The 72,089-nt window shown below is 26.9% G+C and overlaps 1 protein-coding gene across 3 annotated transcripts; it reads left to right on the top strand.

Annotated features, from left to right (window-relative positions):
* The first annotated feature begins 16,801 nt into the window (after positions 1-16,801).
* Positions 16,802-71,834, top strand: LOC113554245 (spectrin beta chain, non-erythrocytic 5). 3 transcript variants are annotated; one of them, XM_026957997.1, is made up of 60 exons: positions 16,802-17,373; positions 48,106-48,263; positions 48,360-48,527; positions 48,656-48,772; positions 48,886-48,994; positions 49,110-49,274; positions 49,342-49,454; positions 49,540-49,727; positions 49,787-50,012; positions 50,082-50,426; positions 50,509-50,726; positions 50,788-50,965; positions 51,029-51,220; positions 51,292-51,504; positions 51,571-51,774; positions 51,835-52,060; positions 52,119-52,372; positions 52,450-52,640; positions 52,710-52,930; positions 52,997-53,220; positions 53,295-53,570; positions 53,636-53,775; positions 53,853-54,123; positions 54,188-54,582; positions 54,674-54,959; positions 55,039-55,257; positions 55,329-55,522; positions 55,580-55,682; positions 55,755-56,132; positions 56,194-56,367; positions 56,444-56,644; positions 56,717-56,894; positions 56,974-57,402; positions 57,473-57,660; positions 57,741-57,937; positions 58,976-59,735; positions 59,837-60,100; positions 60,172-60,456; positions 60,530-60,786; positions 60,844-61,030; positions 61,119-61,319; positions 61,413-61,643; positions 61,704-61,898; positions 61,956-62,135; positions 63,082-63,264; positions 63,352-63,542; positions 63,622-63,790; positions 63,857-63,976; positions 64,198-64,380; positions 64,572-64,694; positions 64,764-64,852; positions 65,139-65,246; positions 65,407-65,483; positions 65,645-65,869; positions 66,418-66,556; positions 67,193-67,331; positions 67,518-67,731; positions 68,477-68,593; positions 68,863-68,952; positions 70,539-70,744. In XM_026957997.1, the coding sequence occupies exons 2-60, from the start codon at positions 48,144-48,146 to the stop codon at positions 70,742-70,744; spliced, it is 12,234 nt and encodes a 4,077-aa protein (XP_026813798.1). In that variant the 5' UTR covers positions 16,802-17,373; positions 48,106-48,143. The 3 variants fall into 3 exon arrangements, with proteins under 3 accessions (XP_026813798.1, XP_026813799.1, XP_026813800.1); XM_026957998.1 differs by lacking the exon at positions 16,802-17,373 and having other exon boundaries at positions 48,144-48,263; positions 70,539-71,834; XM_026957999.1 differs by lacking the exons at positions 16,802-17,373; positions 65,139-65,246 and having other exon boundaries at positions 48,144-48,263; positions 70,539-71,834.
* Positions 71,835-72,089: the final 255 nt, after the last annotated feature.

Raw genomic sequence — 72,089 nt, 5'->3', positions numbered from 1 at the left:
TCCAAAATTACATTTTCCTCAGTTTCATTCGCGTATATAGAATGTAAAAATAAATATAATAAAAACAATATAAGAGGAAATAGTGTGTAAATATATTAATAATATTATATATTATTATATTATTATAGTACACAATGTAGTAATAATACGAAAACGTCGCTTTTCTCTTTATAAAATACACTCACTATGCGAGACTAAAAATCAAGCAAACCTTTTTGGCCTACCAAGTCCTATAACAATCGTATATTATTATTTATTAATACTATATGTGGGGCAACAGCGCACGAATGAAAGGCATGATAATATAACGCATAAAGCACGCACACACGCAGATTATTGTATCTACGTTTAGGTAACGTGTGTGATTGTGTTATTATATTTTTATTATTATTGTTTTAATGTTCACCTGCCGACCAGTGTGTGGTGCATCGTAATAATATTATAATATGATCCTATATGGGTCAACCACGTATGTCTCGACACGTTCGCGAATGTATGATAGCGGTACAATAACATATTATATTAAATGAGGTATGCTTGACTGCAATGGTGCAACTATAAAAGAGGAAATAAATACGAGGGAACCTACGGGTAAAAATTCAGAGGGGTACCGAAAAAATCAATTTTGTGATGGATGAAACGTGATAAGAACACAGGGTAAGGATATTAATGCACATTGCATTTTTTTCAAGCTGTACTGGAATATAATTTTTATAGTAAATTGACGAAATGATTTTTTCTCGAAATATTACCAACAATTATTTGAAGAAATGATTGTAAAGGTAATTTTAACCAATGATCCATTTTATACAGTAAAAAATAAAAACTATGAATTTTATCCTAAAAAAAAAAAATAATCATAAATATTATTAATACATCGTAATGTGTATCTATACCGTCGGCTACCTGTAATGGATTTTATTAATGATTTTTTTTTTTTTTACGTGATATAAATGGAAGAAGGAGGATTTTTTAAGAAACCTTTAGTGAATACTATATTATTTTTACTTTTGATAATTTAATCCAACGAATTAGACAAGTTTAGGAACCCCTAACGTTTTTCAAATGGTTCTTTCAAGAACTAAACTCGCCCTCTACCCTTCTTATCAAAAAGTAAAAATCATATTTATGCACCAGCAGAAATGTGAAAACCCGTTTCGTGACAACTGGATCATAATATAAAGAGCAGCTAATTTAAGTATATGAATATTGAACATACGTAGTGTCTAAACGCGAAAAACAAAAATGTACTATTATGTAGGGTGAATTATATACCTATTGAATTTTGCCGCCGAAATGGGTAATGCGCACCGATCCGTCCGCATAAACGGAGGTGGTATTATCTTTTCTATTTTAATGAAAACCAGGTAATGTAGGTTTTCCCACGACCTTTTTGCGCGCGATTTAATCGCGGCCCTTGTCCGTTGATACTTGATAATTATACATGTACTACAGGACGATTTTCATACACAAGGACATATTATACTATAATATGTCTACTAACTAGCATATAGTCACTGCACGATGCCATGATGATAAACGATCCGTAAGGTAATGTCGTTGAGGAAAAAAATTATAAACGTAGGTAGTATGTATCTCATATTCGTATAAATTCGGTTAAAGGGAACAAGTATGAATAATTTTGAAATATCGTAGTATAAAAAACGAACTATGTGTGAACACGCCAAGTACTTTTGATAATTTTTAGAAATCTAGTTTGAACGTAAGACACTTAACTGTAAAAAGTTTTATAAAAATAATCAAACACAACGATTACATTAAAAACGATTTAGATTGAAACTTGCATTTCAAACAATATTATCAATAGAGTTATACGTTATATTTTATTCGCCGTTTTTGTGATTATTTTTAAAAAAAAATCTGTATACTTATCTTTTAATAAAATATATTAAATTTACATTTAAATCTATGTTAAATTTAAATTTATAAATATTGTCTAAATAAATCTTTTTGAGTTTTTCTACTGTTTCAAAAAAGGTTAAGTCTCTTAAGTACCTACACAAAACATAACTACAATAAATTTATTATACGAATATGTTTATTTTTCTTTATCCGATAAATTTCGACACATCTTGACTAGCCTTAAAATATTATATACGACCTAATAATTTCTCTGCAAGCCACCATAATATTAATCCAACAATTCTTATACCACGTAGTACCGCCATGGTGACGCATCACGTCGAATTCGATTGTAATATTGTTGAATGGTAGCAGAATGTTTTCAGTTCAATAATAAATTAGACTATGACAATTCAAGAAAAACACTATTTATGTACGTTAATTAGGTACCTGTAATATATGTGGTGGTTTGGCGTATATCTAGACTTAAATAATTTATTTTGACTATAATATTCGTTACAGTTTTCCGGAGCCAAACTGCATGTGAAATAAAAATATTAATATGTTGACTCTCTCTATGATACGTTATAATATATTAAATAGTTTAATTTGAACACAACTCAACACATACATACTTCGATCTCACATCATATACGTATAACAATATTTGGGCTACTATAAGACATACTACGGCTATACGCTATAATTATTGTGTTGTAAAAAAAGCAGTAGAATTCGTAAAATGTCAACAAAATAAATTATAATATAAAAACAGTCATTCCAATATTCCATCTACTGTGCATTAAATAACATTTGACGTGTAAGTACATATGAGCTATGTATTCAAGAATTCAAGGTTATATGCTTTTATGGCTATATTATTTTATTATGGTGACCGCCAAACAGCGGCGTTGCGCGTTATAACACAATATAGTGTTGGTGTGGAATACTAGGTCGCGCAGTAGTTATAATATCATAATAATTGCACACCACGAGTTGTTTATTTTTATCTTTTTTCTTCTGAAAATATTTTTACTCTTGGTTTATTATGCGGTATATCTACCGTTTAAAACTAGCATTCCATTATTTCTATTGCGGTCGATAATTTATGAGATAGATGCAATTTAATCATTTAATGGAACGTACAAGTGAAAACGAAAAAAGTGAATCCTTGAGCGCGATAAGGTCCTACTCTAAAACAACGCTGAAAAGATTTTAACGGATTATCCTGTTGCTGCCAGTTTCATTTCGTTAAGTACAAATAGTTTGCTTGAGCTCTTACCAATCTATAAACATTTTTTTTTTTTAAATCAATACTTCTATAACTGTATTTTAATATCATAATTATAACGCGATTAAAATTAGTAGGTATTATTTGTTAGTTGTTCCATTAGTATAATACCTACGTGGAAAAATATTCATCTATATATATTTTTTTTTAATTTTATTTCTACTAGTGAAATTGGTCCATACTATTTGGGCCAAAAAAAACCATTTACATTCATATTTTAACTGATTTAGGGCTGTGTATAATTGAACATCTAGTTATTACAGATATAGGTAAAAATGTGTTTTTCTTAAAATTAATTATTTAATGTTTAACATAATTTTCGTGATTTATAATCGTTAATCGTTGATCGTTTAATTGAACACTTATAAAATAGTTTGTTAATAGCATATGTTAAAAATCGAGTTAGAATTTACAAGACACGGATTTAACAAATTTGTAGCACTTATTATTATACCAATATTTTTTTTTCGTTTATGATATTTTTCATAAATATTTTATAGTTTCTTTTTCTTCTTTCTTGACTTCTTATTTTAACATAAACATCGATTTGAATATTTTTTAAATGTATATAATTTAGGTGAGCAGAATAAAATATTGGATTGAATTGTGAATAAAAGAATTCATATGCGTTTGTAGTTCTTATTGTTGGAGGTTTAAATTCAAATCATAATTTTATTTTGGAGAGAATTTTACTTCGCAATGAATATAATATCGTTTTAGTAAATAATGCATGAAGTTTTGCAATCATTCGTCTGGTTAAATATTTACAAAATTGTTTGTAAAACGATTTTAAACATTTTTGGTGGTAAAAATGGAAAAATTATTTTCGGACCCAACTATGATGCAGCTGGTAGAATATCAGCCCAATTGTAATAAAAAAACTTACTTGACTCCTCAAAAATACAGTCACCCTTTTGATATAAGGTAAATATAGATAGGTGCTTTCCAAACCACGAATACTTGTTTCGTATACATTTTCTTGTAACTGGGTGAGATAACAAGTACGAATTTGTAAACAATAAATAATATCAACAGCATTAATATTATGTTGTGCACTATTTGTTTTTTATTTATGACCCACGAGCAGTCAATTTGTAAAGAATACTTTTATTTAAAATTCATAATACCTGCGTACTCCAATACTTTTTAAAAAATATATCCAGAATACATTTTAAAATACTTTGAAAATATTATTTTAGATTCTAAACGTAGCGATGAATATAGTATTAATTTTACAATTACCTATGTATATTTACTTTCTATCCGTCATCATCTATTAAGATAGGGGTAGTAAAAATAATTTTATTTTCAAATGTAAGAGTGGTTTGGATAAACAATTAGATTTTATTGCTTTTTTGGGAAGGTAAAAATAGAAAATTTCTAATATTTTTCAAAATAATCGGAAAAACAAATAAAAAATTAAGGGAAAAAGTTAATTTTTATACTTAACAACTAGTTTTTGACTAAATTGATTTTTTAATTTTGTTATATTTAAAAAACGAATAATTACAGTAATTTGAAATAATTTACTAAGTATTTATATTATTATTATTTTATTTATTAAATGGTATAATTTACTTTTTTTAAACTAATTATAAACAGTTGAAATTTTTGGGTTTTTTTTTCATGTATAAATACCAATAAAATTAAATCCAAGGTGTCTAATAAGTTGTCCATTTCCAGATTAAAAATATAAAAAAAATATAATCATAAAATTTTTTATAAACAATTACAATTTAGAGTTTTGATAAAATTCATCAAAATCATGAAAATTATAAATTAATCTTTAGTTAGAAAAACTCATAATTTAATACAAGGTTCTTTATAATATTTGCAAGTTATAAAAAAATAAAAAAGTCTACCTAAAAGTCAAATTTATTTTTTATGACTAGTTATTTTTACGACCCATATAATAACTATAAGTGCTTATATTGTCAACATTTTTCAAATGTTTTTGAGATACTTATGAACATGATTTATTTTTAATTTATTAATTTTTTTCATTTTAGTTAATAATAAATTATTCAGTGGGCCAAAATCCTTGAGAATTTAATACAAGATTCACATAAGTTGTTCTTATAATATATTTGTATAAATTTATTAAAAATATATTGGTATAATTATTTTTAAATATTTTTGAAGTAACGCATTTATAACAGTGACCCACTTATACCTTTTTTTAATTAATTTTTTTACTCAATATACAATTTTTGTAGAATAAATAATAAAAATAAAATAATTATTAGTCCTAAATTAATTAAATTATATCAATACTTTTTATAATATTTTACGCAAGTAAATTTAATTAATATTATACATTTACGTTTTAACAATAACAAAATTCTATCATCGGGTTTTTCATAATCATACTAAATTTTATTTTTTTAATGACAATCACCCAAATTTAAAATGTATAAACTCCAATAAATTTTTTCGAAAATAAACTACATAAGGTTGATTTAGCTGAACGTAAATTTTCTACGTTACATCTTAGCCAGAGCAAACAAATAGCGTGCTAAAACCCTTCAAATAAAAAAATCAAATTCGGTGATTATTTGTCATCTTCATCAGCTATATCTTATTAAATGTATATACGCTTTGTCTGATTAATTAATTCATCATATTATATCAACAATAAACATTACTTATAAATAATTATTGTTCTGTTTTTAATACACTGCAAATTCCCTATGGCTATCATATTATTATATTTATAAATGCTATAATTTATTATTAAACATGATTAATCAATACAGAATTATTATTATATTATTGTTGTCTTTGCTGTAGTTTCATTATTAATTCAATATAAAACTATAGTATCAAACTTAAAACAATATTAATGTTATTATAGTATAATATGTATAAGTAGGTATTTATTAAAGTGGATTATTGTTTGAAATGTTTGTGATGCAACTGAATAATACTATATGTATAATAAATAAAATAAAACCCTATAGTAAAAATGTATAATTTGAAGGCAATATTTTTAGGGCTATTAGGCGTATAAACATTATATCCTGGGAGAATGAATAATCATACTACATATAGTGACGTATTCACGTGACGCGCATATATAGGTGAGTACTGGGAAGAAAATTTTGCAACTGTGAAAATTTTGCCTTTGCGTGTGTATACAAATGTAAAATTTGTTACGACGCCAATTTACTGCCACCGAATTTAATTTTGACATTTCACTATGAAACTGCGTAACAAACACATTATGTATATATGTATATACTAAACAGTAATGGAAAAGGTAATTAATAATTTTATTCAAATTGAATACAAAAAAATCAAAAGAGTTCAAAGTTATTAGTTAATTATTTTTTTTAAACAACTCAGTTATATTTATTAATTAAAAAAAAAATAAACGGATATGTGTTGAAAAACAGAGCTCTATTATCGTTTTTTTTGCTTCCCTAAGTTGAATAGTGGTCCATGTAATTAGATGATATTAAATTTTAAAGCAATATTATATGCTTTCGGCGCATTCAAAATACGACGGAGCTCATTTTAAGCCGTACTTTCATAGTTTTGTTCAACAATGATCTACAGCTATCAAGGTATTAAAAAAAAAGCCATTAAAAAATATATTTATAAAATTATCTATTCAAAGTATCAATTTAACTCAATTTTTCTATCGTTAAATATGTTATCTAAACATAAAATATTTCATGTATCTACTCCTTCCACCCGAAAAACGTTCAATGAAATCAACTATACAAATACGAATATAAGATCATAGAAAAACAAATATCCACAACATCTCAGAATCTAAAATTCTAAAAACATTTTTCTCTCGAAATAATTTAATTTTTCTATGCTTATCGTGTTTATAGTATATATATATACGTTATTGTTATCTGGATTGTCAATATAGATATTAAAATTAAAACTATTTGCATGGTTTATGTGATTGATATCATAATTATGTGTAATTTTAATAGTTATTTTAATCCTGAAAATAATAATAATATTTTTTTTTAATATAAGAATGGCCTATTTAAACTAATTAGGCTTTTAATAAATTAATTTTTGATTTTTTATAAAAACAAGTTTATGTAAATATAAAACGCTTAAATTTAAAGCTTATAAAATTGAAAAGTTAATATAAAACTTAAAATTAAATTATATTTTTAACTTTTATATAAATAAATATTTTCAATACTTATATTTTTATTCCTTTATAGATATTAAATATTATATTTAAGTATCTTAGGTTAAAAATATACAATGTAATAATAAATACGTGATAAAACTATCTAACCTATGAAAAATTAATTATGCTTAATGGTGATAACTATTAAGTAATAACAAAGCTTAAGAAGTTTCACTATGCATGTTTTGATATAAATTTAGTTCATCGATTATTTTTATGTTTAATTATCAATTATTAATAATTATTTTTGATCTACAATTAGATTAACATGCATTTATTATTAAAATGAACACAATTTAACAAATTTTAATTAAAATTAAATGTTTGTATTACAATGTTGGTCTATGACTGAAACCTTATTTTCATCTGTGATTTTGTTTTTTTACAGATATTATACACTAGAAATGTAGGTACTTAGTACCTACTAAAAAAGTTTCACATATATCCCTGAATTGATTGCATAATAAGCATAGATGTTTTCCAAAAGGTTATTTTTTGAATGTTAAAGTATATTTCAAAAAAGATATCAGACTTAATAATAATATAACAGATAATACAAACCCAAGAAAAAAGAGATTGAATTTTTATTTTCGTACTGCAAAAATGATACTTACGTATTATCTACGCATTTAAAGTAAAAATTTAAAAATTCAAAAAAATTAACATGTTTATATTAACAATAAACTGTAATAGGTATGAATATAAAATTCTCCGTGGTATTAGGTTGAAAATATAGAATGTTAAATTGGATGTGTTATTTGTTACTTATTTTTTTTATGTCCAACAACTACAAACAAAATACAGAGTGTTTTACAATGTTTGTCACCATCAGTATCTTTTTTCTTACTAAATTGAACTATAATTTTCATAAATTAAATTCATTATAAATCATAGAACAGTTTCAATTAAATCAACTAAAACAATTTTTTTCGTTTATCTCAAAATCTCAAATATCTATAAGATTATAACATAGTCAATTTATAGAGTTTATGTAAATATTTTAAAAATTCAGCAACTAGAATTTCCATTTAGTATTCAAATAGACATATAATTTTAAAGTTACGGTCGACGAATATAATAGCAGATAGTATGGATGGGAAAGTATGTATACCTGTGCCATGAACAAACAGAATGAAACATGCAGATACGAGTATTTCAAAGAAAATATTGAAAAAAAAAACAATAAAATACAATAGGTACAATATAATTTATAAAATTGTGTTTCTTATTGTGTATAGGTATAATATTATATATATTTATATATTACAAATTGTTATCGATCCTATTACAAGTAAATATATATATATATATATATCCCTTATAGAGATAGAATATATTTAAACTAATAAGTATTAAGCAACGTAGGTATTTAACATATTACTAATTTTCACAATTAACATTTTCTTATTTTTAATGATACATAATATGTTGGTTTATAACTTATATTTAAATACCTATTAAAATAGTAAAGTACCTACTATTCGGTCCCAATAATAAACGTAAGAATTTTAAACATTAAGTAGTAAAAATATTTTTTAACTACATATTTTTTACTATAGATATATTAGATATCCAATTAAATCCACACATAAATTCTACACAATTATAATACGGTAATAGTTAAATATGCTTCTGTCGTTTTTTATAATATTATAAATTTACAATAAACTTAAATTGTTATATACCAAATAGAATATAATAGTATATAAAACTTTAATAAGTACGTTGTACATTTGTCGATTAAATAAATCAGATATTTATAATTAAATTGAAATAGGATTGTAATTAAAGTGACATTCATATTTCAAAAAGCGCAAATATAATTTACATACATGTATTATAATAATATGTTCAGCATTAATGAATACCGATAGATATTATTATAATAATCTATCATTTTTATTGATGATTATAACATATTTTAAAAATTAAATAACTTGTCAAAAAGTTTGGAGATTAATTTTGCAATTAAATATTTATTTTAATCGAAGAAATGAAAAAACAAAATAAAATCGTATTCATCATTGATATTAAAATCAATAAATGTTGATACCTATGAATGTTCATTTTTTATTTATTTGAGCCTTTAATAGTAAATTAATATTTATGTTATTAAAATATCAACATTTTATTTTTAATTGTATTAAGAAAATTTTCTGGTAAAAATGAAGTAAAAAAAAACACCATTTCTAAACTAATAGTCAGGTTTTTGAATAAATTTGAAATACAGTAAAAATTTAACACCAAAATACTTTTTCAAAGAATTTACACAGGTCGATATTGTAGTAGTACATTTTACCAAGGCATTTACACAATTTACGTTTTGATAAGTGGAAATAGGTGGAATATTAAAATATATGTTTACACACTTGAAAATTTATATTCTCCAAAATTATATTGAAATATAAAATGTATCTATCATTAGAAATATACATTATATTGGTTTTATAAATAAACTAACCAACTACCAATTACAAGGAAACCCAATGATTTTTTCAGAAAAACAAAATAATATTAATTGGTTCAATATAATATTTTGTTCTTACGGTTGTTATCCAAAATTACCATTTTACAACATTTCTAGTTTCAATAATTAATTTCAGTAATTATGTAGTTTAGATAAAATAATATATTAATTATTTTAGACACTGAACTGCGGCAAAATAAATAAATTGATTTTACAGTTTATATATATATTTATAGGTACACTATAAACAATAAGTGGTTAAAAAATTGATTTGATTTTCAACTCTGGTGGTGGTTTTAGATAGAAACTGAATCTATTTTATACTTTACACTTTTAAAGAAGTCAAAATTAAAAACTCTCAGTATTTACTTTACAAAATAACCAAGAAAATGCAGTAATTTTAAAACACATCCAATATTCGACAAAATCGATTTTATTTTTTTGATGTAATTCAAAAACAAATAAATGTAGATACTTGAAATTTTCACCAAATGTTTATATAACCATTTTACATAGATGATACAATTTTAATTTTTTTTTTATTTATTTCTATAAATGTTAATAAATCTTCGTTTGATAAAAATGTAGTACAAAACCTCACATAAGTTGTTCTTATAGTTAAATAAAAATATGTAAAATATATAGGCACGATTTATTTTGATAAGAATTAATAAGCATTTGATCTTCAATTCTGTCAATATCGCCAGTAAAGTAATTTTGAAATTTTATATGTGCATTTTTATTACTAAGGTTTCAAACCTTTAATACAAAGTTCCTTATAAATACTTCATTCTAAATCCAAAATATCTAAGAGATATGTAAGTGCAATTTATAATTTATATTAGATATTTTAGTAAAAATTTGGACAAATTTCACATTTAAACTATGAAATATGAATAAAACAAATTTCTTTATTATAATATGTATTATATGTTACAATTCAAAAATATTATTCGCGGGAAATTAAAACCAATTGTAATATTTCATATTATTAAATTTTATATATACAATGATATTTTAAAATCAATATTTTCGAAAAAAATTAATTCAACCAACTGTATTACTAATAATAAAATAAATTACTTTAATGGTAATATCAACAAAACATAATATTATGAAATCTGTCTCTGTTTAGAATCTTATTCATATTATACAAAGACATATCATTGAATTTAAATTTAACATATCCATCGCGATAACGCATTCTAGTATCTACTGTACAGTAGACCTGTAGTATCTACTAGTCCAACTTTTTGTTTTATTCATTATAATATATTTTTTTTTATTATAATTTTTAGAATTCACTATTAAGCTTGAAAATTGCAAATTAACAATACATATATAAAATTAGGGAATAAGTTATATTAAACCTATAATATATAAGCCCTAATATACACTGTACCTAAAATCCCTACACACATTTTACAATCACATTACGCTATAATTTTTTTAAGTCTTAAGGAATTTATGTTGGAATTACCGTTGTGGCGTTGTTTACTGGCTTTAATTGAAAATTAATTTTTTTTATTTTAAAGAGCTTAAACTGAAACTTTAATTTATTTTCTTGATACATCTAAAACTATGAAATATTAAAGTCTTACTGATCTTAGTCATTAAAAATATTAAATCGTTATACGGGTCCAGTCTCTGGAATTTAGATATAATATTATACAATATAGGTAGTAGGTACATATAAACCTAACTTGATGTGTTCATACGAGATTAATGGTTATGTTTGACCTTTTAATTTTTTAAACATATATGAAATTAATGCATAAGTTAATATAACAAATATTACAATGAAAACCAAGACGACCAAAGTTGTAAGTTTATAAGCAATGAACTATGTGCAAAAATAAACTATAAATCTCTGAAAAACAAATTAATATTTATTTTTATTTTATGGAAATAATAGAACTCGTATTATAGTAATTGATATCTTCCAATAGCACAAACAGCAACTATATTATTAATATTGCTATTTCTAATTTTGATTGTACATATTTATAATATAATAAATTGTAATATACAGCTTCTATAACTACCCTAACGAGTTTCCCCCGTTCGCATTAGTGGGATGTAATATTTAATATTTTAACAGTTTTCAAAAAAAAAAATAAGCGTATAACTATTAATAATGCAATTAGTATAAACAAAAAAAAATGGCATTAAAGAGCATACCCATTTTAGATTTTTTACATAAGTTATTGCTAATTAACTAAAATTAACTGTATACAATTAGGATAACTACGTTAATTTTTTTTTCATTATGATAAATATAGTGTAGACATCATATTTTAAATGATTAATAATATTTTAAAGATATATTAAGTACAGGACGTTATTTTAATTGTAATATTATTTCATCGAAGAATAGTGTTAAAATTTTCTCATTTATGTTGTTAAATAAGAATGAATAAAATATTGCTTCCTCTATCTGTTACAATAATTCCCTGACAATTGTTTAATATTTTATTTTTTAACTATAATTTGAACATATAGGTCATTAAAAAAAAACGTTTTCTTATTTATTTTATCATTATATCAAAATTAGGCAATAAAAAATCTAACTGTATGTTATTTTAAAAATGTAAACAACTACAGTTTCTTTATTTTTCACTTTTTCATATTATAATATTTTGAATCCTAAAAAAACAAAATATTTTTAACAAGCACTTAATAATTAATGAATATTGAAAAATAATAACTATTTGCTTATTTGAAAAACGATTTGGTCAAATAATGCTCTGTAGTTTAGAGCCGTTATAGCCTAATTAGTACCTAATCGAATTGATAGAAAACTTCTTTCATTCAATTTTTTCTTAAACACATTCAGTTCATGTGTTAGAATAAACAATAGTCAATGCTTACTGATAATTCACAAAAATAAATATTTTAGTATTTATTTTTTTAAACATTCTACCTGAAATCAGTTATGCCATCCTTTTTTTTTCCGCGGGAAAAAATTGTTTTCATGTGGATTACCAAGTATAAAAATATAATATAGTTTATATTAATGGAGGGTTCGTGTATTATTGTACTAATAATCAATATTGTTTTAAATGTTAATAATATAATTTATTTAAATAGATTTAGGCTTAGTTGTAAATATTTTTCTTAACTTTGATATTGAACTTCAATAATTTTAATCATTATGTGTATTTTGAAAATAATTTAATAATTGTTTTTCATTAGTTATAATTTTAAAATATTGCTATAAATTTGATAATGTTATGATGCTTTGGCTGCAAGTGAGATCCCTGCAATTGAAGGTATACTACTACTTGTAGACATGGATTATTACAGAGTATATGTATATTATAATATGCACTAAATACTATAGGTGCTATTGTACTAATAATATTAATTTTAGAATAAATTAGAGAAAATTACATAATAATAAACTATTATATTAACTGTACATCGGTTATTTTAAAATTAAGTTACACATTGTTAATAAATTAATCTAATCTATGTATTTTATGTTTTTTTTAAAATTGTTGTGATTTTTACGGAAAAATAATTGTTCTTACACTGATTATATACATATTATATTATATTATAATATAATAACTTATATTTTATTTAAATTATTGTTATATATAGTTAATAATTATATTAATATTATACATATTACATTATTACATTTCAGACTTATATTTTTTAATTTAATTTTAAAGCATACCTATCATTAAGAATAAACAATTAAACAAAAACGTATTTTAATATCTACTCAAATATTATTTATAAAATTACTTATAAAAAGTAAATTGTTATAATAGATTTGATGTGTAAAGGTTTAGGTATACAAAACAACAACTCCGTGAATTATTTAACACATTGTTTTTTATAAAGGTATACCATTGTCCTGATTCGTGGTTTATTCTTTGTGTTTAAATATTTTTTAATATTGGATTCCTTGATATTATATTTTGAAGAATAGCTTTATTACAACGTCATGATTATGAGTAGAAACCTAGAACGATGGCAGATTGACTCTATTATATAGTATAAGTCTAGTACCTATAGTAAAATATCATCAAAACAGTTAAACTTATTCTTAATTTATCTATTTTATTTATCATTGTCCATTGAGCTGGTAATATATAGACAATAAAATTAATTTATATAATATGTAATTAACCTCCGAAATACATCTTCTATACGCTATCTTTGTAATGGATTTAAAAATTAGTTTTAAAATATAAAACTAGAAACAATTATATACGTATATGGTATATAGTTATTGTTTAACTTATTGATATTTAATATAGTTGCTTCATAGGTTTTATTTATAAGTCGACTTTATTTTTAAGGTTTTATTTTTACTACATTATAGATTCTACCATATCAATGTATTTTTACTTCGCTCAATGTAAGACAACTTTTAAAATATTCGATAGTTTGAATGAAAATCGTTATGATCTTTTTGATTAATAAACTTTTAATGATTTAAAAGGAAAAGGTATATGTTCCAAAAATATATTTCGATCTTTGTCTATTTCACCGTTGTAATGTTTTCAATTAATAACACTTTATACAATAAATTATGCATGTTACACAACATTTTTAAAATATACGAAACTATATTTATTTTAATAAATAGTATAAACATTATTTATATTGTATACCTATATTCTTGTTTTTCATTCCACTAAAAAAAAAAAACGATCTCGTTCAATAATATTTTAATATTGAACTACAATTTTACAGTTTAATCACTTATTATTTACAACTTTACTATAGTACAAATGTAAAATAGTGCCGGCAGCTTCAATAATTATTATGATAAAATACAGTTTTAGTATTTGCAATAAAACTTATTATAAATGTTGTAACAAATTGCGTACCTATCTAAAATTTAAATATTATACGAGTATATATTATAATTATATAATAATTAGGTATTTATTTTACATATTATATTACATTTTAACTATAGGTATATATGCATATAGCTATCTCTATTTCTAAATTTAATAAAAGTAATGTTCAGACTGTTCAGAGTTTTGAGTAGCTACGATATTGTTTAAAAAATAAATATAAATAATAATGCATTTTACTTGAACGTTGAGTAAGCATAATTCATTTTCAACGTATACGTTTACTTTTATCAATAATATAAATAAATATATATATACAATTTATTATTTTACTCAAAAACTATACCAAGTTAGAACTAACATTGTATTATTGTACTTCACATTTTAAATTTAAAAAAATAATATAACTTTCACTTTGTTCGTGGAATAATAAAAAATATTATATTAAAAATCGTTTGAAATTAAAAAAACGATAAAAATAAACATAAATTCACATTTTGTAATATCTCCAGAGAACGTTCGTATAAAAATGTTTTAAGTGGCACCTATGGGCTATATTATATAGGCCATAAGCCCCTAAAATATATTTATCTATATAAAGAGCTGTTAAATAATATAGATACCCATAAAAGTAAAAAAAAAAAAAACATTCATAACCATTTTTATTTCAGCGTTGTGCACTTACGATCACGCATAATACAAACGTATACATACCTAACTAAATGTATGCCCAAATTAAACTTAATAGAATAAGCAAATTTCTACCATCACATCTGAACTTAAATCAATATTATAAATAATTATGTAATTTATATAGATACCTACTTTACCTATTTTAGTCTGCGATAATATTTCACCATCTATGGTTTTTGAAAAGTAGTTAAACCTTAATTTCTTATTTACTTTCATTTTACACATTTGTAATTCTCAGTTTTTGGGTTCAAAGTATAATTTAATATTTCAAACAATTAACAATTTTTAACAATTATTAAATTCAATAAATTCAATACATGTACATATGAACAATGATTTTATATCAAAGTAATTTTGTTATTAGAAAACACATAGGTACAACTATACATATTTTATAACCATAATAAAGTAATAACTGTAATAACACCAAACTCATAAGTATAGGTATAGTTGGATCTTGGATGGTATAGTTTACGTAATTAATTGTTTTATATAATATTAAAAGTTGTACCGTGTAAAAATAGGAAAATAAGTAATATTTACAGTTAACTAAATTGGAATTTACTGTATCCACCAGTATTGAATAATATAGGTACAAATAAAATGTCAACATTTTGATATCAATAGTATATACTTTTACTATTGATAATTTCACAATGAATTTATTGAAATGTATCAACTTTGAATTATAAATAAAATGTATGTATATTGGTGTAATGTTTGTTTATACTATTTAACTATATGCCAATCACAGAACGTTTTTACCTAACAATGTTACGCCAAATGTACCGGAACATCAATAATAATTATTTTCAGCAACATTATTTTTGCGTGCAGTACGAAAATGCAAATTTATAATAAGAGTTGTGTTATTTACATAAGTGTGTTTAAATTTTCCAACAATATGATTGATCACAGATCAATGACATAAAAAATGACGAAAAAGAAAACGTCGAGCATTTAAGTTCTCCCCTTTCCGGGCGATTCGACCGGACATCGCACAATTCGCAAAGAACTGACGATGTATTGTAGATGACCATTAAGCCATGCATGATCAGCCATGCGATCGATAGATACCTAAACATGACGCGCGTATTATCCTATGCCGACTTCGTCGGACGTCCGTGATCACGACCGCGGACCTCGGAAATACCGTTCGCAAAATAATAGTAATAATAATAATAATATGCTTAACGAACACAGCATTTCGGTTGCGCTGGTGTTTCGCCGCGCGATCGAGAAACCCAAGTCGTGACCGTTTGTATACTCCGTGGCCCGGCACTCTACGTCATTGGTCGCAAGTGGGGACACGGCGGCGTAGACTGATAACGACCACCACCATTGCCGCGGCAGCCGCTACGACCGAATGGAATGCGGCGACGGCGGCGGAGTGTTAAGAATGCAACCGATTCAAGATGATCAACAGGTGCGTGTGCGTGCGTGAGCGCGTGGTCTTGTGTCGTAAATCGTAATTCGTGGCCGCCACCGGAGCCGCCACTCGGGCAGTTCGTTCCCGTGCGTTGATATTAGTGGCGCGTATCGTCACGCGTCTACTACGCTCTCTCGTGTTATCGGGTGCCGCCGTTTCCGAATAATAATAAACACACGATATACTTCATAATATTATCTTAATAAAATATATTATAATATTATAGTTGTTATCATGAAAAAAACGTAGCTGTTATTTACGCGGAAATTTGTTTTTATTTCATTTCTTCTCGCTTATCTGCGTGCCCGTTAGAGTCGGTGACAGTGTTTAATGTGTTGTGTGTAGGTAATAGGTATTCGCTCGCTACGCGTGCGCGCCCACCCGCCGATTATAACTAAACAATAATATTATTATTATTGCTTTCATCGATTATTATTAACTTCACAGTTCGCAATCCTGCGCCGGTCTCGATTGACAGTAAATATTATACAATTATAATATCCTCGCCGTATCTTTATGGCACACCACCGCGGTCTCTCGGGCCGCGTGATCATCAGGATTCGGTAAATCGCGCCGTTTCGCTGATAGAAGAGTGAGGGCAATTGGCGAAAGTCGACGAGGGGCCGACGAGATCCCGTTTCGAAGGTATGTAAACATCCCAGCAAAAATTTTGGTATGACCGTAATATCATAAGTTAAAGTTTAAGAACGTAGACGTAATTCGTGGAAAGAATACTTTTACACTCAAATAATGGGACTAGGTGATCTATGCGATTGTGCAAATTCAATCAACAGCTAATGTAGGTAAAATGTAGGTGCCAAACATACGGTTCATTCACCATTTACCGTTACGGAGTGGTCCAGCCCGTCAAAGTCTCCGGCGCCGCCACGGTATTTCCCGATTGGTGAAATTTGGTTTATTTGTCGTAATATCGTAAATGTGCCGACATTTTATCGTATTTGTGTGTATGTATGTTGAGATATTACCATCACGTGTCTTATTTGCTTTTCGGATACAATTATATGTTATATCAACAACCCTACAATTACGCTAGAGATTTTATAATAATAATATTAATTTCGTCATATAGTTTATAATGTACCTACCACATTACACCACCGGCCGAGGAACATAATTTGTACTTTTTAAGCCGTTACTGCGGCACAAACGTATTCGTAGAAAGTGTTCTCTTACACGATTTACACTATAGTGTATAGTACAGCCGGTCGTGGAACGAAGCGTTTGAAAAGAACGGTTGATATAATATTATTATTTTGTATTTTATATTATAAATGAGTGTATTCAGTTAGAAGACTTTTTTAGTAATGTAATTGTAACGTATCACTTAGTTTTAGTAGTGTTTTTCAATAACGAAAACAAAGTAAAAAGCTTATAGTTCACTACTTTGAACTCTACTTTTTACTATACTTTTTACACCTTTTAACCAATCAAATACTTCTAATTATAAATTTATAAATTATCCTGAACTAAAATATAAGCATGCTTATTCTACATTTTTAAAAAATATAGCGCTACCAAATGATATAGGTCTTGTGCTTAAAAATAAGTAAATTACGGTTTTATAAACACTGATACTATTGAAGAGAAACTATTGAAGTTTCACTTAAAATTTTCCTTTTTAACTAGAGCCATTATATATTTTAACTAAAAACAATGGGAAATTATCTATATAAAGCTCTACATTTTACAATACTGGCCATGATGAACTTAACGGTTTTTTTTTTTAATATTATTATTAATTAGCGGCAGCGGTAGCGTACCACAACAAAATTATAAGCTATATACGCAAAATAAATTATATTTACCAACTTTATCATTAATCATATTATATCTCTACACATTATCTATTCGTTAAATTATTTTTTAACAGTATTTGTCATTGAAATTACGAAACAAATAGTTCGAACTGAGTCGATAAGTAATAAAGAAGTAAACTTGCTTTAAGCCGATCGCTTCAACAACGTTCGAACACATGAGATTTGTAAAAACTAGCTCGGTGATTATTATTATTATTTTTTTTATTGCTGAATATTGCCATCAGACAAACAATTAACCGGAAACATGGTTCGAATACCTTGGTATTTGCAACGATGTGGACGTATGTAATTACTCGTGAATTTTCATCATCCGAACACATCGACAAATACATATATATGTTTAGTATCTACTTTAGTATAACGGTATGTGCGTTATCGAAATTTGCCATTTTACTGCGTGTAGAGTAGAAAAATTATCGTAAGGTAGATGAATGTTATTATTCATAATTATAATAAATACCTTGTATTTTATTTAACAATTCTATTCCACCATATAAACTTGGAACGTATAAAATGAATATCATAGAACGAGAACTTTTTTCATTCAATTTATCATTTGTCACGTCAAATTTGTACAATGTTTACACGACTGTTGTTTTATTATACCCGTGAACTCTGCCTTACAAAAGGTACAACGAAATTCCACTGTAAACAACAATAAAAAGGGCTGAAGTATCTATCTATTACCTATATAAAAAACATTTTCTTGTGCATTGCTGCAGGTAAACGATGCCCATTAACAATTGTACAAGCCCTGCCTTTCTATTGTTTAAAAATAATCATAATCCTTCATTATCGTTGTTTTTTTTCTTATGTACCTACTTACCTAGTTGCGGTCATCGTAATACTATAGTATTTTTATAATCAATGGTAATACCTATACCTACTGATTGAACTATTAAAACCATTAAATTACTATATGGTGCATTGATACCATCAATATTGTGTTTTATAAGTAAGAACCTATGTCCTATAAGGTCTTCTACGAGTTAATAACCTTATTCACAGATCCTAGACTTGTTTAACAAAAAATCAATTCATTTAACTTCCAAGTTATAATACCGTATTAAAACTCTCGTCATATTGTTGACATTTTGTAAAGGGGTACCTACTTACACCATGCAATGTAGAAATGCATTTGTCATTCGACCACGAAAACAAAACCAGTTTACCATTATAACCGCATTGCTGCGTTGCTGGAGCTGGACAGCATTCTGATTGGTGGATGGCTGATTTTGAAAGGAGAGAAAAACAACAGAGTTAAACTTCGGTCTAGTCGTCCATCACACAAAAATAAAACCTTATCTGAACGTAACACACTCTTGGCATTTCCCGTAAAACTTTCTTCGTTCGTAGGACGTGAAAGTTTTCACAATTTTAAAATTGCATTTATTTGCTTGACTGACATATTTTGTAGTTGTTTAAAGTGCCCCGTTTCTTAAAGCTATAAAGATCGATAATGTATAGAACTAACAAAAATAGTAATTACCCTATATCGAATTGCACGTGATTGTTTTAATAGCTATCTACAGTGTATATAATATTGATACAAAATCTGTATTATTGAATATAGTATTTGTTTGTTTTTAGAAATAAATTATTTTTACACAACTGTGTTTATATTATAACGATAATAATTTACATTATAAATGTATATATAAATTTAGTATTTAGTATACTGTATATATATATGCGAATTCGTTTAGTTTCTAATGGTTTCTGTAGGAAATTTAGACATCGTTTGCTGAATTAAAAATTATAATGAAGCTTGTATAATGGGTCGCAAGATAAAAAATCCTACATATCTTTCGTGGAACAAAATGTCGCCAATGTTGGTCATTACTCATTAACCGTATGCTCATTAAAAGCTTGTATAGTAATTTTGTTTCAATATAAAGAGTAGTCCCTTTGTCGTCTCAGACATGCACATTACTTGGGTACTAGATGAATAATAAAAACTACTTGGTTTTATCGGCTGATCATTAGTTCAATGAATCATTGAAAAAGTAATTGTATGTTGTTTTTTCACGATGGGCGTTTAATATAAAATTAGTTGATTAATTTTACTGTGATAATATCGTAATTTAAATTTAATAAATCAAAAATTAAATTTTGTGATGTTCAAATTTAATATTTCGGGGATATTTTATTTACCAAAATAACTAGACCAAATTTAAATTTCATACATTTATATATAAACATTAATTTTATGTAATTATTTGAACACGAATGTTTTTTTTTTTAAATAACAATGTTTAGCCATTAAACGACCTCTCTTAAAGTTTTTAAATTCACTCAATCTTAGAAATGTTCTTTTTTAAGAACAAAAAAATCCTAGTGTACGTTGATGACAAATTGTTGCTTGCAAAACTTTAATCTTGCTAAATGACAAATAAAATATACTCGTTTTTGTTAAAGCACTTTGATATCTCTATTTTAAAATTATATTCTCTGTTATATTCTTATGTTTATAAGTATTTTCAGAAAACAAATATAAATTAACTTTATTACTGTAATAAAAACTGTACAACTTATCTTAAGAGAAATATATAAGTATGATGAAACAAATTTTTCTCTTGAAATATTGTTTATTCATAATTCGGGTACATATACAAAAATATATCAACTAATTTTTATTTTTAAAATAGTTTTTAGTTTTTTGGTTGACAAAGTTATAGAAAAATATTTTTCTTTGATTATTTTCCCCCGAATAATTTACAATAAAAATTATTAAAAATCTTTAAATCTCAAGTATAGTATTACATTTAACATTTATTATTCTACTATACTATATATATATATATAATATATTTAATTACTATTGTTCACTATATAGGTATTCTATTTTATATTTTTCGTCTTTCTGACGTATTGAAAATGACGGAACAACATTAATTATTCAGCTGATATTGTATTTTAACAATAAAAACACCTAAAATAGTACTTAATACATATTATATACTAATTAATAATCTATACATACATCATACTTTGTACATTTAATTTCAAGTTCAAAAAATTTCAAAAATGTATACACAATAACTATTGTTTGTACACATATATTTCGTGAAAATAATTATGCATACATATAAAATCAAATTTAAATTACTTTTTGTTTATGGTATTTTTTTATATTTTCACCGATGTTAACAATAATTACATAATTTGAAACAGAATAACAACCGATAACATTTATTTTTTTTAAAACGTTGTAATAGATACGAATACATAGATCGAATCCAGCTGCGAACAATATTAATTGGTTATACGCAAGTATTATTCAAACATTATGTTGTAGATATGGTATTCATTGTTCTATAACCTAGCTCGAAAGATTGAATGAACATATTAAAATTAAACAATTGATTTTAATTGAAAATTAACTTATAAGAAAAGGTTTTATTTGTATTAATCTTAATAAATCAATATATATTCTGGCCAACAATCTTTGTTCACCAACGCCGCGACCACAGGGTACTCGCTACAAAGTAATATCGTTCTTAGTATGAATTGCTTGTATCATTTTTGTATTAAAAAAAAGTTCAGTTATAGATTCATGTCTCACTGACGTTGGACATTAATCACAGTGTTATTATATTTGTGTAGTATATCATTTATTTTCATATAAAAAAAGTTTATTTTTTTTTTTTAATGTTTAGTATATTTTTAATACTCTTTAGTGATTTATTTTCATCCAAAATTTTTAATCATTTACGAATTATATTAGCATTTAACAAATACTGTTATTAAATTGTTCACTTATTTAAAATAAAAAAACACAAAACTTTTGATTATTTAAAAAAGGATTAATTTTCAAAAGTACTTTTTGTCACTATTAGCTTAAAAATAAAATTTAATAAATCTCAATCACTAAAGTTTTCATAAAATATTCAGTTATGAATATTAATAAATTGTGTGTGGACACTAAAAGATAAAAACCATAAAACAAAGGTTTAATTCAAGTATAGGGAGGTTCTCTTTTAATTTAATTTTTCCTTGAATGTTTACTATAAACTTAATCAATATATGTATAGGTATGTGAAAAAGATAAAAGTAAACAAACAAAATGTATTCATTAAAATACCACGTGTATACGTATTTTTATTATTAATTATAAGGTTTAAGGATAATTATTATTAAATATTTGTTTAAATCTATCTAATATACAATATACATATTACATATAATATAATTTGTTATAACCAATAATTTACGGAAAAATATGTGTATCCGAGATAACGTAAAATTATTAAATATCTGTTTCTTTTATAACTATAAAATTATGATAAATTATATTCTCATAATGCCTAATATACTCTCTATATTTTTTTACAACCTTCAGAATTTTTAAGATTCAATATTAAATTAATATGTCAATAAACTCTATTATTCATCGCGTCTAAAAAATAAATACTATAAAAACGTTTTATTTAAATAATTTTTATTTTCCATATGGATACTTATTATGAATGAACAATAAAATCCACTGATTAAATAACTGTAGAAATATTTGCCAATGTTAGGTGTGTGTATAATTTGATCATTCTAAGCGAAACATAAAATGTATGGAATATCAACTACATTGAATTTACATTAAACGTAAATAAAATGAATCATTTATTTTAAAGTGCCAATTCCTATAGAATTCTTTGAATAATAACGTACATTGTACCTTAATTTTAATGAACGTAAATAATGAAATATACATAAATATTTATTATTTATTATCATTAAAATATACATGGTATTATAATATCGTAATCATTTATTATAAGATTATTATACAAATGCGAAATGTTTGTAAATTGTATACATAGTAGTATATTCTTCTCAAACACTAAACGTGATACTCTTGATTAGGGTTCTAAATTTGAAATTTCACTCTTTTTGAAGTATTTCAATGAAATATTGAAAAATATTTTTTCTTTTTTTAAATGTGTTGGGTTATAGTTGATTAGAAATAATATATTGATTATATACAGAAAATATTGATAGTAAATATACAAAAATATTTATTATACATTTTTGATATTTATCACTTGTATTATTAATTGGGTCCTTATTAGTTATTATATATATTTTTTTTGTTTCACATAATAAACCAACTTTTGAAAATTTTCACTTGCAAGTTGACGTGATTATAAACTTTAAGATACAATAATTTATATTTTATTTTTCATTGCAATGAAATATTTTAAGAAAATAAATTTCATGAAATTTTAAAACCCTACTCTTGATAAAAAAAACTTGTTTTATTAATTCTTTGGTAAAAATGTAATCATTATTTTTGTGATTAAAAATTATTACGTAAAGTTCTACAATGTTTTTATTTTTAGTTTTAAATGATGAGAAATGATGACTTTATATACTTCATTTATTTTTATAACAATTGAATATACTTAAAAGAATATAATAAGTAATAGTTCAAAGTCATATTATTATTATTATTATTAATATTTGTTTTATGCTTACTAGAATATCCGTTAATTGTTATAAGTTATGACAGAATTAAATATAAAATTATTTAAATATTTTATCCAGATCAAATAACTTAACTACAATAATTAATAAAATTAAGAGAACAAATTATTATCAATAACTCTTGAAAGTTGTAACAAACGGTATTGAATATTAAAATATAATAAAATATTTTTTTTAATAATCTTCTATGTATATAAAATCGATATTTTTTAATATATCAACAAACGAAACTTGAGAAAATTGTATGAAATATCTTATGTATATCAAGTGGTGTTGAATTTGTATATAGTGTACATAAAATTAGTGCATACAATTGTTGTACTTGCATAAACCACCACTCGCTCGTTGGCGAAGTCTATACCTATTGATAACGGTTTATTTTAAATTTTTAGTGGATTAATGAAACATTATAAGGATATTTGATGTATATAAGTAGAGTATTTGTATATTTCAGTTATAAATTAAATACCTATACGACAACTAAATAAACCGTAATCATAATTTAATCAATCCTTATATTTATAAAAGAAAAACAGGCCATTTTTATGTCCCAATTTTGTGACAACACAATTTAAGTTTTTTTCAATTTGTTTTCACAGAGATTATCCAAATACTCTTTTGAGTGTCATTACTGCGTCGCCCGATTTTTCATTTTTTTTTCTGGTGAAGGGGGAGGGGGTTGGACTTAAAGATATGGGTTTTTAGCGTCATTTAATTTATTAAATTATTTTTTTGTCACAAAATTGTTCCAAATACTCCTACTAGTAAATCACTCTTATTATTTCCAATTTTATTTTATTTGTCATTTCAGTTATAAATATATCATAAATTAAAATAAGTTAAATTATAAAAATGGTTATATATTACATGGCTAGGCTTTAAATAGTTTAATTAACTATAATAAAAAAAACAATTTATAAAATACGATTCGATTATTTAACACAAGCGAAGCCGGGTTATTCGGCTAGTAATATAAAAATAAGAAGTTTCTCAAGTTCTCAAAAATTTAAGTTATATGAAACCTTACACTGTCATCAGTAATAATATATTTATATTTAGCAATAAACACGAGTTTGTCGCTTGTTATATCGTTTTCATATTATAATATATATAATATATCATTTCAATTATAAAATAATAAAAATATACAAACACAATTCAATTGAAAACATTAATTTTAAGTACCGTAAAATGCGAGGTAAAATGGTACCTAATTGAAAAGTATTAACCAGAAATATATATTTATAGGTGCATCGCATTGATTTAGATGAACGCCATACTCGATTTATAATATATTATTATATTACAATATTATATAGTCAACTGAAAAACATTATGTACTATATAATATACTTATTGATTTTTTAGCGAAGGTTTTTCTTACAAAAAAATTATCTTGATTATATATATTTTTATGGTATTTCAAAAACAAATACCTGATATAATTATTTGTTGAGCCGTATTTTTTTGATTTCACGTTTAAATAAATCTAAAAAATCTCAATGAATATACAATAGTCTAAATTTATACTATTAGGTAAATTGTAACATACATTTACTACAGTCTTCATATTTTCTGTTATTTAATAAGCATGAAAAAAATTTAAAATAAAAAAGATTGTCCCGTAATTTCTACTTTTGACTAATATATTTTCCAATGTTTTTAAAAGAATTAAATCACTTTGAATATATTATAAATTAAATTACAATTATTGACATTTCGTGTGCATTTTAATACCTCGAAAAATACTTTCTCAAAACATATCATGGCATCATAATATATATTATACATTTATCTAATAATTATGTGATCCAGTTCAGAAAAAACATCATTGTAAAAATATTGTAAAATATATATATATATTGAACATATATTTACGATTACATTTTCAATATATTTTGACTTTTTTTAAGCTATATTTGCAGACAATTGAAATTTTCGGTTTTTCAATTTTTTTTTTCTTAAAATGCCGATAAAAAAAATTGGCTTTCCAAAAAATTTAAAATTTAACACAATTTATTATAAGTTGTACATATCGTAGTAAATAAATCAAAATTCGTTAGTCACAATTTTTGTTTTTAAGCATTTAAAGTTCAAATATTTACGAAATATGTCAAAATCCTGAAAATTTGCTAGGAATTTTGAAGTTGAAAATTCATAACAGTTTTGTGATTTATACCTAAGATTAAAAAACCCAACACAAGGTTTTCCATAACTTTTTCTTCAAATAACTGTAAAAAAAATAATTCTAGTCAATATAGAAAAAAAATTTATGAGCGTATGAAATTTAATTTTTTACGAAATCGCGTAAAATAACGATATATTACAATTTAAATATAGCTTATAATATAATAATATCCTACTAATTATCCTAGACTGACAAATCATCTCCGTTCAGAATCGTTTTTCGTATACAATGATACCTGTCATTGCATTCAAATTTAACACATCCATTAAGTAACCTAATCTCCATTTCTTATCTTTACTATAGTTACAGCAGAGCGATACCCACTTGCCCACCCTTTTTTTAAATGTTAATAATACATAATTTTCCTAAAAACGTAAGTAGGTAGGTTACGTTATTTTCAAATGTGTATGAGTAATTTTCTAAAATTGAATATTTTTACTAACATTAAATGCACTCATGACACATGTTCAATTATTTGTTATAAATTATGGCTAAAAACAATTTTTTTTTATTATTAATATTACTAATATGAACGTTTATTATGCATATAACATATACATGTTATACATGTATTGTATATATCTTATATTATTTTTAATATTTTGATTATTTTAATTATAGTTATGTCATAAAACTATTAATAATATCATTAATAAAAAAATCACATAGACTTAATTATTTTTCAGAAATTATTACATCGTAATAACCATGGTTTTGTACTTATTATTAAATATATAATTATAAATCTCATACAGTGATATTCAATTAAAGCTCAAATCAAATTATAGGTATTAGCTAAAGTAAAGATTAATATTTATATTTTTTCAACCATATTTTTAATTTATGTTTTGATTAATATAATTTTTCAAATAGCAAAACATGTATTATAACGAAAAAATTAGATTATAATAGGGTACTTTAATTTTCATACATTTAAGATTATATTGTGTTATTTAATAAAAAAAGTAGTCGACATCGAACAATTTTTAATCATATAATTTGTATCTACTTTTATTTTTATACGTCCAAATAAAATATTCAGCGCATTCCGTGTTTGATATTTTACGTAGTTTAATGTATTAACACTATCCTCGTTCAATTTATATTATACAAAGTATAAACACGACGTAATAAGAATATAACGTTCGTTTCCGGATTAAGATAAAATTCTTAATGTTTGGTTTTCGACTGGCGCGGGTTTGACGACACAATCAGAATTTGCACGTTTAAAACTCGTTTTAGTTATTAATACGACTATGCAATGTAAACGAAACTGCTGGTCCGTTCTACGCATCATTATAGTAGGTACCGTAACGACAATTGACAAGTGATCCATCGTATTCATCGTAAAACTTTATATTTTGTATATTATATAATAAAATCATAGTTTTGGGAGCATGATTTATATAATATATACCCACTCTGATGTATTTACATATTAATAAATTATAAACTTATATCTATATTAACTATTAATAAACAGAAACCAAATCATTGATACCTACCGAGAGCTTATTTTTTTTTTTTTATCTTGGTATGAATCTGCTAGCTAGCTCATACTACGTATCCAGATTGAGAATATTATAAGGTCTGTGCAAAAAACTTGTGAAAATTGCTATAGAGTATTATATATCCAGGCATCCGCATCATACTGTTATATATTATTTTGATGACGACTCTATGTATTATGGAATTGAAATTTCCATATTTATATGCAAATGCAACGCGGTGTATATAATGTAATTATATTAGCACACGCGGCGTTTTTTACATTTAAGTAGGTATACATGTTATACGAGGTGATTCACTAAACATGATTACCTCCTTTTTTCTTTTATAATGCATTTACTTAAATTACAGTTGTTGGGATTTTAAGTCAATTTTTCAAAAACTTAAATACATTTTAAAATAACGACTGTTAAAATAATATTCATGTGTGTGTGTGATGTCATAATGTAGGTCAGAGATTCATAACTAGGGTGCATCAAAATTATGTGAAATATATTTTTAGTCTATAGGCAAATAGGGAATAGGGTGCCTCCGGATTTTTAGAAAATGACTATGGGTGCCGTGAGTAAAAAAAAGTTGGGGGGAACCTCTGATGTAGGTATATGCACGTCGCGCTGGTGATCCATATAATTTAAATAATTAAATTGACCAAAACTGACCAATATAGAAGTACTCTAGTATTCTAATTAAAAATTATTATTCATTATCGATGCGATCATTATTAATATTATATAATATAATGTACAATAGTCAATAATCATTGTTGTTTTCATCATTTCCAAGTTAATATCTATAATAATGATACATCGATAGTAACGCAACCGTTATTTCTTAGATACCGCCGATCATGAATCCTGATTAGGATATATATCATAATATTATTTAGATAAAATGGACTCTCTATGGTGAGGGGAGGTGGTGACTTCGTAGTATATAGGAGTTTATTCATCATAATATTATACATGTAATATCTATACACTAACTTATTGGTATTTTATTACCATTTCTTTTGCACACGTGTAAAAATACATTTATGATCGGTTGTAAAGTATTTGGTGGTTTTATCACGTAAATGAAACTATGAAAGTCTTGTCTAATTTTCTATTTGGAAGACTTCTCAGGATATCAAAAATTAAAATGTGTATAATGAGAAAAATCAAACAATATATTATAAAATATATAGGTATATAAGTATTATAGAATAAGTAAAACATATTGGACTTAATATTCTTAAATAAGTTGCCGTACAATATTATATTATATCTCTCGTGGACTTGAAATTTTATCAACTAACAAATTTTGTTTTGTTCACCTTGAACTTTTTGTTACGGATGGTATGCTTCCGATAATGTAATTATAATAGATTCTGATCCACTATATATTGCTATATAATTATACATACGATCGACGCGCGTGTGAATAATGGCGTTGATGGACGAGCGCGCGAAATGGAAACTATATAATATATCTGTGTGTGTATACTGTTTAGTGTTTATATATAGTACATTATACATATATATCACTGCATCTTGTGGGGAAAATTATAATTTAAGTTAAGTGTTGTTGAGTTATTACGATATATTACATTTTGTTTATATTATACAATATTAATGTCGACCAAAAACAGCGTTGCACTTCAGACTTTGAGCATAAGTACCATTGAAAATCTTTGCATATACGAGTTAAACTAAATTTTAAAAGTATTAATCAAACACACGTGATGTAATGACATGACACGTTTTTATTTAATCAATTGTGCCGCGATATAGCAACAAATAAATTATATTATAAGATATAACGACGTACATAATGTTTAGGTATAATAGAGCAGTGGTGTAACTATACTAATATATTTAAGAAAAAGATAATAGGGTGAAGCAACAACTGGACTTCAAAGACTCAGATGAACTGCAGGCTCCACAGTCCGTTATTGATACCTAACTTAACCTAGCCTCTTTTTACTCTTAAATTTTTTTTTTTAAGTAATTTTTCAAGGTGTAATTTGAATATATTCAATTCTGCTTGACGGAAAATGCTAACGTCCACCTTATACTTCTAAATGATAATTAATTACTAATTTTATAGTAATTCCGTATATCTTGAGAAAAATATTTTTATCTCTGATTTACTACGGCCTGCTAAACATGAGCCTACAACGTGTAACTAGCTGAAATTTTCCCTCTGGCCAAAATGTCATGCTATTGCAGGTATATAGTTGATGACAATATTAATTTTATACGCATTATAATTAATATATGCTGTACACCGCTACATACAAACGTCTGATTTCGCGACGATGAAAGCAAAGACAACAACAAAATAATAATATTACGATCTCGGTGGCATATATATATATTGGCGAGTAAAAAAAACCTTACACACAGGTCATAGAACCTGTTGTATGCGTGTGCGTGCGTTCGTCTGTGCGTGCGTGCGTGCTAGTATCTTTATGTGTACATGCGTATATTATATTACTATATATACTATATATTTATATATTATATTATATTGTATATATTATATGTACATATACTCTCTCGCTGCGCGGGCGTCACGATTATTATTATTTTTTTATTTTTTTTTCCATAAGATTTTGGGAACCAATTGGTCAAAATATATGTATCTTCGCAAGTATGAAGAGTAATATAATTATAAACGGCGTATCGAAAATCTTCGTTTGTACTTACACTGCGGGCGACGCGCGAGTACATAATATCATAATGATATGTATATATATTACTATTATTATTATTATTATTATTACTACTAATATTACAACCATTACCACTATAACGCGCGGCATCGTGTGTATCGTAAAATATGATTTTAATTTCCGGACAACCCGTCCGCGTGGAATGCAGATGTGGCGGCTCGACTCCCGCGGGCTGCGCGCTGCATGTCCTCTTTAATGTATCCCCCTACCCGGTTATAGGAATCAACTTACCGCGTTATACACACATTACCAGCGACCCAACCGCACGCGGCGACGGCCGCGTGGAAATGAGCGAGCCGGCCAACGAGGAGGTTTAAGTACATATAGGTACTACATATATAACATATTACATTATAAATATATATATACTTGTATATGGTACAACCTATCCCCTCGAGAAATCCCCGCAAAGAGTCTAATTAGTGTGTTGCTGCCGGTCGGTGGGTCGGTCGGTCGTTCAGTGACCTTGAAATCGTTGCAGCCACAAATTATATCGTGTGTGCCAACGCTACGATTTTATTATTTTTTTTTTCGTGTTATTATTACCTTTTTTTATTTCGACAACAGGACGAAAAAAACCGACCACTATTGTCTTTTGTATCTACTGGTGCTGCTATTCACTCTATATATCGGCCTCAGCAGCCGCTCGCAGAGTATATTATTCATCGCATGCACCACACAATCGTCTGACGATAGGTCCAAGGACGTTAGGTTTTTCGATATAATTATGACGTCTTGCGTCGTCGTGGACCGCGAAGCGCGGTGACGATGTCGGCCTTCGCAAAAGTTCCTAGTGAAGTAGTGACGACGCGTATCGTGGGATCCGACGCACTATTATAATATTATTACTACGTTAAGTATACGATCGTAGCTTAAACTATTTTAATACATTCCTTAACAATTTAACATCATTAATGCACGTGTGTATGATTGCTCTGTACCAGACAGTTTTTTTCTTCCCACCACCAACGTCTCCTCCGAGTGCCGCCGTCGCTTCATGGGTCCATAGTCCCCCACGCACGCTCGTGCGACAAATAAGCAATAAGTATTATATTATAATATTTTTAAATTATGCATATTATACGCCTAAACTTATAAATAATTATAATAACGATGTATTCGTTTTCCCTGCGGATCTCATATTTTATAATTTATAAAAACTACGCCAGTATTACAGTAAGTATAGGTACTATATCCATATCGTTTGTTCGTCAGTATCGTTAGCGTACCTATATCCACGGGTTGACTCGTTGCATTATGGATAATATTATTATTATGGTTTTGTTCAAGGGGATTAGAAGCGGTAATTTTCTATTTATCTATACACTTGAAATATAGAAATTTAGACATGCTCATTCCTGCGTAACAATTTTTCTAGTGAAGCGATAAAAATTCTAAAAAAAAATTTAAATTTTTTAAAAAGTCTATATGTGATTGATTTTCCTATATTTTTTATTGTATCCCCTTATATCCTAACAAAATCATATTAAAAAATAGAATATCTCATTTTTTTGATCTCAAGTAGACTTGATGAAAAATTAAAATCTGTTTTTATAATTTTTATTGCTTCACAAGATCAATCGATATGTTGGAATGAAAAACACGTCTAAATTCCTATGAATCACGTGTTTAAATAAAGACAGAAAATCCTCATAACCCGATTTCTAACGTGGTTAAAGCTGTATAATATATATATATTTTTAAACGTGTACACTATACACACTGTAGGTAGGTACATGTATGATACATGAATGTACGAAATTATTGCCATTGTTATTGCAACTCGACCAAATCACAGAATTCGTATAGACTCGCACCCGTCCTTGACCTTATATATACGCCCGTACTCGTGGAAGGGGAGGGATTATATGCGACATGCGTATACGGTATACATTACACGCGTGTATAATAATATACGCCATGGATAATATTTACGAGAAAATAATATTTTCTTACCTACGTTGTTTCCGTGTCTGAAAATTATCCCGCTCTTTTGAAAATAAAACAATAACGACTCAGGACGCGTGTACGTAACAAAACGTTTGAGATTTCAAAACTTCGTACAGTTTATTATTTAGTCTACATGCCTAATATAAGTATTAAAAACCGATTAATTTTTTTTGAAATCAGAATCGTTAAAGCATGTATTTAATAACATGAATTACAAACAATATAAATAAAACAATACATTTTGTAGATATATTTTTTTAATTGTTTATTCTAGGTAACCACAAATACATTAATGATTATGTTTCAACAAATAATTAATAAGTACCTAAAAATAAATAAGATTATTTTAATTGCAATTGTACATTTTATGTTTGCTCAGGTATATAAGCAATATAAAAATGTTAATTAAATAATTAACTGATTAAACAAAATATAATTGTTTTTGCTTAATTGTGAAGTATTATGTAACTGGTAAAATAACACCTTATTTTTATGAGAGCATTTACATAGAGCAATATATTTAAACAAAGTATTTACGATTATTTACACTTAGCTAGAGATAATTGTAATCTACAATTTTCACATTTTAATACAAAAATTGATATCTGAATACCTAATTATGGAACAAGTTTAATCTTTTATTAATTTTATTACTCATAAAGATGTTCATATTAAAATCAAATAAATAAACTCTAAATTGACTGTTCATTGTTATTTATCAATTTAATAATTTATCGTATTTTATTATGGTTTGATTTATATAAAATAAAGCCTATTATTCTCATGATAATTTAAATTTACTTTACCATAAATAAAAATGAGTAAAACCATGAATTAAAATGGAATGTAAAAAATTAACTTTAAAAATATTTTTTTATCATAATTCATATCTATAATTATTTAGTTATTGAATTTTGGCAAGTACTAATTGCAAATATAATTATTGAAAATTTATAAACTTAACTCATTAAAAAAAAAGTAGGTATTTAAAAGTATATTCTTGTATTTTTTGGTTCAACAAATAATACTTGAAATTTCTAATTCTTTATTTGACCTAAGGCGTGACGAATGACGATACATACTTTTTTCATTGAAAATGTAAGTAACTTCATAACCTTGTTCATAACTTAGTTCTTCAATTAGTGTCTTTAAAAATAGATTTATTATTGACAATACAATTTGTAAAATTCCATTTATCTTCAAAGTTTAATTATCGTTTGTTTGAGAATTGAATCAAACTGTCTATAAAAGTATTTCACATTTTCTAAAATCTCACGAGTGACAAAATAATATTCTCACAAATTACTCGATAAGAAACAAACTAATATGAATTTTCAAGCAATTATAATCGGTTTAAAATTCCTGAGTCATTATATTGAATGTTTTAGATTAAATTTCACCAACATGAAAGCAATAAATAAAACACTTGCCAAGTTTTTGTGCCAAATAAGGTATTTTATTGCATTGTCTTCACCAACATTCTAAAGTGGTATTATAGAAGTATTAGTAAAGAAAGCACATTAAATAATAGTTTTGAATTACATATAAATCTTGTATAAAAGTTATACATTATTTGACTTTAATTCGAAAGTTATACAAAAGAAAAACGGACACTTACACAATTAGGTACTTATTTAATTTTTTAAAATTACGTTTTACATCTATTAAGCTTTATACATTTAATGCAAGTCTAATATTTACTCGTTAAAACTTAATCTTTAGAATATTTTTCTATAACATTAAGTGTAGATTTTATAAATATGTATGAATTTTTCAAAAATGCAATGAATAATACATTTGGTTTAGGTAAACAAGCAATTAATTATTTAAAATTATTATTTTTAGTTCCCAGAATAAGTTTTGCTTTGTAGATAGATACTTATAATCAAGTTGTGTAAAAAGTGCAAAATTTGTCTTTTATAACTGTATAAACTTTTTATCTCTAATGTTGGTATGTTTGAAAATATGTTAATGCGAAGTTTCTGACTTTTGAGTGATTTATATTCAACCGAATTTCTTATTTGTTCAGTTTAAATGTATATATAATATACATCATACGTATTTTGTTGGATTAATGCAAGATAAAACTATAAAAGTAAGTTTTATCAGGTTATTTTACAACTTTTATGTACACACTAATAATAACATTAAGTCAATGTAGTAATTGAAGTCCATGTAACTTCTATAATTCCTACAAAAAAATTAAAATGTACATAAAGATATATCTCATAAATTATTTTTGTTGTGGTTCATTTAATATTTTTCAGCTATAGTATGTAATATATTATATAAAATGTAGATACTCGTATTTCCAAAAATCATTATATGTGCAGAAAATATTATATTAAACGTTAATATTATTACTTTTTTTAAAAAATCTTTAAATACAGTTATCATGATGATCGAACCAAAAAAATATAGATCACGCTATATACCTGAACCAATTATTTCATAAAAAAATTTTTTAAAAAAAATTGTTTTTTCATGGTAGAATTTCTATAAACAAAATGAAAATGTTCATCTAGTTCAAAACCTATTTGCTTAAAACTCTAACATACACCTATATTATTTTAATTAACTTATAATTTTCATCATATATTTTAATACAATTTTGGGTTTTGGTTTGTGTTTTAAATAAATATAAGAATTTGTTTAATTTCATTAATAGATGCATTTATGGTCTATAATATAATATTGTTTATTATTTGATAAGTTCTGATACTGATAGTATTTGCACTGCAGATTTACAGTAATATTAAAATTGAAGTTTTATAGTATAAGATATTACCTATAACTTGGGCTTACGTTGAAATGTCAAAAACTTTTTCTCTGTGTATTATATACTAAAGTATATTATGGTATAATTATAATGTATACGATTTTTTTTTTTTTTTATATTTATTTAACATTTGTTTTAGTATGCAAAATAGATATTATACAGTTAATATATTATATGGATATGTTTATACCCACCTAATACCTATATGCTATGAATTATTATTTTATTATACTTAGGTATTAAACGTAGAATATGTTATAAAAGGTAGGTATGTATTATTTTATTCAATATCATATCTAAGAATTTTAAGTACATTATCAATAGTTATTAATTTATTAATGCAAAACACCTTGTTTAAAAATAATATAATTAGCTAAAGTCATACATATTATAGTTAATAAATAGTAATTCATTGTTATAAAAGAACTTGACGCGTTTAACTTTTGTTTTATTAAATATCGTATACTGAGACACTTGTTTAAACTAAAATTTTTTCTCTTTTTAATCTTTTTTTATACTTGTTTATTTATACATTTAATAATAATAAAATGTGCTGTGTGAATGTAAATATAATATGGTATAATGCTATAATATAAGCCATTATATATTATTAAAATAATAAATAAGTAAAGAAAAAAATAGTGGACTTATATTTCTTAGAAGTCATCAAGAGAAGGTTTCAAAAAAATAATAATAAGATATATAAAAATAAGAAGAAAATGTTTCAACTATTATTTATTTAGAAAAATGTGCTATATTTAGTTTTATCTGCAAACACTACGTATAAATAAGACGAAATAAAACTGAAAATTAAAACGTCGTTTATACGACCGCTTGGACGGTATAGAAGTAAGGTAGGATTTTTAGATTACTTATATCAATAAAATAAGCTGCGTGAATAACTAATAATAATATAAAGAACTAAAAAATGTCTCTTTGGAAGTATTAGTAGTGAGGGAAGTCGGGTGCGGCCCAACGCGACGATCCTTCGGTAGTGAAAAAAAATAAACAGAAAATTCGTTTTTTCTCTTTATTACCGTTAGACATTAGTAGTTATAATATATATACTACTGATACTCAAACGGCGTCCTGTTTATTAAAGTATAATAAACACGATATTATATTAAATTCACCCCAAAAATTTGGGTTCGTGTTTTAATCTAAATTAGTCCAACAGAAATACATGTACAAATATGATTTACAACAATTTTCGAAAGAATGGCTATATCATAACTTTGTAATTACTAATTAGCGGTTAAAGTGGTTCGAAGTAGAAGTGATTATGATTCCCCTTTATTCATTTTTGTAATAGGTATATTTTCATCGTAATATTTAATTATCTTTAAAAATATCATTCCCCTCTTACATAATCAGTTATAATATCATAATATAAGTATAGAAGAGCTTTAATTGCGCATATTTATTTATACTTCAAGCTAAAAGTATAATAAGTATTAGAGTGATACAACAAATAATATTTTACTAATATTTGTGTTTGTATTTTATCTTTTTCCCAAAATTCTAGTTTTTAAAAATTGAAAGATATGAGGTACTTATGTAATATTTGATATTCGTATTCCGATCGCCCAATATGCTTATTTAAAGTCTGTTTTTGGACCACGTGCGACTGAGTGCAAAACGCTGTCATGATACAAATTCGCAGAAAACGCACACACGCGCGTATGCGTTCATGCCTTCTTGGATATGTGTGTAATAATATAATAATAACGCCTCGGCCACATGTCCAACAGATGTTGTTTTTATTTTTAAGGGTGGTGACGACCACCGCGATTATATACGTCTACAAGAGCGTCGTATATTAATAAGTGGAATACATTTTTGAAAACCGACCACCATCATAACCGAGCGCGACGTGTATAGGTATTATGATGTGTTTGTACTTCGTATAGTGAGTATAGTATAATACATAGATTTTATTTATACGTTTGTACACTGTGTTATTTTCGGACAGAGTGGCAAAAATTATCGCACGTACACAACACAAAAAGATCGTATAGTATACCTACGTGAGATACTGCGTGCGCCAAGAGCTACTGTTGCAGAAGCTGTATGTTTACAATATTACATCGCGGTGTTGTCTACTGTAAGTAGGTAGGTCGGTAGGTATATTATATAAGTAATATAATATGTATAATTTATACTGCAAAAACTAAATAGGTGCCTATATAAAATCATTGCATTTGTTGTAATTTTGTGGATTCTGGTAAAATGTGATATGATAACACGTATATCTAATATATCTATATAAATTTGTAATTTAACCCTTACAATATACAGGGCGAGATTAATTAGACCTTGTAACAAAAACAAAACATCTTGAAATCAATTTTAGGGACTTGCTTTAACCAATCTATACTATGCAAGACTTCAGTCATTATAATCGAACTCTTGAGTATAAAAATGATAATAATTTGAACCATCAGTGTATACAATTTTGTCAGTTGAGAGCATATTTTATACCTTTTTGAAATTTTTAATTGTATATTACTATATTTACTAGTCATAATTTTGAATTATTATTTATATTTTGTATTAGTTTATAACAATTAATATAATATATGAAATAACTAATAATACTTAATGTATGTATTGTATATTATAGTGTTATACTAAAACTAAACAAATTACCATGCAACGCGTTACCTAATCATTATACCCAAGGTTTTCTGGATTTCCGCAGTGTAATATATAGTTGCAATAAATTCTAATATTTCTAAATAAAATTGTATACAGTTGCAAAGGCGAATGAAACTGTCTATTTGTTCAAGGAACCTTTGAATAATATAGGTGACTTTGTGCATCCTACCTTGATCTGTGGTGTAATCCTCCTCTGGAAACAGGCAGTACGTGTTCGTCGAGCCCGAGGTTATCAAGACTCATTTCACCACTGCACAACACTATTATAATACACACTCGTGTATGATAATGCAAAAACGGTTAGTTTTAGATAGAAAATATCCGGGATTTCTTCTCACTGCGCGTCACTTAATAATAAAATGGTACTTACTCGATCGCGTGGATGCTAAAAACGAAAGAAAATACGTGAAAACAGTGTGGTTGAGAGTCGGACCGCAATGACCATTTAATAAGATCGAAAAAATAAATATTGCGGTTACCCAGAACATACCGTAAGCAATAGTTACTAGTTGATTGTTTCCTCGGCCGTGCTTACTTAGCCACTTCGGTCAAACCGCGTTAATTTAGAACCTCAACGGTTTTTCTGATAATGTTTTGGTGGCGACAACTTTCAGAACGCGAATTTCACAGTGAGGTTCTATAAACCCGTGTAGCTCTGTATAACTTCGACCGTGGTAAGCAACTCGGCTGCTGCAACCAGCTTTATCATAGTATACCATATAATAACGAGTGGTTAACCGCGATATTTTCCAATGGTATATATAGTGTAGTGTTGAATATAGTATAATAGGTAGACAGGTAATTTACTAACTTATAGAATACGTGTCGCAAACATTCTGTTACCTACGTATCTGGTTTAGAGAATATAACACAAAACTTAATAGTGGAAACTTGGCTTAAAGATACCCTCACAATTCACTGTGCCATAGGTCGTGTTTTCTAAGGTAACATAATGTGGGTAAAACGTTACTTTCAAGTTAAATACGAATCAATTCTATACGGTGAGTTATGAACCAACTTTTACGACAACAGTCGTTGCTGTGACGCTGCTCGTATTATTCGCATTCGTATAATACGCTATCCGATTTACGGTGATTTTCAATCGAACCGTTTTCAAGTATACGTAATTTGTGTATGGTGTGACGAAATTCCGATTATAAATATAAATTAAATTCCTATCTATAAAGGCGGTCGCGCGGTAGTCTTGGTGTTTTTCTCTATGATCTGTTGTAACTTTGTGTTAGTATACTTTTTTGCAATTTAGTATATGACATGGTTATAGTTTATTTTTTCTTCTTCTTCCCAATTTAATATATTTACTTAAGAATTATAAATTTAAAGTTACTGCATGTCTGTACTGTTTGTCCGTGTATGATGTACAACATGTATACATACATATCTAGTGACACTCCTCTTTTCGTGACGTACATTTGTAGTATTTGTACACTGTGGACTGAGGTACAATGTATACACTACATACTCACACACCACTTATCGTAAACCATTTGAAGAAAGAAAATTAATGAATTACCTACTTGCGTGTGAAAAACGCACTATAGACACACAATGTCCAGATACGACGACGGATTGAGGTGCGGTCCGATAATATTGTATACCCTGGTTTAACGTTGCGTGAGCTCATTGTCATGTATTTATTTATACATAGTATAGCTATATGGTAGGTTACTAGGTTATATACAAAATCACTCCCACAAAAAAATGTCGTTATATCTTACCCGTCTTAGATAATTATTATATCTAAGTCACTATAGATAGGTCTATAGAATATATACATATTACAAATTATAATATTTCATACATAATAATAAACTCATATATTATATTGTATTATTATAATCGATATTGTAATAATGGCAGTTTGCCAATTGTGCCTAATATTAGTTTTTTAGATACAATTGCGCTCTAATAATTTAAGGGTCGATAGACCAATTGCGCTCAAAACATTTTACTATACCTAAGAAAAATGTATTAATTGGTTATAATTATTATATAATAAATGAAAACACTAACCGATATTTTTGTGAATGTAATACATAATATAATATAAATAAATAAATAAATAATTTTTTTTTCGCATTTTACAAGTTATTTTTTTGATTGTTAATTATTCAATATTAAATATCCGTTACATTACATTAGAACTCGTTTCATAAAATTTCCAATACTGTAGTTATAAAATATATTATACTCAGTTACTTTAACCGTAATCAATTGGTCAATAAATAAGTTTTAATTTTCAAGCATTTTAATATGTGTTATACAAGCGCAATTGGTAAACTTATCCTAAAATATAAGGAGCGCAATTGGTCCATACCCGTAATAATGTATAATGATGATATCTACCTTTATCCGAGGCTTGTTTTATAGGTTTTCAATATTATATATTTGTCTCATATTATAACACTTACAGCTTTATACACATTATTCGATTACCAAATGTTGGTTGTCGTTATTTGAAACGTATTTGTACGAAATTGTTATCCGCTGAAGTGTTGTTGGATTATCATTATCATATTAGGAGGTATTCGTGATTCGGCCAATTTTCGATATCTCATAGTTTTCGTATACCTGTATTTTATGTGTTTATTGTGTGCTTGTTCGAAATTATTTTATTTTTATTTTTATAACGTAACTAAGTTAAATTGTTATTATGACTTCAGATTGCACACACTAGTGTTTAAAAACAAAGTTTAAAGTTAAAATTATTAGTTTTATTTAAATTAAATATATTTTGTTCGTTATAGACATAAATTCACTTTTCTTCTCTTTAATAAAAAAACAACATAAAAACCGCTTATGACAATTAAGCAATAAGTATTTTGAAAATTTCATCACATTGATAACCTGCAACACCATTCACGAATTTAACACTTATAATGTAGTTGTATGTTTAAACATCAATGAAATTAATAACGCGGTTAGGTTACGTTTATAGGTTAATTATCAATGTGATTACGTGTATATAAATAATATACATGTTTAATTTCCGATAACACATTAAGGTCAATATACATCAAACCTATACTATGAGAACAGAGAAAATATACCGATGCGCGTTTATTATTACTGTAGTTATTACTTATTAGTTATTAATCATTGAAAATGTTATGTTGTTGTCTCAGTGTTTATGTATATATATATATTTTTGTAAATTATTGAATATTAATTAATGATTAATGTAGCCATGTAAGTGTAAAATCATTACTTGAAGTCAGTATGATATAGTAATGATATACGCATACAACAAATCGTACGATTTTTAATGCAACTATATAATATATATTTCACATGAAAATAATAAATAGTATTATCGTATTTAAGTAATCTTATTAATTATTTTCATCGCTCTAATTTACCATGTATACGTTAACATGACGTGTTATTATTGAATTTCTATTTGCTATACTATAGACTATTTTATAACTATTAATTAAAAAAAAAAACAATGTTCAATGGATCTAAATTGTAAACTAAATGTTTATACCAGCATTTACACTTACAAGTAAAATAACAAAAACAACAACAACCAATGATATGTTCTAGAAATAACAATAATTATAAGAATTAAATAATAATATTAATATTTACCTGTAATGAATAAGAACCAAAAGTCCAAAAACCATTACACTTTATAATACAGAGTGTAATACCCGTAATACCTATTATATTATATCAATGAAAGTGTATTATTATAATATAATAGTACTTTAGTCTCCGTCGAAGATGGTATATCTATAATAAGTACCTAAGTATTATCAATAATAGACGGTAAAACGAAAAAATGCTGTGCAACAGAAGAATGCAATTTGCTGTACGTAAAATAATAAGAATGCGTTCCACTTAAATGCAACAATAACAAATTAAATAGCCCATAGGCTTCGGTTACAAAAAAAATATATAGTAATAAATAAACCCTTTCAAAAACTATTTTTTATAATACAAAAGATTTGCTAACGTTTTATTATTATTATTTTTTTTTTAATATTCAAAATACATCGAGTTGATTTAGATGAGCTATTACTAATGCAATCGACCAATCCATTTTGTTAACTGAGAAAATCACCTTAATGCGTACTTTGTATTTTGTTTTATATTATAGAATATAAATAATATAAATATTATATTCTTGTGTATTGTACAAAATGTAGTGTATAATATAATGTACATTATAAACATATTTTTTTTTTTACTCTTACAGTGTATTACTCGTAATCCTTTTTTTTTTTTTTAAGAACACTGCAGTATGATGATTACCGTTCTACTACTATAATGCTATAAGTATTCATTTTATCGATCAATATGTATGTTTTTTCGTAGATTAAAGTAATATAGACACTATATTTTTACAAAGAAAAAATCAAATTTTCATCATGGTAAACTTTATTGATTTAAATGATTTAATATTCCATACGTCTACATAATACCAATAATAATACATATTTTGTAGAAAAATATTCTATTTAGACTACAAAAGTTAAATGATGGTTAGTCATTTATGTATTATGTGTACATTTTTTTTTAAAATATGAATGTATTAATATAGTATATTAAATAGTGGACTATAATCTTAGTATAAATATACTATAGTTAATATACTATAGTTCGTAAAATGGAGTACCCGATAAAATACACAAGTAAATGGCAAAAATAATTTTAATAATAAGAACGTATTCATGTACGTCATTGACATTGAAATCTTTGATAGACCATTCTCTATCGTCATCGCGGTGTCCCCATTTATTGCTTATCCGTGTATAAATATCGTGCCGGGTCACTGACATATTATTCCATATACATAATACAGTATACGTGCGTATGTCTAATAATGCACTCGGTTGCGGCGATGTATATTGTATAATACATATATAACTTATAAGTAGACTTAGCAGTATGTGTGCCAATCAATAGTATGTACAATGACAGGACCGCGGTTTCACACGCGCGCAAATGACTTACAAGACAAAATTTACTAACAAGGATGGCATTGTCAGACCTGCTTCCTTCCACATTACATGCGTGAGCAGTGTGTGTATGTTTAATAATATGTCAAACGCCGAATGTCGATTTTTACCTATATACCTACGCATTGTGCGTTTTGAATTTCTCACATTTCTTTGGTTATATAACATAATAACATAAATAACAATAAATTATGTCATATTATCATCACTGTAGTTGTATAATATAATAAAATATAAATTAATTGTTATAGTATAATCACTGCATTAGACAAGACGTTATTCAATAAATATCTTCTGAATTTATTTTAATGATAGTATTAATAATAATGAATATTATTATTTTCGTATTACTGTTTCATGCGTTAATAATATTGTATATTACACAACTATATATATATATATATTGATTATTGACGATGTCAGAGATATGAACACGAATAGAGAATAGACGATATATATATTACATTGAGATTTATGCACCGCAAGCGGATTAAAAATAATATGTACAATAAATACAGAGTGTTTTTAGATTTTCTTTTACTCGCGCAAGTCGACAATTAAGGACCTAGCAGTAATTTTCAAAATAAGTAATATTTTCAAGACCATCTTGTAAAATATTTTTTTATTATAAAAAACTAATCAAAGTTTAAATAAACGATGAAAAGAAATTAAATTTTATACTGCCTGATATACATTACATGTATAATAATAAGAAAAACCTTTGTAAAATAATTCACGGAAAAGTATTTTTTCCTTTATTTATTTAATTTTTTTTTAAATATTAGCAGTTTTTTTACTCAAAAATCACTTTATTTATTTTTCACGTATATGAAGCGTTTACAGCAATTTTAGTAAAAAACAAAAGTTGGTTATGAGATCTCATTTGAAATAAAGAAGTTTGTATGGCCACAAAACACTCTTTAAATAATAAAAACTATGCTAAAAAAAAAAAATCAGTATTTGAATTAATGCATATATGATTAAAGAATACTTATACAAGGATCCCTTGTTTGATTAAGCACCATGCTGGATGAATTACGCTGTAACTATAACTGCGAAGTTGTTCTCTGATGGTATTTTTTTAATATATCTACTAAATAATAACTAAAATATTATGTACTAGCTTAGCACTTGTTTATTTTTATTTTATATTATTTAAAATTTAAAATTACTCTTTTCGTTTTTTTTTTTCATTTTAAAGTATTTATACTTATATTACAAATTGATTATGTCAGTAAAATTACCTAGCTGTAATTACTATATTGTTTTTAGATTTGTTGATTTGATCAGTTTTTAGTTTTCACTACACTTAACACTATATAATAACAACGATTATAATAATCATAACGATAAAAAAAGTGTTGTTAAAACATTTTATTAATAACTAAAATGTAAAATGTTTTAGCACTTTCATAGATTGCAGTCAAAATATGTATACTGTAAAAGTATGATATGTATAAAACATAAATGTTTATTTTTTGTCTAATTATTTTACTGAAATATAATATACGTAATATTACTAATATTAGAGTAAAAATATTATATTTGTTTTTAAATTTATGATTTAATAACAAAATCCATTTTCAGTAAAAAAAAAAAAATACTATTCGACTATAAAAACCATTATTTTGAAATTATTTTAATCGACTTTTTTTGCTTACCACTTGGCACCATTCACCCGCAGTTAATTGTAGACTTCTACCTATCTATGATTATGTCTATATTATATTCCATTCATCGTGATTAGTGGTACTTCGTACATCACTATTTTTTTATTTATTGTAAATTAGTTGCGCTTGCAATTGATCCAAATACATACGTAAGATGATACTTCACAAGACTTAACATCGTTCATGAAAAAAAAAACATGATATGTATTACATTTAAAATTGTAATATAATCGAAAATCGTATTACAAGCAAAAATGAGAAGTATGCGTTAAACCGCATTTTTTCCTTCCCATTCGTAATAGTCGAATTATGTATGAGTTTTACATAGTCAAATTAAATATTAAGATTTTCTATAGTCAAATACAAATAATTTATCAAACATAACAATGATTATATAGTCATTTAAATGTCATAAAACGTGTAAATTGATTAACAATTCTCTCATTTTTCAGAAGAAAAAAATAATTATCAAAATATATCATTTATTTTTTGCACCCATTTGTCTATATATAGTCAGTTTAAATAGTTTTACTGAAAATTATAATACATAGTTACATGTTTAGAATTGTTGATTTATATTGCAATATAAAACAAAGGAATTTCAATAATGTAATGATAATGGAATAATTGATAGAATTGTTAAATTATTAGTAACTCTAAAATTATATTATCATCAGCATCTATATTTTATGATTATAAATATATATATATTGTCAACATGGCATACGTAATTTAATATTTCAGTTCAGGTACCGTTTAAAGTAGCAAAAATATTGTTTTTAACTAATTTTTAAATATTTTAAATTTGTTTATAAAATAATATTATTAAACAATGAAATAAATTTTATTTATATAATATTTTACTAATAACCTAGTTAAAAATGCATATTTACAATTCGAATTAGTAGTAATTTTTGAACCAGATATTAATATTGATGCAAATATATACCTTTATATACCTAAAATGAAAATACGACTAACACACGATTTCTTTTTTGATATAAAAATACAACTGATAAAACATTTAACACATTTTATAGGTTTAAGTTATAAATATATTAACAATAAATAATACTTCAACATTTGTCAATGTCAACAAGTAAAACCCATTCATCATTTACCATCGACTGTTTCATCGCGACGTCATAAAAAACAAATATAGGTAGTTCAGTAGTTATATCATAACTATATTTATATTATTGTATCAACCTGCTATATAATATAATAATATGTTTATAATATTATATAAAATAATAATACAAGTATAACAAAAATTTATGTATAATTTAAAATTCCTGTCATCGTAAGATTTCTCTTCAAGCATAATATTAGTGTAAATATTAGCATCATTTACGACATAATTGTATATGTATATTAGAAATAAGTTTATTGTATAATGTATATTATATTTCATAGGTATTTATAATATTTGTTTATGCAGTTGGTACTATAACAGTAAGTACCTATATTATACATTATTTAATATAATATACAAACATGTGTTTCATAATAAAACAGTAATATATTGTAGGGCATATATATTATTATAGATACTGGTATACTATACACGATGATGGAGTAATAATGTATCATAACATTGACTAGGTTTTAATTAATTCGTAGAATATCGTTGTATTTTAACTTATTTATTATTATACACTTCGATGTATGGCTACGAATTCAATATACCTATCGAAATATTGAATATACTAAAATATTATTTATACTCGTACAATAATTTAATAATAATGAGTTAATATTATAAATCTATAAAGTATAAACTCAAGGATAGAACATGATTAACATGAATATCTATCATTTATTGTGTAAATAAAATAAACACAGTAAATGCTAAACCTATCACTATATAGGTAGACCAGTAAGTAATCGTATTGATAACCATAACGTTTAAAGTTGGTACACATTATTACAATGTATCCGATCCAGGATTATTGAAATTAAAAGTAAATCTATAACTATTGCACATCAGTATGTTTCGTTGTGTTTTATATTGTCGTTCGAGAATATAATTAGGTATATGAAAAATTAACTCACACCTACCTACCAATTGTAATTATATTTTGAAATATATCCAAACATGATTAGTATAAACAATACGTGTTTAACGAAATGACAAAGTCATAGTCATATATACATATTTGTAATTAATCTGGCCTGAACATTGCAGATAACTTATCAATTATTCAAACATATATTTTAATTTACACTATCCTGTATTCCTGTCAATCTCAGACAGCTTTTCAGAAATGGACAAAATAAAATATAAAATGTCTAAAATGTGTATAGTTGTCTTATATATAGTTGAAATTTAATGTTTTTTTTTTTAAACTATTTTACCTATTTAATGTAGATTATAGATTATTTTCTTTTTGTCCTGTGGGTAATAATATATTACAATAAAAATAAATTGAATTTCAAATACAATAGATGTACCTATCCAAATAGAGATTTTTTTCTCAATTATGATTTTAAAGCTGTGCCCTAACCCACCACGAATCAATATAATATATAATATTATTTATCTGACAAATTAATCCAATAATTTTTATTAAAGAAAAAAGCCTTTTATTCGTAAAATTATTTTAAAGATACTAGGTATATAAACTGTAAAAAAAAAAAAAATGATGGTTAATAATAGGTAACTATACTAAAAGCTATGAAATAAAATTATACTTGTTCAATTTGTCCGCATTGATTAATATACCTTACAATTGGATTGAATTTATTTAGGACCCTGGTAAACTAGTTTGGCTTCAAAATTAAAAGAAACCCTATAACTTTCTAGATGGGGGGCTTGACAGTTACCGTGGTGTATAAATCATTTAAACAAAAGTAACGAATTTCATGTTATTGCGTGTATGTATTTGTCTGTATGTTTGAAAAATAGGTACTCCCTGTATAATGTTTCAAACTTTTATTGTTTGATCGTAATATAATATTTTATTAATTGTTTAAAAAAAACCTTATTATTTTTAATTATTATTATATAATTTACTGACTATCCTATTATAGGTATAAGTTAATTTTAGGTTTGAATATATATTATGTATTATCATATATTGTGTTGCTTTCGGAGATATGACTACACGGAAAGATACTACTATTATAATAATTGAGCAATAAACTTGCATTTATCTGTGTGGAGGTATTTAGTATTTACAATAGATATTATAATATATTATTATTATTATTATTATTGTATTATTCCTACCATAACACAATCTCTCATATATTATATAGCTTAGTGTCAAGTGTTTCAATTTTAATAAATTAGTTCCACTAATTTTGCACCTGTACACATAACATATCGATTGTATAAACTATAAATCATAATAAATATGATATATATTATCGTATATAAAGACAATAATAAGCGTTTATATAATGTATTTCTGAATTTGAGATTACCTAATAATCCGTATAATTGTATAAATATTAAATACTTGTATAAGTAATTATCATTTTATTAATATGGGTCAAATAATTTGTTCGTCGAGAATTGGTTAACTTTGCGTATCTTCTGTATTTCTTTACTTATCGGCTATCACATACATGTATTTTATTCGAAATACCTTTATTTTGTTTCAGTATTATAAAATGCCAATTCAAGTATCACACGCTACGAGATGACGCAGAGGGAAGATGTACTTAAGTTTGAACAGGGGCGCATTAAAGCCCTCCAAGAGGAGAGGCTACACATACAAAAGAAGACTTTTACCAAATGGATGAACTCATTTTTACAAAAAGTGAGAGTGTTATGCAGATTTGCAAACAAAATCGGGATGCACTGTTCGTCCAATGTAAATATTTAATATATTTTATTTGTTAACCATATTATATAGGTAAGAATGGAGGTGGACGACTTATTCGTGGACTTGGCGGACGGAAAAAAGCTTCTCAAACTATTAGAAATAATTTCCGGTGAAAAACTGGGCAAACCAAATAACGGGCGTATGAGAGTACACAAGGTGGAAAACGTTAACAAAAGCTTAGCGTTTCTACATACAAAGGTATTGTTAAAAATACGTTTTAGTACATTTATCGGTTATATTATTTAGAACACGATTAAGACTGTTTAATTTTGTCAACAAATTATATTAACGAAAATTACTCATAAATAATCATTATGCCCAAATAGGTGAGATTAGAAAGCATCGGGGCCGAAGATATTGTAGATGGAAATCCTCGACTGATTTTGGGTTTGATATGGACAATTATCTTAAGATTTCAAATTCAAGAAATTGAAATCGATGTGGTAAGTGATTATTGTGTTCAACAATTAATTATAAAGTAAAATAAACTTATATTGCTTAATAAATTTATATTATATTATAATAGTTAATAAAATTATGCTAAAATTGAAAATAGGACGAAGAAAACGAAAGCAGCGAAAAAAAATCGGCTAAAGACGCTTTGCTTTTATGGTGTCAGCGCAAAACAAATGGCTATAAAGGCGTTAACATACAAGACTTTACAAGTAAATAAATAATGAAAACAATTCTGTGAAAAAAAATACAATAAATAAATCTGTACCTTTAGGAATAGTTAGATACGTTATATTATGTTATAATATATGGTTTTGATTTCTATAGGTTCTTGGAGAAATGGTTTGGGATTCAATGCATTAATCCACTCTCATCGGCCTGATCTACTAGATTTTCCTTCACTTGAGAAGAATACCAATATCGACAACCTAAATATAGCGTTCGATGTAGCCAATAATGAATTAGGAATTCCAAGATTACTTGACGCTGAAGGTGAAATAGATCAATGATTATTTTAATTTGTATAAATAATAATATCATGTTTTGTTTAAAAAAATAGACGTAGACATAAACAGACCAGATGAAAAATCCGTAATAACGTATGTCGCTTCGTATTATCATACGTTTGCGAGGATGAAAAATGAAATGAAAAGTGGTCGAAGAATAGCCAATGTAATCATTAACACTTAATATTATTTTTATAACGAATGTTATTAATTCTACGAGTTTTTTTTTTATATATGTATATATTTTTTAGATACTTGGTCAACTGATGGATATAGATAAAAAAAAAATAATTTATGAACAACTAACTTCCGACTTGTTAGAATGGATACGAATGAAAATTAAAGAACTTGATAATCATAATTTCCCTAATTCTTTAGAAGGCATTCAGCGTGAACTATTAGCATTTAAAAAATATCGGACTGTTGAAAAACCTCCCAAGTATGACCAGTATGTTTTATATTACATTTTAACGTTACATATTCATTTCCTGTGTACAGGTATATAGAACGGAGTGAAATTGAAGCTCTTTACTTCCATATTAATACCTTACTCAAATCACTTAACCAAGGCGTGTTCATACCCCAAGACGGACAATTGATACATGATGTTGAACGTAACTGGGAAGCCTTAGATAGGGCCGAACATAAACGTGAAGTTGCTCTACGAGAAGAGCTATTAAGACAAGAACGTTTGGAGCAACTCAATTACAAATTCGAAAAAAAAGTATACAAAACATGAATATTAAACTAATCACTTAGATACTTACTCTATACTTTTTTTTTTTTAATTTAGAGTGTTCTTCGAGACGGTTACTTAAAAGAAATGATCCAAGTACTGAATGATCCTAGATTTGGCAACAGTTTAACTCAAGTTGACGCAACTGTAAAGAAACATGAAGCCATTAGTGCTGACATCATGGCAAGAAAAGAACGGTTTCACGATTTAAATGCTATGAGTGACGAGTTGATTAAAGAAAACTACCATGGAGCACAGAGAGTAAAAAATAGGGAGGAAGAAGTATTGCAGAGATGGAAAGATCTTTTAAAACTTTTAGAAAGTCGCAAAATAAATTTAAACAATATAAGTACTATGTTTTCTATGCTTAGAGAAATAGAAACAGTTATGTCTACCATACAGGTAATCTTGAATACCAAATATTATTTAAATTAAATAAATATTTTAAAAGGATAATCCATAATTATATTGTTTAATATTGCAGGAAATTGAAGTGACCTATAAATCTGAAGATGTCGGGCCTCATCTACTCGTTGTAGAAGACTTATTGCAAAAACAAAACTTGACTGAAATGCAAACTACAGCCATTGGTGAAACGGTGCGAAGATTAAATAGGCAAGGTCAACAATATGTACCTTCTAAGCATAAAGATACTGCTTTATTAAAAGAAAGTTTGAATCAACTCAACACTGCATATGACAGGTAAATATACTAAATATTTAAAAAAAAAAATCAAAGCATACTCATGCATTGATTTTTATAGGCTGTCTGAATTAAGTAAAGAAAGAAGAGCTAGACTAGAAGAAGCAAGAAATTTTTATCAATTTATTGAAGACCATGAAGATGAAGAAGCGTGGCTCATCGAAAAGCAACGTATATGTAAGGCTGACATTTCAGCAAAGGATTTAAGAGGTGTATTGAGTTTACAACAAAAACATAAGGTTGTTAATAATTATTAATATCATTTTTAGTGTTCATATTGTAATAAAATAGTTAATTATTAGGTTTTGCTGGATGAGATGAAAGTGCATCGTCAAAAAACTGATCAAATATGTAAATCTGGTCTGAGTATAAATTCTAGTGAACCTTCAGAAGTTCAATCACGAGTTGATTCTTTACAAAGCAATTGGAATTCATTAAACAGCTTATCCCAACTGAGAACTAAGCAATTACAAGATGCAGCTGAAGCCTATCAAGTAATTTATTGTTTAATAATTTCCAAATTTAATATTTATATTAATATAAAAATATATATTTATATTTATAGTTTTATGCTGATGCAAATGAGACAGAATCTTGGTTATATGAGCATTTAACAGTATTGAATACCACTGACCATGGAGTTGACGAACCAAGTGCACAAGCTCTGTTAGCTAGACATAAAATACTCGAAGAAGAATTGGATGCGTATCAAGGAGACATACAATCATTGAATGCACAAGCTGAAAATTTAGTCAAAGCAGGAATATCAAATATTTTGGTAATTTAATTTATATTAAATTATATTTTATGTATTATTATAAAAAATATTAATTAAAAATTGCAGTTGTCTAATGATACAAATCAAAAAGTTCAAGTTGAACCAATAGAAGAATGGGTGTTTGAAACTAGGTTACTTCCTCAAGAAGTTTTAGAAGAAGAAATAATTGAACATGTCGAACACCGAACTGTTGTAGAAGAACGACAAGTTCCTCAAGTAAAAAGTCTGTACCCATTTAATGGACAAGGCATGACGATGACAAAAGGAGAGGTATATAAAATATTAAAATATAATTTAGAATAGAAAAACAAAAACATTGCTGTGTTATAGGTGATGTTCTTGCTAAATAAAACAAACCCAGATTGGTGGAGTGTAAGAAAACTAAATGGCCAAGATGGTTTTGTACCAGCCAACTATGTTTGTGAAGTTGAGCCTAAAATTATGCAAGTATCAGTTAGGAGGCCGCACGTCGTAAAAAGTACAAGAAAAGTCCCTAAAGTTAAAATGGTTAAACAAAAAGTTCGAGTGAAGAAAACTAGAACTCCAGAAAAAGATGGTAATCATATTAATTCATTAAAATGTATTTTTATATTCACAAAACATTTTTAATATAGAGCCAACAAAGAAAGATAATACAAACCTTAACAATGAAAGAAGTATTGAAAAACGTATAGCAAATATTAATGAGACTTACACAAAGTCACAAGACTTAGCAAAAAAGCGGCATGCTCTTTTGGAAGACTCTATTTGTCTTTATGGGTTTTATCGAGAATGTGATGATTTTGAAAAATGGATTAAAGACAAAGAAAAATTATTAAAGGCTGAAGATAAATTAGATACTGTTGAATCTGCTAAAAGGAAATATGAGGTAGGCACATATTATACTAATTGAAACTCAATTATATATTTTATTTATTATGCTTTATTAATAAAATTGGATTATAGAAATTCTTAACTGATTTATCTGCGAGTAACAAACGTGTTGAAGATATTGATCGGGCGGTTAAAGATTTTACCAAACTTGGACACAGTCAGCTAAATATGATTACCAATAGACAAAATCAAATACATACAATGTGGAATCATCTAAATTGGCTGAAAGCACAAAAAGAAAAAAATTTAGAAGGAGCTCTTAGGTTATACTTTAAATTCACAAATAAATATTAAAAATTTAGACGTATTTTAAATATAAATTTTTCATTCAGCGTGGAACTATTTGAAAAAACTTGTGGTGAAGCCAGGGATTGGATGACTGAAAAAATGGATAAACTTGATGGCGCTGAAGTTGGATTAGACTTAAAAACTATACAAGCGTTACAGAGACGGCATTTAAATTTAGAAAGAGAATTAGCTCCAGTAGAAGAAAAAGTGAACAGGGTTAATTTATTGGCTAATTCAGTGAAAGTTTCTTATCCTAATGAAAAAGGTATAATGTTGATTCTTTACAAAAATTATGATTCTTGACTTGATCTATCATATTTTTTATTTTTAGAAAATGTTATTCAAAGACAAAAAGAAGTTCAAGTTTTATGGCAAAATGTAAAGAATAAAGCTTTGGACCGGAGATCGCGTTTAGAAAGTGCTGTTGGGCAGCAGATTTTCATGAACAGCTCTAAAAATCTTTTGAATTGGTTGTCATCAGTAAAAGAAATGGTAAACACTGATAATTCTGCACGTGATGTTGTAACAGCAGAAAATTTACTTAAAAACCATCAAGTAATATATATTATTTTTTAAACATAGTATCTCATAAAAACCAACATTCCTAAAATAATATACATTTACATTAGGAATTGGGTGACGACATCAGAGCTCATGAAGATGAAGTGAGAGAAGTATCAGAACTAGGCAGACAACTATTATCCTCTGGTAACTGTAGTAGTAATGAAGTCAAAGAACGCAACAATAAATTAACAACAGAAGTAAATAATGTTACTGAAGAATGGGCTCAAAAAAAAGAATGGATAAAACAATGTTTAGCTTTACAAATATTTAATAAAGAAGCAGATCATATTGATGCAGCCACTTCTGGAAGTGAAATGTTTTTGGAATATACAGATTTAGGAGTAAGAAGAGATATTGATGTTTAAATAGATTTTAAGTTTTTTTTTATTAATTTTTTTTTTTAAAGGGTTCTGTTGATGATGTTGAGGCACTATTAAAAAGACATGAAGATTTTGAAAATTCACTTTATGCCCAGGATGAAAGATTAAAAACTTTTTGTGAAATGGCAAACAAACTGATTTCAGCTAATCATTATGATACTAATCAGTAAGTTAACTATTGTCTATTTTAAATTAAATAATATGTTTTTAAGTTTAGAATCATAAAAATCATATTTTTTGTAGTGTTGATAAACGTAAAGAAGCAGTTTTGCATCGACGAAATTTGGTTAAAGACCAAGCAGCAGTTAGGAGAAATGCCTTGATAGCAAGCAGAAATTATCAAGCTTTCCGAGCAGATGTGGATGATCTTAAAACATGGCTTACAGATAAGTTGAAAACAGCAAGTGACGAATCATATCGAGATCTTACAAATATTGAAAGAAAACTTCAAAAACATGAAGCATTTGAATGTGAATTACGTGCAAATGAAGGTCAACTGAGGAATATTAATAAAGTAAACAAGAATTTTTAAATTTATCATTCCATAATATTTTATACAAATATAATTTATTTTTCAGTGTGGTCAAGGTTTGATAAACGAAGAAAATTACCGAAAAGATGAAGTAAAAACAAAGTTATCAGAGTTAAATAATGACTGGAAAAAATTGGTTGAGGTTAGTGTGGAAAAGGGCAGATGTTTGAGACAAGCAGCAGCCCAGCACACTTATAATAGAACATTAGATGATGCATACTTCAAATATGAAGAGCTAAAAAAGGACTTACAATCACAACAAGTGGGAACAGATTTACGGCATTGTAAACAACTTCTTAAAAATCATCAAGTTGTAGAAACAGAAATCCAACATTGGAAACAAAAAATTGACGATTTAGTTTTTGCTGGGGAAGAAATGGCTCAAGATGGTCATTTTGATGCAGAAAATATACTAAAATCTAGTAAAAAATGCCAACAAATGTAAGTATTTATTATATAACACAATTTGCTTAATCTACTTTGAAATATTTATATATTTTAATGTACTAATGTCATATTATTAATGATTCAGGTTTAATGGATTAGACAAGCCACTTAAGCTTAGAAAAGAAGCTTTGGATGAATCATTACGTTTTCACAAATTTGGTTTTGAGTTAGAGGCTGAACTTGGTTGGATAAGAGAACATTTACCACTTGTTGAATCTGGTGAGTTGGGTACTAATCTTCACCAAGCACAAACATTGTATAAGAAACACAAAAAATTAGAAGCAGAAATACAAGGTCATCAACCTATGATCAACAAAACCCTAGAATCTGGTCAATCGTTAATTCATCAGAAACATCCAGAAACTAAACAGGTAATGATATCATTTTATTTATTGTTATAGCTGTTTTAAAATTTAAAAAAAATAAAATTATAAACATTAACTTATTTAGGTTTCATCATTATGTACTGGACTCGAAGATGCATGGCAAGATTTATTAGCCAAAGGCGAAGACAGAAGTCGCAAACTTGAATTAAATTTAAAAGCTCAACAATTTTTCTTTGAAGCGAGTGAAATTGAAAGTTGGTTACTTGAAAAAAATAATATGTTATCTTCTACAGATTGTGGTCGAGACAGAGATGCAGCATCTAAACTTTTGACCAAACATAAAGTATGATGAATATACATTTTTATTTTTTTATAATTTTATTTAATCATATTGATTTTTATTGTATTTCTTAGGCTTTAGAATTAGAAATAGATACATATGAAGGTATCGTCAAAGAAATGTGTCACACTGGAAATAATATGATGAATTTGAAACATCCCGATATTAAAGCTATATTGTCTAAACAGGAATATATTTGTGAACAATTTAAACTATTACAAAAATTAGCAACAGCAAGACAACATAGATTAGTTGAGAGTATGTGCAGGTAAGAAATAAAATAATTCTTTTTATTCACCGTACTAATTTATTGGTCTTAATTTAGACATGAATATTTGATTGAAAATTATGAACTTGAACAATGGATTCGAGATAATATGCAAGCTGCATCATCCGAAGACTATGGACAAGATTTTGAACATCTCTTGGTACAAACATATTTAAATAGAAAATTAAAATAAGTAATAACATATGTTTTAATATAATTAATTCAATAATAGGTGTTGCAAAACAAATTTGATGACCTCAAACACCGGGTGGAAACGGGATCTAAAAGATTTAAACAATGTGAAGATCTTGCTAATAAATTAGTAGCAAATGATTCAGAGTATACATCGGAAATTGAGAAACGGCAAGAAGAAATTAGAGAACTTTGGCAACAATTAATAGTTACTATTGAAAATCGGGAAAAACGACTTAAAGCTGCTGGAGAAATTCATAGATTTCATAGAGATGTTGCTGATGCATTATCTCGAATTAATGATAAAGATGCAACTATTTCTGATGATTTAGGAAGAGATTTAAACTCAGTATTAACATTAATCAGAAAACATGAAGGATTTGAAAATGATCTTGTTGCATTAGAAGCACAACTTCAGGTAAACAAACACAATACTTAAATAAGTTTACATATTTGTTGAACTGTTATTTCTGCATTAGATTCTAGTGGAAGATGCAGTGAAGTTACAAACTCTCTACCCAGGGTCAAATGCTTCTCATATTGCAAAGCAACAAGAAACTGTAATTCAAAGTTGGACTTCGCTACAGGATCGTTCAGCACACAGGCGAGAAGCTTTACAAGCAAGCTGTGATTTGCATAGATTTTTAGCTCAAGTAAAATTTTATAGTTAATTTTTTTAAATTTAAATTTTAAAATTTTTAATAAATTATTACTCTGATTGAATCATAGGTTCGAGATCTAGTCAATTGGTCTAGTAGTTTGAGAGCTACTATGTTAACAGAAGAAAAAGTAAGAGATGCAGCGAGTGCACAGCTTTTGAAAGGAGAGCATGAAGCTGTAAAAGCTGAAATAGAAGCTAGAGAAGAAACTTTTCAAACTGTTGCTGATCTTGGAGAAGCATTAGTACAAGGAGGTCATTTTGCAGCAAATGTAAGACTATATATTATATTTTTAATTAACTTTTAATTGAATTGAATTTATGTTATTTAAATGTGTATACAGGAAATCCAAGAAAAACTTAACCATTTATTGGAAGAACGGCATCAATTACATTCGTCTTGGCATCATAAAAAAGTTCATCTTGATCAACTTATTGATTTGCAATTTTTCCTTCGTGATGCTAAACAAATAGATACAATTTGTAACACACAAGAAGTAGCATTAGCAAGTTTAGAATATGGTATTTTAATTAATATTTACTAAAAAAATACCAGCATAATAATGATATACTTTTATGATCGATTTTATTTTTAATTTAGGAAATACTGTGGATCAAGTAGCTTCATTAGTAAAAAAACATGAAGGTTTTGAAAAATTATTTGAAACACAAGAAGAAAAAATTTCTCTCTTACAAGATCATTGTCACAAATTACTCAGTCAAAACCATTTTGAAAGTGATTTGATATCTAAAAGACTGAACGAAGTTTTAGCTAGACGAGCACAAATTCGAAAGCTAAGCATTTTAAGAAAACAAAAATTAGATGATGCTTTGTTACATGCTCAATTTCTACGTGATGTCGGAGAAGCTGAATCATGGATTAGTGAAAAACGCAAAAAGTTGGATGTGGAAATTAGCAAAGGTGATGTTAATAACTTAGATGACAAAATCAAAAAATTGCAAAAACATCAAGCGTTCCAAGCTGAACTTACTGCAAACCAAGGAAGAATTAATTCTATAAAAAATAATGGTATACTTTTAAATATAAAATCTTTTTCTTACAATTTATTATTTAGTATTAATTTTTATTTATAATATAGCTGATATGTTAGTTGAAAAAAAGCACAAAAATTCAAAGGACATTCAAGATTCTTTAGGAAAGCTTTTAGTTTTATGGAGAAATTTATTACAAGAAACTAATGAAAAAGGTAGAGGTTTAGAAGAAGCACAAGATATCTTAGAATTTAATAACCAAGTAGATAAGGTAGAAACTTGGATCAGAGACAAAGTAAGATTAAAAATATTTCTATATTACCTAACCCAACCACATAATACAACAATGAAATCTATTATGAAATTAATTTGTAGGAAATGATGGTCCAAGCTGGAGAAATGGGTTTAGATTATGAACATTGTTTAGCATTACAAAGAAAACTTGAAGACATTGACAATCGAGTTGATGAAGGAAAAATAGAGACAATTAATAATTTAGCTGATAAACTTATTAGACAAGGGCGTAGTGATACACAGTCAATACAACAACGTCGACAAAGTCTAAACAATAAGTATGACTAAATCAGTGACTTATTATATAGTGTGTCGAAAACAGGGTATACTTTATCACTCGTTACTCTGTAAATATTTTTCAATTCTGTTTGCGAGATATTAAATCATAAATTCTTATGACTTAAAATTGTCTTAACCTCATGTATTTGTGCATGTGCAACAACATATTTTTTTTTTAAATCACAACCCCTATTTTGAATAACACTATATGGTACATTATACATTTATTATAAGAGTAATAAATTATTTAATATCTATGAATTATTGTTTCATTTTATTATAACACATTATGAACTTACATAAATTAAAAACGAATGTTTATTATAATATTAGTAATAATAATTCTGATGGAACAAAAAATACACACAATTATAAATAACATAAATATTCAAATGTTTATTAATGTTGCTTAGATTTGAAGCATGTTCTCCTCAACTCTACACAATGAGAGACTTTTGAAAAATGTATAATATTGTGCTAAAAAAAAAATAAAAATTTAGAATTTTATTTTTGGAAAATATATGTTTTTTTAATAAATTATGTAATTTCATAATGTGTAATGATAAAATTAAATAATAATTCATAGATAGTAAATAATTTTTTACTTAAATGTATAATGTATCATGTGGTGTTTGGAACAAAAAAATATGTAAGCTAAAAAAAAGATTAATTTGATACATTTTTTTTAAAAATTTTACTTTGCAAATTTTGCCAATTTTTTTGATAGATCAAATTTGCTTAAAAAACATTGATTAATTTGAAAATAATATTTAAAATAAGGATTTTAATTTTAAAAAGATTCCTTGTGTTGCGCATCTACAAAATACACAAGTTAAAACAAATTTAAGTCATAGGAATTTATGATCAATTAATCTATTTTAACGTCCTTCAAACAAAATTGAAAAATATATACAGGGTAATGAGTGATAAAGTGTACCCTGTTTTCGAGGACACACAGTATATATACTATTAACATATTATTATAAAATATAATATCATATAATAGCAAATATTAATAAATAAATTTATTTTATTAGGTGGAAGGCCCTTCAAGGTGCTTTAAGTGAATACAGGGAACATCTAAATGGAGCTCTAGAAATACATTCTTTCAATCGAGATGTTGATGATACTTTGCAGCGGGTTAGTGAGAAAGCACTTGCAATGTCTAGCAACGAAACTGGTAAAAATCTAGGTAGTGTTGAGCAATTACAAAGAAAACAGGATGCTTTGGAACGTGATATGACAGCCATTGAAGGAAAAACAAAAGAACATGAAGCTGAATGCAGGCGGCTCATTCAAAAATATCCTGATATGTCTTCTCCGATCAAAACTAAACTGTCTGAACTACAAGATAACTGGAGAAACTTGCATATGTTATCCAAAAAGCGACGAGAAGCTTTAAGTGATGCATATACAAGGGAAAAGTTTTTATCAGAGTTAAAAGAAGCTGAACTTTGGGTTGTGGATTCAATCAAAAAAATTAAAGGTCATGATATGCCCACAAATATGGCTGAAGCAAAAGCTCTATTAGAATTAAACCAAGAGAGAAAAGCTGAAATTAATGGACGCCAAGAACACTTTAAAACATTGAAAGATTCTGGATTGAAAATAAATCCAATTCCTGAAAAAGAACTTGCTCACCTTGACGAACTGCGCAGAACATTGAGTGCAGCTTGGGAAGAAAGAAAAACTATGTTAAGCCAAGCTTTAGAACTGCAAATATTCAAAAATCAAGCTGATCAAGTAGACAATTGGTTAGCATCAAAAGAAGCATTTTTGAGTAATGATGACTTAGGGGTAAGGAACAAATAATAATAATAATTTGGTTATTTATATTTTTAAATTTATTTAGAAAAATTAACAATAAATTCATAATAAAAACTTTTCCAATAATACAGGAATCATTGTCAAGTGTAGAAGAATTAATACGAAAACATGAAGCGTTTGAAAAAACATTAACAGCACAACTAGTTAAAGTAGATGAATTAGAAAAGTATGCTTTAGATCTTGTCACTGGTCAACATTATGATATCAATGGGATACAAGGGCGTTTAGTCAGTATATGTAATAGAAGAGATAGATTAAAAGAAGCTACAGCTTCTCGCAAAAAACGTTTAAACGATTCCAGGCTTTTACAACAGTTCTTAAGAAATATGTATGAGGTAAATAAAGTAGAATAAGTTAATGAATGGCAACATGAAATAAAAAAAAAAATTAAAATTTATAATTTTAGGTGGAAGGATGGATAATTCAAAAACAACAAGTAGCAGGAGATGAAAGTTATAGAGATCCCACAAACTTACAGCGAAAAATTCAAAAACACGCTACTTTTGACTCAGAATTAATTGCAAATCGTAATCGTGTTAATGCTATTTGTACTGAAGGTGAAAACTTAATCAGCAGTGGTCATTTTGCGAGTATGGAAATTCGAGTAAGATTAGATGAACTTGAAACAAAATGGCGACTTTTACAAGAGATGAGTTCTCTTAAAAAACAACGACTACAAGATGCTTATCAAGTGAGAATTTATTTTAAAAATAATAAATATAAATGCAATTTATCAATTTGTCATAAAAATATTATATTTTTAGGCATTATTATTTAACCGCACATTAGAAGAACTTGAAGCTTGGACAGAAGAAGTAGAAATGCAATTACAATCCGAAGACCATGGAAAAGATTTGCAAAGTGTTGTAAATCTGTTGAAAAGGCATTCACTGTTAGAGAATGATGTTCATAGTCATGGTGAAGCTTGTCAATCTCTAAAAGATACTGCTCTAACATTCCAAAATTCTGATCATTTCATGAAAGATGAGATACAAGAAAAATCGCAAGCAGTTCTTAAAAGGTATGTAACAAAAACAAACTAGTTTATTTTGTTATAACTAATCTGAATACTTTACAGATATAATTCTCTTCAAGAGCCAATGCAAATAAGAAGAGATAATCTTGAAGATGCACTTATAAATTATAGATTATCACGAGATATTGAAGAAGAAGTGACTTGGATTAATGACAAAGAACTACAAATCAACTCTCATGATTTTGGTACAAGCTTACACTCAGTGCAGGCATTACAAAATAAACATCAGGCAAGTTATATTATAAAATAATGTATTAATAAAAAAAATATATTGTGTTTAACAATTCTTATACAATCATATTTTGTTTTTTCTAAAGGCTTTAGATGCTGAATTAATATCTCATGAACCAGTAGTAGCAGCCTTAATTGACAGAGGGCAGCAAATGGTTAGAAGTGGTCATTTTGCATCACAACAAATTGAAATAAACTATAGCGTTCTTCAAAAAAAAATGTCTCAACTTAAAGAACAATCAAAGATCAGGAAACAAAAATTATTAGACGCTTATGAATCACAAATGGTTAGTATTAATTATTCCAATGCAATTGAAAATTAAAAAATAAATGTATTATTATTAAAAATAATATATCTAATTTTAATTATAATTCTTTAGTTCTATGCGGAAGCAAATGAAGCTGAAGTTTGGTTAAAAGAAAAATATCCTTTATTGGCATCTAATGACTATGGTAGAGACGAAGACTCTGTACAAACCCTTATGAAGAAACTTGAAGGAATAGAAAGAGAACTGAACACATTCCAACACACTCTTGAGAGACTAGCTAAATTAAGTAGAAACCTAGTAAATAGATCACATTTTGATTCGGAAAATATTTTACGAAAACAGGTATAATAAAAAAAAAAAAATTACTTTTACATTATAATTATTAATTTACCTTTTTTTTAGACTGATATAGAAGAAGTTTACACAGAGCTCTGTACATTAAATAAAAGAAGAGCAACTAGATTAGTAGAGAGTCGAAAATTCTATAAATTTATTCGAGAAGCAGAAGATGTTGCCGAGTGGATAGGAGATCAAACAACGGTAGCTGCCTCAGAAGATTATGGTCGAGATGTAGAGCATGTGGAACTTTTAATCCAAGTAATTTACTTGAAAATTCTTCCTTTTATTAGAATATAATTTTAATATATATTTTAGGCATTTGAAAGCTTCATGAGTGGTTTAAATGGCAGTGAAGGACGTATCTCAAGTTGCATAAACATTGGTCATAAGTTACTCGAAGAAAATAATCCTGAACAAGATCAGATCAGAATAAGATTAGAAGACACTCAACAACTATGGGATGACTTAAAAGAGTTAGCAAATGCTAGACAAGAGGTAAATATGTTTTTTTTATTTTTATCAATATGAATATCAGATCATAAAATAAACTAGTATTTTCAACCATGGATTTTATTTGTACATCTATAATTTTTATATTTTTTTATATTAAAAATCGATGCTATATTCACAATTCACATACAACTTGTATTAAAATAAAAATAATTTTAATTAATATCAAAGAATTAAATATATTTAAGATTATTATATTTTTATACACAATATCTATTGTCTGACGATTAAAATTATTTATAATGAATTAAATGAGTATATTAATATATAAAGCAAAATAAAACAATCAAATTCTGTTATATTAGGTACAAAAAATTAATAATGAACATTAAAACCAAAATAAAAATAATACTAACATTACCAATATTATCCAATGGTCACTTTAAACACACAAAAATAAATATATAAATAATACTTGTAAACAACCAACTATGGTTGGAGAATGCTGCAATGATTTAGCACTAAATCATGTGACATTTGTATTATAAATAAAATAATAATAATAACTTAAGTACACAAAAAAATTCACAAAGTAAATATTTGATAAAATATTACTATTGCTTAAAGGATTAATAATAATAACCAATGAGTTTAAATAAATGTATGATATATAATGATATTTTTTTTTTTAATATGTTCAATAATTATATATAATAAGGATTATTAATTATAACTAATATTTGACATCAATCTTAATTTTATATAAAAAAAAAATATTGCATAATATAGCATACACTATTATCACATTGTCAGTGTTTAAGCATATCTTTGAATACTATCAAATTAAAACTAAGTTTTGTATGTATAAAATATAAAATAAAATAAAATGATGTTCATTATAAATTGTATTATTATTATTATTGTTAATATTACCTTTTGTTGCAATTTAACTTGTGTTCGTAAAAAAAAAAAAAAAATTCTTAAATTTTAGGCTTTGATGGGTGCTAAACAAGTGCACGTTTTCGACCGAACTGCCGACGAAACCATCAGCTGGATTCAAGAAAAAGGTGGATTATTGGCTGCCGAAGATTATGGTCACGATTTAGATACAATACAAACTCTAATTCAAAAACATCAAGGTTTTGAAGCAGACCTTGCTGCAGTCAAAGAACAAGTAACTACTTGTTTTACTACTACAAATAATAATAAAAAAAGTTAACTATAATTTACATTTTAGTTATATTTTATTATTACTCACCAGGTGGAATGCGTCGTACAAGAAGCTGGTCGGTTGTCAGCCATGTTTCCAGATGCCAAAGATCACATCGAAGTAAAACAAGAAGAAGCAGTTGATGCTTGGACCACATTACTAGAAAATGCGAGTCAAAGAAAAAGCAAACTGAATCAAGCTGAACACTTGCAGTCCTACTTTGATCAATATAGACACTTAATGTAAGTACATACAAAACGTAATATTTTTTTTACTTTTTATTACGTGTTTTTTTTCTAACGGTACCTTTTGGTCGTTTAGTGCGTGGATAAACGAAACTATTGCAAAAATCACGTCACCCATGCTTAGCCAAGAAGTGAGTGGTGCAGAAATGCTCATACTACGACACCAAGAGCACAACGCCGAAATTAATAGCCGATCTGAAGTTTTGAGCGAGTTCTATCAGACCGGAAGAAGTCTCATTCAACATGTTCGTACAACAATTTGACATGTATACGTCTTCCGTGTTACTATAACTAAAATACGTGAATTTTAGGGTCATTTTATGTCGGACGAAATCAATGAAAAGATCCACGTTCTCGAACAAAGACATTATTTCATGACCGACACTTGGGAAAAGCGTAAGATCTTATACGATCAAAATTTGGACACGCAGGTATCTATTATTTACAATATTATATTCAAGGTTGTCTTTAGATATGATCGACGCTTTAGAGGTGTTAAAATTTAAATGTGATCAGATAAAAGGTTGCTAAAATAATACTTACGCTTGGTGTTAATAGAGCTAAAGCCGGCCTTGGTTATATTAATGCTCGACGAACGTAGTTCGGATTACTTTGGATACGATGCACTAAATTCCGTATATATTTTTTTTAGCTGTTTAAACGTGATGCAGACCTACTGGAGTCTTGGATACAAACTCGAGAACCTGTGTTAAACGATGATAAGCTGGGTGACTCTATATGGCAGGTTGAAGAACTTATCAGGAAACACGAAGATTTCGAAAAGACAATCGAAGCGCAAGAAGAAAAGTTCAATACACTGAAAAGGATTACTCTGGTAACATTTTTTCGCCAACTTATAACTTGAATTTAAAATAAATGCATCATAATAATGAGTATTGGAAAAAATAATTATAATTATGTATATTTTTTTTTATTGATTTCTCATTTTTGTGTCGTGTGTACTTAAACGACTCAATAGTTAATCAATTTCATTATATTTATATTAAATACATTGTATCTGTGCAGTTGGAATTAGCGTTTAAAGAACAACTGGAGACTGAAGAGCGGGCCCGCGTTGCGGAAAAAGAACGACTAGAACGAGAGCGACTGGAAGCGCGTAAACAACGCGAAGTGCAACGCATTACAGATGTAAGTTCGTCTGAAGATTTATAAATACATTTTTTTAAATTATATTCAAAATTGTCTATTGTTCTGCAGGAGAGAAAGAAGGAAGGCGATCGGTGGAAGGTCAATAATGCCGGCGAGACGATGAATGGCGACGATGACGAATTCGACCCTAACATGAGGTACACTACTCAAATTAAATATACATTTTTCCCAAAGCTTTTTAAACGGTTTAAGTTATTTAGTACTTGTGAAACTATGGTGAATAATCGCATGGAAGTTTTTTTTTATCTTTAAAATTTATCTTTATCTTTATTTTTACAGTTTGATAAGTTTATTTATTAAAAGTTTTTATAGAATAAATTATACTAACATTTTATAAGATACTCGTGTACTCTATACAAATATAATGTTATTATTATTTAAACTTTTTATGGAATTGCCTCGTTTTTTGATTTTTTGCTTAAGAATGCATGATAAAAATATTGCGCATGAAAATGATCTAGTAGCGCCGCTGAAATCGTCAGAAGCGTTGAAAGTCAAAAATACTTCACCTATAAACGAAGACTCGGATATGTAAGTTTATATTTGCTAGTTTATTTACTCTCGTCTAACGCTATCAATACACTAATGCTTATACTGTTAATGTTGTACTTATTCTTATAAAAGTCGTAAAATATCACAAACTTTTATTTCTATGAGCTATTACAAATTGTTATATTTATATAATATATAGACTCATGGTTCCCGGCTCACCAGCATTAAACAACAGTGGTAATTTCTCTTCAATCTTTGGAAATCGCTTGAAAAAAGGTAATATCAAAGTAAAATATACATACCTATTATATTCGATACGTTGAACGAATATTTAATAGAATTTATTATATATAGTAAATATAGAATATACTTCTTCCGAAAATCAAAAGTTTAAATAAGGTTTAAAAATATAAATGTATGCTGTATTGTATATATAGACGTAAAACGGGCTGAAAGCATGAAAGCGGACGTATACAAGAAACCCAAAAGAACCCCCAGTTTTACCACTCGCAGGAGAACGCAAAGTTTCCGAAAACTTCAAAAATTGGAAAATGTAGACCAACTGCCCCCGGTTGAAATACAAGGGTTCTTGGACAGAAAACACGAATTGCAAAGTAGCGGGAAAAAAGCCGCAGTCAGGTCGTGGAAAACTTTTTATACAGGTAAACAAGACATATAATTTTTTTCTACAAATATAATTATTTTCATACGCAAAACAATAACAACCAGTATTTTGTTTACTATAAGTGGTAAAGATTTAAATGAAACTACAATTATGTATATTATTCACTGTTATTTTATTACAAAATATTCGAAAATTGTAGATAAATTCGAGAAAAAAAATGTTCTGATGAAGTATCTTATGTTATTTTTAGGTGTTATACTTTATATACCTATTATACTTACCCAAAATATTTAATCCTAGAATAGTAAAAATATAACATTTCTATACGCCACCATTATTATTATGGTATATACCATAATAATAAGAATCTAAAAAACATACAGAGAAAAAATATTATTCTAGACCCGGAGTAACCAACCTTTTTCTATATTGTACCAAATAGAAAAAATTTAGCACTTACGTATTTATTTTATAACAATACAGTAAATGTGTTATTTTATCTGACGCTAATATGCAGGTTGACCACCTCTATACTAAACATTTCAGAATAAAACTAATAATAATAATTATTATTTCGTTGTCTAGTGTTATGCGGTCAGCTATTGTGCTTCTTCAAGGATCAGGAGGATTTCGTGTCCAGTAAAGCAGCGACATCGCCAATCATTGTGTTCAAAGCGAAATGCGAAAAGGCGTTTGACTACACGAAACGGAAACATGTGTTCAGGTAAATACCATGATAAATAATTGTAAATGCTGTAAATTTAATAACAATACATATATATGTATTTTTATACAAATATCAAAAAATTAAATAAAATAGAAATAAGTCAATACCATGCAGTCGTACAAAAATATTTTTTATACAAGTACAGTAAAACCTCGATAAGACAGAACTTCCGTTAAACAGAAACCCTGTTAACACGGAAAAATTGCATGGTCCCAAGCGATTTCATCTTATCAAGGTTTTACTGTAATATAAAATAACCAGTAACAGAATAAGTTTAAATTAGTTTAATCATATACGTAATATTATCGGGTATTTATAATCAATGGTAATATAATTGAATACAGATAGTAAACCTACTATTATACATATTATACTTTATGGTAATATACTAATATGTAAAAAATATTTTCATTTAATAACCGTTTAAAATTATAATCTCTATATATTCATTGTTTCTATTTTTTTTTTATGGCGTAAATCAATACTTATATAATTTAGGTTCCTGCAGGTAGGTAATCGTTTATAAATACATAATATGTACCTATTTATGTACGCACATTTGCAATACATACTTAAAGAACCACGTGATGACGAAAATATCAGACGATTACTTTATGTTTGTTACTGTTTTAGGTTATGCTGCACGGACGGTTCAGAGTTCCTCTTCTTGGCCGACACGTCCAAGGAAATGGAAGAGTGGGTCAACAAAATCACGTTCCACGCGCAACTTCCTCCAAGCCTACAGCTTCTGAGCTACGACGACAACCAAAAGGTGCATACTTAATTTCAAATTCCATACCTATGCCTATTACAATATTTCCGAGCACACATTCGATGTATATTATGAAAAATTTGAATAAACGAATTAGCTAAATTATCGCATAATACTAGTCATATTTTATTAACGTATCTCTATTACTTAATTAACTATGATAAAAATATGTTTCCATTTCCACAGGGTTCACCACGATCAGACTTGCAGACTCCGGTCCCATCAACGGTCATCAGCACAAGTTCGAGCGCGGCCACGACGCCAGAAACCGAACGCAAGCCCCTTGCACCATTGCCGCCGGTGGTAAACGTACGGAAAGACAGTCAACTCCGTCGGCCCATACCAGTACGACCGCCTTCGGTGGACAACATACCGTACCAAAACAATCACTCGGCCGTCGGTAAGTTTATACTATCACGTGATACTCTGTATAAAAACGGCCAACGCTACGATATTTCTCCGACACTGTCACATTTTTTTCGTCTTCTATAAATATGCAATGATTTATATATATATATATATAGCTGGGCTATATGTAACTATCATGACGCGAGTCATATAGGCGGAGCTTGGGGACTAGCCCCTCTACGTTTCCAATTAACCCCCCCCCCCCCAAAATATATACTCAAGTTATGTGCCTACAGTTTTGTATCATTATTCACAAATATACTATTTAAAGGGTATGATAACACTAATTTTTTTTAACCTACAACTTATAATATTATTTATAACAGTTATTTTTTCTACATCATTTTTTTTATTTTATTATTTATTTTTATATTTGTATTTTGTAGTAATATTGCTATAGCATGCAATACATTAATACATTTTAGTTTATTTATTTATATTTGTATTGAAACATAGTATTAACTACCACACACTGACACTGGATGATTTTTATATTTTTGTTTTTATAATATATAAACAAGATTATTTCTAACTAAATAGGACGTTATTAATAATTATTTTCATTAAGTAATCTAGGGCTTGAGTGGGGACCCCCCCAAAAAAAAAAAAAATTATCAAGCTCCGCCTATGATACAAATATGCTGATGATTTAAATGAGTGATTATCAACCAAGACTTTACTAATTAGTATGTGTTCTGTACCAATATACCTACATCTATTATAATTTTCGTTTTCAGACGCCACCGATTTCGGTACCAAAGCATCGCCGTCCGGATACCCCGCACGGCCGCATTCCTATTACTCAAACGGCAACAATGACTGGACCAAGGACTCAATCCACCCCAAATCACCAGGTTTGTTATTAACACCTACACGCTCTGTCTGTTATTATCAGGGGAATATACAGAGGGGGGTTGGGATTCAATCCCCAAAATAATTTCGATTAACGAAGAAAAAATTGTTTTATTATGTTGCCGCACAATTTGTATTGCTATATTTTGTAAACCCCCCGAAATTTTTTTGTATACGTGCCTGGTTATCATACTTTTTAATATAATAATAATATAGAATCCCCAGATCTATTGAGATATGATAATTTTACAATCACGTTTTTATTTTACAGACGTCGCCCCGCCACCGTTGCCGACCACAGCGCCACCGATCAAATCAGCTAACAGAGAAACATGGACTTCAGACTACAGGCACAGCGCCGGTGAGTTTCGTCAAGCACCTTACCTACTTATATTATTTTATTTATTTCTCTCCATTGACCCACTATTGCTGTTCATAGTTCTTGGCTATCTCCTGTAATCAATTAGTTTGGTATAATTAAAACAATTAAAACAATAATATATTATATATTATATGCTACAGCCCACAGTTTGTTGTCCATACAAACTTTGGAAATGATCTTGTGTTGTATATTAAAATAGTGGTTACTGCATGTGGACGACAAATCTCGTAGTTAAATTCATTTTTGATTAAAATAACAATTTAAGGATTGATCATTGTTTTTCGTTTTTAATTGAATATTTAATTCAAAATTTGTCACTCAATTATTATCGTGGTGTATTAATTATTAACTTGTTTGTTATTAGAATAATTTATATACTGTAGTCCATAAGTACTATTAAAATCCAGATCCATACAACGCAAAACACAAAATAAGTTTTCTAATCCACTCAATGATATAAATTAATTATTTCTATTTATATGGAACAAAATTAAACACCCTGTATAATTTATAGGTATAGCCAAATAGTTTGAACAACATTGCATTTATATCGTCTACTAATTAATTATATTAGGATGATACATTACACCATTATTGGTTGTATAAACCTGTAGGGAAATTCTATTTTTTTTTTTATATATATATTCTAGGATTAACGTTTCCTTCGTGATATGTCTGTATATTGTATATAGTATATCTACACATCAAAAACAAATTTTGTATTACATTTGTACCTATATATTGCTACAACCAATGTCAGTTTATTTTTTTCATATTAGCTAAGCCCTACTATATACCATTTCATATCAGACCGTTTTTCTAACGCTATTAAAGAAAGCAATAAAAATGTCAACGATTTAACGCAGTATTTCCGTCAAAATTTAAATTAAAATGGAAAAAAATACACATTATTACACTTTGTATAATATAATATATTATTCCAAATACTATTATACTTACTATACTTACATATAATCTACAGTCTATGTGATGTAATAAAATCATAATTTTGTCGGACTAGTAGATACTGCAGTAATATACCTGCAGTATACGCTTGTGTATCGTATTGCTGAAACGATGTTTCCTTTTCTTTATTTTAAGAAATCGTTGAATTTTAGAAGTACTAACCTATCTTAACAAATTGCTTATAGGTATATAACATGCTTAAATGTATATAATATTAGAGATCACATATTCTTTTCATTTGAATATATATAATATATATATCAAGTATATTATACCTACATATGTTCTATGCACAAACATGATTCGATGTCATCGATTGATAAAATTTAGAGTAATATTTACAATTTCACGTCACTACGTCGTTAAGGGAAATTGAAAAGGGGAAGAGCATCAATCTAAAAACGAAAAAAAGTGAAGCGAGTAAATTTGTTTGGTTGTACCTATTTATAAGTATTTTACATTTTTAGCAGTAACTGATTTCCACTGTCACACAATAGGTTAGGTTAGAGTTATTTTTAGAATGTTACGATGATCATACTCTATAATCGATATAAACAATGATAAGTGACTATGTTTTTTTTTTTTTTTTAATTTCACAGTTTACGCGAATATCGACGCGCTCAAGCAGCCACCGCCACCAGTACCAAATCGATCAGCCACGTTGCCGGTGACGACGAGTAGCAGCCAGCAGCGGGCCAGTGAGAGCTCCAGCGAGAGCGAACACCAAATGCCGTTGGGCCGTAAAGACAAGAGGTCCAGCGTTCTGTCCAGCCTTTTCCGCAAAAAAAAAGCCACCAATTTATAAACCCCGATAGATGTACTAGTTGCAGATAATGACGTCTTGTCAATATATTATTATAATTATTATAATCAACATTTTCTTATAGATTATGTGCACAATATCTATACAATGATCTATCAGCCATATACGTGTCGTAGATAACAGATCCAAATATTTTTATTGTTTTTACACACACATTATGTATCATAGTCTGAATAGTGTCGGAAATTGAGTGATAATCCGTGTTAATAGTTGAAAAAATTTCTGTTTCTGTTCTATAAAACGTCGAGAGACTTTGTTTTCAAAAATTCGAGCAAAATAATCGATCCAACAAATGTACGTTTCAAAACGTCTCGTAACTATTTACGTCTATAATAGTCAGATGTATATATATTATCTATAATATAATATATAGGAATTATTGTGTTTATATTTTTTAATAACTTCGTGCTACAATGTGACACGAACTTCATCTCCCCCGTCCCCTCCTACGGTAGATAACATTAAAATTTAAATCGACCGTATTACAATATAAATGTGTATGTGTGTTATTATATATACTTATTTCGTATGCGTATAATATTAAATTAGTGTGCCATTCATTGTATACCTATCGTAATAAGCTCTGTAAACGCGTTTGAGAAGGGAACCAACACCGAAAACTACGGTGCAGTCAATGTTGTATATTATTATTACGAGTTAGATTTTATGGATACCTATGTGTGTGATTTTTTTGTTTAATTTTATTTCGTCACCAAACGACATGCATTTTTATTATATATTTAGATAGTTCTTAGTTTTATCGTTGTGTACTATGTATTTAAGGAATGCCTACCAATTTCATAGTAGTCTGAGGTTTTTATTGGTTTTATTTCTGAGAAATTCGACTAAAACGAGAATGGACCATTCCGCCATTGAATAAAATATCAATATTTATAGGATTTTTTTAAAATTTTAATCGAAAAACTCGTGTTATTATATGGGTATTGTACTTATATTTTTTTGTCATATAATGTCTTTTACAGCATGTATAAGTAAATTATGCCATTATTATAAAAATTAAATAAATTTTATTCCTCCGTAGATTTAAATAATTCTGTTGTTTTTCCGTCTACTTTTTTTCTATCCTGTATAAATATTTTTAAACGTTTTATTATGTATTTTTTATCTATTATTGTTATAACATGTTTAATGTTTATGAAATTATAAAATTATTTTTATTTTAAACGATCATAATATTTAATAATGTACTCGTAAGTTATTATTTATTATTGCTTTCCATATTATATTATGACATACGAATATGCATTAGTGATTAGAAAAAACTATCTTATACATTAGTTTTTTGCTTCTAGTTAGAGTTCATGTT

Source organism: Rhopalosiphum maidis, chromosome 2 (genome assembly GCF_003676215.2).
Source record: "Rhopalosiphum maidis isolate BTI-1 chromosome 2, ASM367621v3, whole genome shotgun sequence".
NCBI lineage: Eukaryota > Metazoa > Arthropoda > Insecta > Hemiptera > Aphididae > Rhopalosiphum > Rhopalosiphum maidis.
The sequence above is the reverse complement of the archived record's forward strand: the minus strand, read 5'-3'. Positions and strand labels throughout refer to the sequence as shown.

Coding starts and splice junctions, on each gene's coding strand:
- LOC113554245 (XM_026957998.1), top strand. CDS start 48,144: ATGACGCAGAGGGAAGATGTACTTAAGTTTGAACAGGGGCGCATTAAA. Junction 51,221..51,291: donor ATGCAGCTGAAGCCTATCAA/GTAATTTATTGT, acceptor TTATATTTATAG/TTTTATGCTGATGCAAATGA. Junction 51,775..51,834: donor TGACGATGACAAAAGGAGAG/GTATATAAAATA, acceptor GCTGTGTTATAG/GTGATGTTCTTGCTAAATAA.